Here is a 65502-nt window from a genome sequence, read left to right as displayed (position 1 = left end):
GATCTGCTTTTGTGAGTGGGATTCTGAAAGTAACTTTGCACTGTCAGAGATTCCTAATGTTGATTGAAACTCAGCCTTTCATCGTGTTGGTTTCCACGTGTGATTTTAGTCGGATCCTAAATCATAAGGATTTTGACTATCTTGATACTCTGCCCATCGAGATGAAGATTCGTGAATATTTTTTGATTTGGATCTAGTTGATTCTTCTTTGAGCTGGCTGGAAGCCTCATCAGATGAATCTGAATCATCAGATAATTGATCTACTTCTTCAATTAATTTTTGAATGTGTGCAAGCATGTCCTTTTTTGATTTGGTTGATTTTCCAAAAGTTTGACTGGAAGATGATTTGATAGTCCTAGGGGGAGAAATAGGGAATTCATCCATAACCATTTTATGAGTACGGGTTGAGTTCCATTTGTCCCACCATTTGATTGAATGTATGCGGTAAATAATAATTTTTTCTCTGTGGTACTGCCATTTGAAAATCCAAGAAACTTTGTATTTGGACATAAAAATAAGTTCTATAGGAAAGTCACTTTCTTGATAGGTGATCTTATAGTGTTTAGAAAAGTGGATGATTAAATGTTGGATTTGTGGTGGAAGATGTTCTTTGGCTGGGCCATGATCACACCACCAGTGAAAAAAACCAACTGGGGAAATTTCTTTGGAATTTGAAATCCCAGCTGATAAACCAAAAATGAGAAAATGATTCATTTTGATGCAAGAAGATGTAATCCCAAGTATCGATATAATCATAATAATTGTATAAATAAGGAATCATATCAACATCACCGGGTAAGTGATTTTTTTTTATTGATAGGAGGGTTGATTCCATTCTTCGAGATTAAGGATTTTGTGGATCTAAAATTTATGAGAAATAATTATTTGGTTATCATTTTTATCCAAGAGGGGGGGGGGGGGGGGGGAGGGTAATAGTAACTGATTGGATGTGCTGGAGAATGGAGGTATAATATTTTAGGTTTTTTATTGGGGAATTTTGGGATAAAATGGAAATTAAGAGGAAGGAATTGATTAATAATGTGGGGAATGGTTGGAAGCTTCCGAAAGGAAGGGTCAATATAGAATAAAAGATTTCAGGCAATATCAAAATAGGGAGATGATTTTGCTTGGATTTGATTAATTAGGGTGAAGGGTTGACTGGGAACCAAACTATATGGATTATAAGATTTGACAAGGGCAGTTTGGTAATTGACTTGACTAATTGGAATGTGTTGAGATAAATGGGTAGAGTCAGTGGGAATTAAGGTTTGATCTTGAGTTGATTGGGTTTGATTGGTTTTAGGAGGATTTGGATTTGGAAGAGGGGTAGATGACCCCTTTTTGCGAGGCATGATTAGGTCTCGGGTGAGAAACATTTCCCTGCAGAAATTCATGGGTTAGGAAATCAGGAATGCAATTTTGATTACCTTTGATGTATGCAATGTTAAAATCAAAAATACTTAATATAGCTTGCCATTAGGCAAAAATTTGTTTTGATGCAACGTTTTGAACATTTTTTCCTAAAACATATTTAGCGCTCTGGCAATCAATACGTACAAAAAAATTTTGACTGAGTAAATCATCTTAAAATTTAGATATACGTAGTACTAAAGATAAAATTTCTTTTTTAATAGTGCTATAATTGGTTTGAGAAGAAGTCCAGATTCCTGAATGAAAATGGACTATTTGTTTTGGGGAATCAGGTGTGATTTGTTGAAGTAGAAGTCTTCCAAAACCAATTTCAGAGGCATCGGTTTGAACAATTTTGAATGAATCAGGTGAAGGAATACCAAGACAAGGAAGAGTCCTAACATGTGTTTTGATTTCTTGGACAAGTTTGGTATGAACTGAAGACCAAGGAGGGGGTTCTGATTTTAATCTGTCAAACAAAGGTTTACATTTGATTCTTAAATTGCTATAGAATTTGGCAATGTAATTTAAAGAACCTAAAAATCTTTGTAATTGGTTTTTATCTAAAATTTCATCAGGAAATTTATCAGCAAATTCTATGGCTCTAATGATTGGAGTAATCTGGGATTGGTAAATATTAAAATCTAAAAATCTAATTTTTGTTTGAAATAATTTTAATTTGGAAGCAGAAACAACTAAACCATGTTTTTTAACAATATCTAAAAACATTTTTAAGTGCTTCCAATGTTGATCAATTGATTGGGAATAAACTAAGACATCATCTATATAAACAATGGTAAAATGGCTGTAATTATTAAATATGTCATTCTGAATTCTTTGAAATTCACTGGGAGCATTTTTTAATCCAAAAGGCATTACATTCCATTCATAATGATCAAATGGGGTTACAAATGCAGTTTTGTATCTATCTTCTTCATTAATTTCTATTTGCCAAAATCCTGACTTCATGTCAAATTTTGAGAAAATAGTGGCTTGATTAAGACGATTGATTAAATCCTTCTTATTTGGAATAGGGTATCTAATCCATTGGAGGCATTTATTTAAGGGTTTATTATTCCATTGTTTAAAGGTATTAAATCTTGGTTTTTGATTTTTAAGTTTATTAAGATGATTATCTAATGAAGATTGATTTGATTCTGTATCAGATGAATTTTGATTTTTAATAGTAGCAAGATTGGAAGAGAATGCTGCGTTTTTGGAAGTTGAAGCTTTTAATTGTAATTCTTTTAAAAGTTGACTGAGTTGATTTGTTTTTGTTGGAAGGGTTGGAATTTTTGTAATATTGGAAATTTTATGAGGGGTTGTGGTTTAATTTTTTCTTTAGAGGAATTATCAATTTTTGTTTCTATTTTATCTAGTTGTTTGCCTATTATAATAATACTTTGGTTTGTGTAATTATTTTGTTCAATAACTTTTTTTAATTTTATTATTTAAATCTTTACTTTCGCGTGTGAAAGTTTTAAAAGGTGAGGTTATGACTTGATTATTTAAGTGGGGAATGATTATTTTTTCAACTGGAGGATGACTAGACAGAATTGTTGATTGATCTGATTTAATCCATTTTTCTTTGGTTAAAGTTTTTAAATTTTTTAATTCATAGTAATATTTTTCAAGATAATCAAAAAATAGTATATCAAATTGGAGTTGTAACATTAATTGTTTCCAACTTTGCCAAATATGTTCTTTCTGTTCTCTAGTGTGTGATTGTCTATATTTTATTAATTTTTCATAATTTTTATCGGACATCATTTCTTGATTTAATTGTTTCCAATTAGGTTTGAATGGTGTAGATAATATGTCTAACTGGTGATCTATGAAATTTGAGACTGTGGGTGATTGTATTGATTGAATTTCTTCATCACTGTAACGAGGTTGACTAACCTGTCCAGTGTTGTGAATTGATTTTAATTTGAGGTTTTTAATTTCATTTTCTAATCTTAATTTGTGTAATTGTTGTTCTAATTCTTGGATTTTAATTCTTTGTAAGTCTTTTTCAATTTCTTGATTTCTTCTACATATATTATCAGAAGATATTGACTCTATGATTGGTTTATTAAAAGATCGCCTTGAGGATGTTTCTCCTAACTATTGATTAGATCTAGATTGTCTATCAAAGGTGATTCTAACTGACCCATCTTCAGACTGTGAGATGAATTTAGTGTTGGTTAAAATATTTTGAATAGGGGTTGAACTTCGGACATTTGTTAATACCTAATCAGAGGGTAAATTGACATCAGACCATTTGATCATTTTAGGAATTTTGATGTTTAAATCTTGGTAATTACTCTGGATTAACATGGTATGACCTTTAGCATTATGTTTTTTAGCTTTAAAGTTCATGTTAGTTCCTGAGACCTTACAATGGAATCTGTAAATTATGGCTAGGGGTTGGCGACCTTCGTCTAACCTATAACTTGAGGTTTTTATGTTTAAAGTTTATACCTTTAATATGCATGGATCTGTCAAACTGACTGGGAAATTTGGATAACAGTCAAAATGAACAGGACCATTACATAAACTGGTTTCTATGACTTCAAAGACACCTTCATTAAAGTTTTTAAAACTAGCGTCTCTAAGACATAGTAGTATAGATGAATTGGTTCCTAATTTTGTAAGAGGTTTGATTCCAATTTGAACTAATCCTATATGTAGGAAATGGTAACCATATTGTATATGTTTTTTAATGTTATCTTTATTGAGTAGTTGGCAGGTTTCGTGATCTTTGTTGATTGTGTAAACTTGTTCAACTGTTTTAAATGATGATAAAGACCAAGTTTTATGGTGATAGATTGCATTATGTGGTACTGGAGGAATAGTCCAGTCATGATTAAGGGTTTCATTAGAAGGAAAACTATAATGTTTTTCGTTGATTATGTTTGGTATTTGACTTCCATTTAGTGATGATCAAGAGCTAGTACTTAATCTAGAACTGGTAGAAGAATTAGATCTAAATAATCTATCCATTTTCAAAATTTAATTTCTAAAGCTTTAAACGCTTAAATTTACCTTTGCTAATATTTTTCCAACCTGTTCCTAAACCTCTCAGACCGACATCCTCTCATGCCTCTCCTAGGACTTATTGTTCAGACTCGGAACGATTACTGTTCAGCAAGGTTTAGAAAGGAGCAATATAACAAAAGTAAATTGAAGGGAATAAAGATAAAGAAAGTAAATAAGAAACTGAACTAATTAAGCAGATATAACACTCTACGAGTACTAAAGAAAAGTAGCAAGATATAGATCGCAACACTTATGGCTCTGATACCAATGGGGGACAAATAGGAAGAAGAATGTTTAATGAATAGAGTATAAAGAAGTAAATGTAGAGTGTATATGAGCGGAAGTAAATGAAAGTAAATAGAAAAGGCGGCAAAGCCAGCCAAAAACAATTAATTAAATTAAAGACAAATGGAATTATAATAATTTAAAATATAGAATATATTGAAGGCGGTAGAACTAGCCAAGCAATATAAAAGAAATTTGAAATAAATGATTAAAATAAATAATGGAAAATAATTGAATGCAAATGCTTACTTGATTATATTGGAGTACCATAAATTGGTATCTCAATTGATTACAAAACACTTAAAATCTAAGCACCCAAATATTTGATTACAAGTGATTATGAGAAGAAGAAGAGGAAATCTGCCAAGAAAACTCTCCAAAATCAACTCCTAAAAACTCCTCCCCTTAATGTGGTGGTGAGGCTCCTTTATATAGGCAAAGGAGGACTTGGTTGAATGAGTGTTATTGTTGTTGATCTCATGATTGTGTCGGTGAACAGTGATTGTGAATAGTATTTTGCTTTTCGATGCCTTTTACTGATTATGAATAGTAATGCTCGTGATCTGCTTTTATGAGTGGAATTCTGAAAGTAACTTTGCACTGTCAAAGATTTCTGATGTTGATTGTGACTCAGCCTTCCATCATGTTGGTGAGATTGAGTGCTTCTTCATTTCCAAACTGGTAGGCATCATCTTCATCTTGATCAAATTCTAAATCTTCTTATGATTCTTGATTGTCTTCATAACTAACAATCTTGTGTTTGGTGAGCATCCTTTGGTATGCATCTATAAGGGTTGGATATAATGTTTTATAGTGAAATGAGGTATAAATATTATTCCAGACTTGAGAGAAACTGTTGTGGATGTAAATCTTAGTATAATGATTTTCTTTAGCCAAGAAGTATTTTTTAGAAATTCCTTCAAGACCAAAGTTATCTACATGAATAGTTGATCTCCAATGTCGTAATTGTTTGGTGAAAGAGGCAGAACATTTGTGAACTTCGTCATCCATTCGGAGGTGATTGTTGGCATGTTTTGTTTTTTCAAAGGTAATGACATGTCTCGCTGGTTCCCAACCATGAATCCATTCAGGGGGAGTGGAGGTGATATGCACAGCACGGTCCTTTGCTTTAAAGGGCTATAATGATGTGGTATGAAAAGGCAGGTGACAACCATTTTTAATGTCTCGGGGCAAGCTTGGGCTTGCTCTATGTGGGTAAAAATGATGACACTGATTAGGCCCAAGTTAAATAGCTTTTCCCATGTGATTAGTTGATCTTGAAAGACAAAAGTTTGAAAAGACTCAGCACATAATCCAACTCTGTGGACTGCAAAGCCAATCTCATGAGGACATCCCATGTGATAAAGTGGAATTGTGGCAGGGTCACATTTGTCACATTTTGGGTGAGAAGGGAAGAGAGCGGCCTCAGCATGTACATACACGCCTCAAGGACAGGTGTCTGGTTTTTCTATAAAATAGATGAGCATTTTTTGGAAAAAATTGTACTCCTCATAGAATTGGATCTTTTTGATTTGACAAATTTTTGAAATTATTTCATTGGGTAAGCCAGCTTGATGTAACAATTGATTAGGATAGAAAAAGATACGGGCATGACACCAGGGTAAGGTGTATGATTTGATTTGGACTATTGGAGAACAAAGAGCACTACTGTTTTGGGAACTAGTAGATCCTTTGTTAGGGTTGGGCCTAGACATAGTGTGAGTTTTTGTTTGTTTTATGGCTAGACGAGTCCAATAATCTAATTCCTTTTGGAGGTGATTAGATTGGACACCTAAGACATCATTCCTATGCATTAGTATTTGGTCTTGGTGTTCTAGATATCGTTTTTCATGCTTAAGTTTATTGACTTGGGCTTCTAAGGAGGTGGTGTAAATATGGATTATAAAGAAGATCAAATGGGCTCTGTTGTGGGGCAACATGAGCATATTGATTATGTGGATCTACAAGGACAGTGATTGGAGGAATGTTGGATTGTTGCATTCTATGAGTTGATCTAGAAGTGGAAGGTTGATTAGGGCAATTTCTCTAGGCAAAACGAAGTGTTTTTGAGAAGTCTGGATCCATTAGTACCCAGGGGTGAATAAAAGCTTGTGTCCCTAATTCACGGAAGGTGACGTCTAAGGCTTCACTGAGACTGTAATAACCTCTATATTGGATATGGATTTGACCAGCAATTTCATGGGTCACTTGGGACCAAGTTTTATAAAGGTCCGGGTTTTAACCATTGAATATAACATAATGGGAAAAATACTTACTATCAGATTTTTGGCGAATTGATTATAAATAAAAACAAAGGTTATATAGGGCATTGATAAAATCAGACCTTTGATCTTCACTGTCGAAATGTGTGGCATTCCATACAGAGTTGACCAAAGCTCTTTGAGGAATATCTAATTCAAATTGTGTGGGAAAATTTCTTTCTACAACTTCGCCACTCTAAATTGGAATAGAACTGTTGTTGATTATTATGTAACCAAGTGGACGAGACATTCTATAATGAAAATGATTAGAGAAAACATATTTTGAAAACATTTGAAAACATACGTACAAATAAAATGTAAATTGGTAAAAAGAAAGAGATGAGAAATTGGGAAATAGGTTGGAATGGAAAGATTTGGAGAAAATTGGAAGTACAAAGGTAAATGAAAAGAAATAAGGAAGATGATTAGTTTGGATTTGATTAATTGTTTTTGAGATTGATTGGTCTTGTATGATGTGAATATTATTTGATTGTTGCAGGAATTCAAATTTAATCTTTTCACTTAAAGGGTGACTGATTATTCCATTATTTTTTGTGGTGAATGGGTATAATAAAGAAAGAAATGGAATTCCTAAGATGACTTGATCTCTCATGTTTCTAACAAGGACAAACGATGTTTTGAAACATATTTTATTATGACAAATATGTGCGTGATTAATTTTGTATTGTAAATCTATTTTCTTTCCATTAGCGGAGTTTAATCTTTCTTTAGTTTTTGTATAATATTTACTAGGTATGAGACCTTCTTGAACACAATTTAAATCTGCACCTGAATCTAAAAGTGCAATCGTTGTGAATTAAAAATCTTTAATAATTATTGTGATTTTAATGTGCCATTTTCTAAGCTTGATTTTTTGAATTGAAGCTAAACAATTTTCATGGAAAGGTCCTTCTTCCTGTTCGTCAATTTGATTATGAATAAGTTTTTGAGGTTGTTCTTGAATAAATTGTAATTGATGTTTAATTAAGTGGTTTTCTAATTTTAATTCCTTAATTTCGGACTTGATTGTTTTAATTTCTAATTGTAAATTTTGAACAGTTATCTGTTTATTTTTTGATTTATTAAATGTTTGTAAGGCTTCTGTCAAACAGATTTTTTGAGTACTTTTATTATGTTGATTTGTTTCTTTGTTATTATCAATAATGAACTTTTTGTATTTTTTCATGCATTCTATCCTTTCATCGGGATTTTCTAATTTGCTAAGTAATTCTAATATTATATCTTCATCTTCAATAGAATTAGTTAAGACATTAATTGATTTATTACAACAGGTATCTAAACATCCTAAAGTAATATTAGGATTATCTGTGTCACTAGTAGATTCAGAGTGAACACTTGATTCGTTAGAACTTGATTTAGTGTAAATATTATTATTACTATGTTCACTATTTGTATTGTGAATTCCTAATACATTGATTAAGTTTTGTTTTTGATCTTCTGGAATTTGTAATTGTTTGATTGTTTGCTTAACTTTATATTCGTTAGCAAAATGATCAAATTTATTACATTTAAAACATTTTATTTTTGTTTTATCTTTGGACTCTTTTTTATGTTTATTTGTTTTATAGAATTTGTCTGAATTTGGTTTATTGAAGTTATTGTGTTTGTAATAAGTTTTATGATTGGAATATTTATTGTTTCGAAAAGTTTTCCTATTTGATTTTTCTTTGATTTTATTTTTCCTAGAGGGTGCTATCGTAGATAGACCGTATTGTTGACAAAAGTTTCCTAATTCGTATTTAGTTTTTCTTTTATCATTATTTAATTGATTTGCTATTTTCATATCAGTACATATTTTTAATCATTCTTTTTTAATTATTGAAACTATGTTTCCATAGGTTAATGAATCGTAATCTATATGGCCACTATCATTATTTAATACATTTCTGATTTTTCTAGCAAATAATTAGGGTAAACCATTAATAAATTTTTCTTTCCAAAAGGGTTGATTACTGTCGTCTCTTATCATAATTCCGGCAGTAAATGTTTGCACATACCATTCAAAATCATTAAGAGTTGGACAATGTAAATTATTTAATTGCTGTGTATTCTTTCTGTGACAGCTGTAGGGGGTTCCTATAAAATGTCTGATTATTGTGGCTAACAAGGTATTGACACTATCTGGGACACCTTGATCAATTGATTCATTTAATACCTTGTGAATTACAGAATCCATTATAAAGTCTCAGGAGCTAACATGAACTTTAAAACTAAAAAACATAATGCTAAAGGTCATACCATGTTAATCCAGAGTAATTACCAAGATTTAAACATCAAAATTCCTAAAATGATCAAATGGTCTGATGTCAATTTACCCTCTGATTGGGTATTAACAAATGTCTGAAGTTCAACCCCTATTCAAAATATTTTAACCAACACTAAATTCATCTCACAGTCTGAAGATGGGTCAGTTAGAATCACCTTTGATAGACAATCTAGATCTAATCAATAGTTAGGAGAAACATCCTCAAGGTGATCTTTTAATAAACCAATCATAGAGTCAATATCTTCTGATAATATATGTAGAAGAAATCAAGAAATTGAAAAAGACTTACAAAGAATTAAAATCCAAGAATTAGAACAACAATTACACAAATTAAGATTAGAAAATGAAATTAAAAACCTCAAATTAAAATCAATTCACAACACTGGACAGGTTAGTCAACCTCGTTACAGTGATGAAGAAATTCAATCAATACAATCACCCACAGCCTCAAATTTCATAGATCACCAGTTAAACACATTATCTACACCATTCAAACTTAATTGGAAACAATTAAATCAAGAAATGATGTCTGATAAAAATCTTGAAAAATTAATAAAATATAGACAATCAGACACTAGAGAACAGGAAGAACATATTTGGCAAAGTTGGAAACAATTAATGTTACAACTCAAATTTGATATACTATTTTTCGATTATCTTGAAAAATATTACTATGAATTAAAAAATTTAAAAACTTTAACAAAAGAAAAATGGATTAAATCAGATAAATCAACAATTTTGTCTAGTCACCCTCCAGTTGAGAAAATAATCATTCCCCACTTAAATAATCAAGTCATAGCCTCACCTTTTAAAACTTTCACTCACGAAAGTAAAGATTTAAATAATGAAATGAGAAAAGTTATTGAACAAAATAATTACACAAATCAAATTATTATTACAATAGGCAAAGAACTATATAAATAGAAACAAAAATTGATAATTCCTCTAAAGAATAAATTAAACCACAACCCCTCATAAAATTTCCAGATATTACAAAAATTCCAACCCTTCCAACAAAAACAAATCAACTCAGTCAACTTTTAAAAGAATTACAATTAAAAGCTTCAACTTCCAAAAATGCAGCTTCCTCTTCCAATCTTGCTACTATTTAAAATCAAAATTCATCTGATACAGAATCAAATCAATCTTCATTATATAATCATCTTAATAGACTTAAAAATCAAAAACCAAGATTTAATACCTTTAAACAATGGAATAATAAACCCTTACCTCCAGAATTTCAAGAATCAAACCCTAAAAATCAATTCTCTGTCAGTTCTGATAAATTATATGAATGGAATATAGATGGATTAAAAGAACAAGAATATTAAACAAATTACTTTACATGTCCATGGTTACTAATAGTTATTTTACTAATCAAAATCTTCCCCAACTTGAAATTGTTAAATTATTAGTTACAGGTATTATCGGTACTTTACATTACTAGTGGGAAAAATATTTAACAGATCAATCTAACTCAGAAATCATTTACACTAATAAATTAGATGAAGAAGGATTTCTAATATTTAATAAATTAATTGGTCAAGGTGTCTCAGATGGTGTCAATACCTTATTAGCCACAATAATTAAATATTTTATAGGAACTTAAATTAATTTTTTAATTAATTTTGACTATACGATAATTTATCCAAATCCTAATATATTAAAAACGTACATATTTAAATTTTGTCCACAATAATAATAATAATAATAATAATAATAATAATAATAATAAACTAATGAAATTATAAGGTTATAAAAACAAATAAAGGAATAGCTTTTACTATAAAATAAAGCACATATACCAAGCACTTAAATAGCCAATCATATGAAATAGTTATTTTATTTTTTTCATTTGTTCCACATATAAAACATATCATAAGAAGGAAAATTGATTCCTCAAAATCCTAGTTAGTAACAAAACGTGCAGTATATATACAAATTTAAAAAAAAATAAAAAATACTCTCATTGCTATGATATGGTGACTCCTTTAACCTCTAACAAATGAAGAAAAAGTTAATAATTGCTTAAACCAAAATAAACAATAAAATTAACAAACAAAAAGTAGAAGAAATAGTAAATAAAAATAAGCATAAGCAATGACGAAGGAAATTATTGCAAAAACACCAGCAGAAAAACTCCCTTTTAAAGAATCACCAACAAAAATGTCTTGCATTCCTTATAAGGTAAATATTGCAATCAATCATATGCAATTTGAGTCAATTTTTCAGCAACATATTCCACCTTATAGTACACCAAAAAAAAAAAAAAAAAAAAAAACGAAAATCATTTTCCATTTTAAGGTGACAAGAAAAATAACAAAGAAAACATGTTTCATTTTAATGTCGAGGTTCTTGTGGGTCAGTTAAACAAAAACAATTGCTAATAAACTGATTCCAAATGGGCAGTTTTTATGCTTCAAGATTCACAGGAAGCTCTTCTTGAATGTTTTGTGCTAAATGCTATACAGAAAATTTTAATTAACTCATTTGACTAACATTATTTGTACCGTTAGTTAACTCATGGTACTATTTTGACCCTTATTTAATGAAACAACCATTTGAGTATAAATTTGTCAAAACTATTCATTAAATTGTCCAATTTATTCATAAAATATTTGTCAAAAATTTTATGTTATTATTATTATTATATTATTATTATTTTGCTTTTAAATTCTTTTTTTTTTGTTATTATTATTCTTTTTTTATTTTTTATTTTTTATTTTTTATTTTTTATTTTTTATTTTTTTTATAGTTAGATGTTATTATGTAGTTGTCCGGTTTGGTTCTTTAAATTGAAATGTAAGAGGAATAAAAATTTAATTTTCATAAACAAATAGACATATATGTAAAAGGTGTCAAATAAAGGGGCTTTTCCCTACTATAATTATAGAGCATGAATTTAGACACTAACCGATCCAAATTATATTTTGTTTTGGAATATATATATATATATATATACTCCGATTTTTTTTGGAAAAATACCAAGCCATATGTTGAACTTTCATAATACTGGTTCTAAATTCTAATTATATATCCAATGATGTAACATAAAATATATCTCATACATATATGCTTATACGTACTAAAGGCTGAAGAAGTAGAAGAAGTTAATTCTTGGGCTGAAACAGCAACAAAAGGACTAATCAAACAACTCCTTCCAACTGGATCTCTCAGCAATATCAGACTGCATTTGTGCTTGCAAACGCACTCTGCTTTAAAGGATCATGGAATCACCATTTCACCGTTCAATGACTAAGCTTAGAGCTTTCCACCTTCTCAACGGCCAAACCCTTCAATTTCCTTAAATGATCATTAAACTAGACACCCAGCATAGTTTTGAGTACTATGATAATTATAAATTGCTTAAAATTTTCCATGTATTTTTTCTTTCCAGATGAGAAACATGATCTCCCCAATCTAATCCAAGAGCTGAAATTCGATGGTTTCTTGAATAAAAAGTTTTGGCTAAATCCAGTGGAGCACGATGAGTTTTGAACTCCAAAATTTAAATTCTCATTTGAGTTTAAAGCTTTGGAAACCATAAAGGAAATGAGACTTAAGCTACCTTTCAAGCCTGGTGTGTAGGAATTAAAAGATTTTTAAAAATAAAATTAAAATTTTATAACTGAAATAAATTATTAAATTAATTGGGTAGTTTTGGTTTTGATTTTAAGGTATCCAATTAATTCTATTTGTATAAGTTACAAATTTGTGAGCCTGTATAAGGCCATGTAGTCTAGCATTTTATATATATATATATATATATATAAAATTCTAGCTTCACAAATAATTCTCTACTCTCAAAATTTAAGTTTTATTTTTCTGAGTCCTTGGACAAGATGGTATTGTGATTTGGTGTATTATCCAACTGTGTAATCGTGCTCATATAAGACTTTGGTTGCGAGCTCGCCATAATCTGTATGAGGAGAGGCTATAAAGGCTCAGACAGCGTCTTTGCACGTATTGTCTCCTATCCAGGCTTGTTTTCTACTTCTAATTATAATGTTATTTTCATTACTAATATATTATTTTCCAATTTTGTATTTGATTTATTTTCCAATTGCATTGTCCAAAAGTGTTTTAATCGAGAAAAAAAATTGTGAAATTTATATAACTATTCATTTTATCCAAAAGTGTTGTGAAGGGTTTTCATGGAATGGTATTTGATTTGTAAATGATTTGTTGGAAAAAAAAAAAAAAAGAAAAAAAAAAAAAAGCTTTTTTTTTTTTTGCTTATTTAAGATTATATGAATTGTGAGTATTTTAAGTATTAGAAATACTATATAAAATTATTTTATATTTTTTATATATTTAAATGGTAATGTGTAAAAAACCGATACTGTATAGAGTTTTTTTAAAATTATGAAAAGAACTTTTTATATTTAAATTTATATGACAATGCCACATCATGCTGCTATATTTTAAAATTTATTATTAAAATTTAAAAGATGTATTTAGTTTAGAATTTAATAAATTGTAAAAGAGTTCTATAGACTCTATACAAATTTTACAAGAATTAATAGTAAATCCAATGAAATTCATGGTTTTGAGGATGGATTTGAGAAATACTATTTTACACACATTTTTCCTTTTAAAATCCCATTACATCTATAAGTTTTTTGAAATTTTTAAAAAATCAATAATTTTTTGAATACTCCAAGATTTTTAATGAATTTTACAAAATTCTAGTCGAATATCCTATATTTTAATAAACTTTTAAAAAATCAACTGAAATCTGAATTAAACACTCTTAAATTTGTATGGATTCTATTAAAATTTTAATTAAATATTTTTAAATTTTTAAAAACTTTTAAAATCCATTAGATTCTGAATTAAATGCATCCACCTAAATGTGAAATATTTACAAACAAAGTTTCTTCAACATATAAATAATAAAGAAACTATTGACTTCTTTATTAGATCACTATCTTACTCACATTTTTTCTTTTAAAATCTCACTAAATCTATAAGTTTTTAAAATATTTTAAAAATCAATAATTTTTTTAAATATCTCTAGATTTTTATTAAATTTTATAAAATTCTAATCAAATAAATTTAAATTTTAATATATAAAATCTAAATTAAATACCTTTAATTTATATGGATTCTATTAAAATTTTAATTTAATGCCTTTAAATTTTTAAAAACTATTAAAATTCATTAGATTCTGAATTAAATATACTCATGTAAATTGAAATATTAGTAAATAAAGTTTCTTCCATATATAAATAATAGAGAAACCATTGGCTTCTTTGTCAGATCACTATCCCATAATTTTCAAAGATATTTGTCAGATCACTATCCATAATTTTCAAAGATGAATCCAGGAGCTCGCTTTTTCATTATCTTCCTGCTTGCTTATGGCCTCTTGTGCTCCGCTCGGCACACACCTTCAGGTTGTTGTTTTTTTTTTTTTTTTTTTTTGTTGGTAATTTCAGTTTGTTGTTGAAGGTTTTTTTTTAAATCATCAATTAATTTGATAATTTTCTTCTTGCACTGTCAAAAAATTATAAAAAGAAAAAATAAATAAAATCAATCTACTTTGAACAAGTTGATTTATTAAGAATAACAATATAAGGCGTATATATATATATATATATGAGGTTGTTTTATGTGCTATGATACTATTAAAAATTATTACGTATTTAAATTTTTTTTTGCGGTCCGTATATGGGTAATATATATGGTACAAATGTAAGAATAAATAATAATAAAAAATTTTCAAGTAAAATTAATAATTTAACATCCACCATTAATATGTTTCAGTGTTCAATGTATATATGGAACAAGCATGAATCAACTCTCCGTGTTTAATGTAATGTCTTGTTGAGAGTAAAAATAAAAATACGTTTGTTTCTCTATATTTATTTATTTATTTATTATTCATATTATTTTATGGCTTTATATGATAATACTGATTACAAAATTTTATTTTGTGTAATTATATAGAGTATCCCACAAACACTTGCATTTTTTTAATTATTTCTAAATCAATTTTTCTGTCTCTTATTTGTATTTTAAATCATTTTTCTTTCTTTTAGATAAATAATGTGATATATCCAATACTAGCCTTAGTCTTTCCTCCAATTAAAGATGAATATCTATTTTGTCCTCTATTGGCATTGTTGATATTCATTTCATGTATAACTGAAAGTAGATTTTTCCTCCCTTGTAGAAAGGGAAGGAGACGGCGGAAGGCTAATGTGTGGACTAAAAGTGTCCAAACTTTTAGTCCAAACTCAACATTGACTCTTCATTTTCTTTTAAGCAATAAAAATACAAATATTATAAAAGTAATTACAAATTTGTATTATTTTTTTCAGCCAAAAAAAAAAAATGTATTATAGTAAAAAGTACAAAAACATATGACTACACTATGTTATTCACCTTAGCCTTGTAGTGGTATGTTAAGTTATCTTTTATTTATATTAATTTTTTTTAAAGAAAAAAATTACCATTATACTAATAAGTATTTTGTTTCCTCTCCTTAATGGGGTATTTGGTAATAAAGAAAGTATTGAAGGAAACTGATTTTTGAGAATTAGTTTTTTGGGATTGAGTTTTCTGAAAATGTGTTTTTTTGAGATTCTTTTTATAGTATTTGGTTAATTATAAAGGAAAATAGGATTTACAAGTAATAAAATAAATTTATACGTTAAAATTAAAGGATAAAATTGTATTTAAAAAACTACCTAATATCAATTTTTCAGAGAATTTTAGAATGACACACTTTTAGTAGGATTCACTTTCCCTGTCAGTTTTCTACATTATGAGATTTATTTTTTACGGAGACCCACAAATTTCTTCTCTTAAAAATTATCGAAATAGAAAAAAATTTCACTTTTCTAGAAAATTTTAGATTCCTCCTAACTTTACCACTACCTAAACACCCCATAAAGGTCCGGTGAATCCTACACAAGAAAAAAAAAAAAAAAAATATATATATATATATATATATATTTTAGAAGCTTTTTTAAAAACATACATATGTATCTCAAAGTTTACACAAACTAATGGTATTAGATTTGTTACTAATGTTCAATCCATTGTTTCTATAGTTTTCATTTTAGTATTATCCAACACTGAAATTAGTCTAAATGTATATTTAAAAACAGATATATATATATATATATTAAAAAGAGATCTAAATGTTTATGGTGTATTGGTCATATAGAGTATTGTTTAAACAAATGTTAAGCAAGTCAAAAGAATCAAAAATTTAAACTTTGAAAATCGTAATTATGTACAATAGAATTACATTTTTTGTTCAGTCATAATTCGGAATGTAAATTTAGAATACATAAGAAATTTTTAAATGTTTAACTTCGTTTTAAAAATGTTTATATATATTTATATATATATATATATATGTTGTATTAACTACCAAACATAATTCTATGTTTTTTTACGGGAAAAATATGTACTTATCTAATTAACACATATTTTGCTTATTTATTTATTTATTTATTTATTTTTTATATTACAGAGAATGAAAACAAATTGGTGGTGGATAAGTATCCTCCTCCAAGTCCTAACCCAAGGGAACCACTACCATCATCATCCGAATTCGACAACGTAAACAAGTTCATGACAGATGACTATCCTCCCGCAGGTCCTAACCCAGGCCATGATCCTCGCCCTCCATCATCATCATTTTAAATTTCATTCGAGAAAATGGAATATATATATATATATATATATAATGTGGCTAGCGTATCAGATGCTCTCTCTCTTTCTCTGTTTCTTTCTTCTTCTTTTTTTCTTTCTTTTTTTTGGTTCGTTGCCAATGCTCATATAGATGAGTAAAATAATGTATCACAGCCACCTAATGAAATATTACATGTTTTCTTTTTCTTCTTCTTCTTTATATAACAATATCATTAATTTAAAAAACGTTTTAAGATCAAGTTGACCACGATTAACTTGATCTTAATCCAACAAATGATCCTCAATGTCCACCTGAACCATCTTTTTATTTTTTGAGTAAAGAGCACCTTATATTGGATGGAATATGTTAATTTACCTAAAATGAGCAATGATCTTATATAGGAGAATTTTCCTATCAGACTATTTTGATTGTTTTTCTATTAGGACCCTATGCCACTTCTTTGCTCTTAAATTAGTTTTTTCTAGGATTTTAATACAACACCTAACTCAATTAAATTATTAAGATATCCTTAAATTTTAACTTTTGATGAAGCAATTCAACAATTAATGATAAAAAGTTGAGATGATTTTTTCATCAAGACTTCCTAATGTGATACTAACTATATATATATATATATATAGCACAAATTTAGATACCAAGTTGTTTATGCTTATTCATTATTCATAATTTTTGTTTATATTAATTACCAACCAATAAGTCAATAGCACTTCACTTTATCAAAATAAGCTCTACTTTTTTAAAAAAGGGCAAAAAAAAAAAAAAAAAAAAAAAGCAGCGCGGCTACACTAATAACCAAATTATATGGGTAAAATTGGAATTTCACCACCTTTTGAAAAACTAATAATTTTGGCGAACTTTTTACTAAAGCTTTCAAGCATATCTTTGGCTATTTTTTTTTTTTTTTAATAAAAAAGGGACAGAAAATTTTTGCACCCTCCTAAACAAATTTTCAAGTTTACAATTTTATTTTTTAGAATGAGCATGAAATAAAAGGCCATCTGTTGGTAAATTTTCAAGTGATGCGGAAGCAAATCCAAGAGAACGTAAAGCCATTACACTTAAAAGTAGGAAGGAATATCAAGGACTTACATCTTCTAGTAGTGTTTTTCATGAGAAAGTGGTTGAAAGAGAGTCATCTAAGATTGAGGAAGCTAAGAATGATTAAACCAAGGAAATTGATGAGGAGTTCTTTTTCCATGGTGATTTGAAGAAAAAAGAATCTACAAAAGTATGTCTAGTTCCATAACTTTTTTGAGTAGCCCTCTTCTTTTGCTAACACCGTTGTCTTACTCTTAACATTTTCAAAAGAATAAACTAGACACCAAATTTGCCAAGTTCCTTGAAATTAAACAAATGCTCAATTCAAGAGATGAAAACCTACAAATAATAGCATGAGTTGTCAATTAATGCTGTCTGCCAACAGCAGATGCAGATGTTCTTCAATAAGATTAAATGAATTTAAGCAAATAATATAAAATGATATTATGTTCTATACCTGTCCCATCTGCCGTGATAACATAATGATATTGTTATTTTGGTACTTTTTTTTTTTGAAGAAATATATATTTTTAATAAAACATAAAAAGAAGTTAATGATTTGGAAAAATATTTAAATATATATATATAATCATTGTCGTAATTTTTTTAAAAAATATTTATTATTAACTATTTAAATTGTTTTAAAAGTTAAAATTTAAAAACATACTTATAGTTTATATAAGTCTAATGAAGTACAAAAATCTTAGAAGAGCAAAGCAGATTATATCAAAACTCATATATATTCTAAATGTATTTTTAAGTTTCTATTTTTAAAAAGATCTAACAGCTGATAAAGAATGTCGGAATGTAAAAATTTATATATATCTATATATATAACTAGGCTCCTATTACCATCAAAACTTTCTTTTTCAGTCTTTGTATCATTTTTAAGTGTCAAAATTTTAAATTTCATTTCTTATTGGCAAGTCTTCCTAGAAGATTTAATTTTTCTAAATATGTTTTTAATTTATCATTGAATTTGTATTAAATGATTTATTGATTTTTAAATCTCAAACAATAGATTATAATGGAAATCTAATGATAAAATCATCAAGCCCACCCCATATGAGTTTGACTTTATACATTATGTATTTATATTGCAATAACTTAATGTGACAAGACCCGCTTGGAACCCTCCTAGGATCTCCTCAGTGACCTGTTTAGTAAAGTTTTATTGGGCAAGCTTTAGAGAATATCTAATAGAATCTCACCTAAACCATGGATAAATAAACACATGCAATATCAAATAATATTTCAATATATACAAATGGAGTCATAACAATATGCAAATCCATAACTATGGTCCACATCTATAGTCCGTCACACTACAGAACATAATTAAACATTCAATAATAGGATCACTACTGTATCTAATATTTAGATTAGAGTATTTTAAGAGTATTTATAAAATTTAGAAATACAATTGATGCGAATAGGTATACAAAAGATAAATATAAACAGGGGAAGGTAAATATTGCGGTTGCTATGAGAAATATAAAACAATAGACGATGTGTGAGATAGGCTGTTAGCTAACTACCTGGATTTAGGAGAACAAATTTAAAAATAAATAAGATATGAGATAAAAATATCTTAGTAAGTAGCATAGTACAATAGAAAAATAATATTTTATTTTTATAAATTTTTATCTCAAGACATCTCATTATACTCTTTTAAAAGATTCTCTATTTAAAAATCATTTTACAAAATCCAAACTTGTAATCCAAATCAATATCATAAAATTGATACCCATATCGTACAAATTAATGTCTTAAGAATGTTATAAATTGAATCGATTATAATACAAATATTAAGTATAAAATAATATAAACATAACTGCACAAAATAATTATAAAAGTGCAGTAAAAACATAAATATAAGAAAATCAACAGTTTACTTAGAAATATAAATAATATACCATACGATATACGTAGCTTTATCAAGTGTACACAGCGTCCCAGAACACTACCGGACAGTACTTGTGGGATGAACCCACTTCACGACCTTTAGCGTCCAAAAGGTATCATAGCAATATAAACATTTGGGTTCGAAAGGTATCGTGGCAATAATGAATCTGTGAGATCAACTCAACCTCATAACTCTTAGCATACTACTAGCATCGTGGCAAACATGCACGCTATAATATAATACTCAACCGAAACACTAGTATTATATGGTATATTAAGTAAAAATAAACAGTACAGTATCCATAAAATAATTTTTGCAAGATCATATTTTTTCAGACAATGCTGTCTGTAAAAACATGATTTAATATACAAATCCAACCATTTATTTAAATATTTTCAAATTTTCAAATCACTATTTCATGTCAAAACACAAAATATCAAGGTAAACCATTTTAAAGCACTTAAAAATACAAAACACTTAAACATGCTTAGAAATATATAATTTCCAATCTGCTTTGTCAAAATCAAGTAATTTTCAAAATGATTAAAATCTCAATTCAAATACCAAAATATTTAAATACCATGATTAGCAAGTTTACTATGAATTCGTTAGAGTTTGAAACCATTTAAAATCTTATTAAAAGTCACATAAAATAGTAACACATATATATAAAAGCAAATATTTATATATATATATATATATATATAAAATAAACATTTAAATCAAACGATATGTAACACTCCGTCTCGAAGTACACCAAAAATTTCTCAAATTTGATCGAGGTTGATCGGGTTTGACCATTATTGACCGAGAAGAGATCAAATATGGACTTTTTGCTCCCGATGGAATTTCACGTTGACTAAAGTACTGCACTAAAGTACGCATTGTCACGAGTTCATAGACTAGTAACACGTCTGGTTTGGACATTTTGTTAAAAAGTTATGAACCTACCAAATTTTTCAAATACAATATTATTTTAATATTATTTTTAAAAATATGAATAATTGTGCCACATGTCAGGGATGCACCATGTGTAATATTTTAGAAGTGACACATGTCAGCAATAAGAAAATACTATATTATATTATTTTGTCTTTATTTTATATATTATTATTTTATTATTTTAATATTTATTTATTTATTCTTTTTCTTTTTGTCTTTTTCCTTCCGTTCCTTCCTTTTCCCCACGTGGGAAAAACACTTTTTTTTTTTTTTTTTTCCATTCTTTCCCTTGTCCTTCTTCTTCCCCGAGCCTGACAAACACCAGCAAAACACACACAGTGACTTCTCTCTTTCTCTCTCTCTTTTGACTCTCTCTCCCTCTCTCTTTGATCGGTCATTTTGGCCAAGTTTCAAGGGCTGGAAGACAACATCCGTCGGTGGGCTCGAGAGCCCAGGGTCAAGCGACGTCGGCTGCCAATTTTCAGGCCATTTGGCTGGCGGACGCACCGGGATCGGCCGTCCAAAACCAACGACCGGCAGTCTTCCAGTTGTTTTGGCGGTTTTCAACCATGAGACCGGTCCTTTCACCTACATTTCAACCCCCTGGTTCCGAAAATAACCTCCATTTGCCCAAATTCCGAGCCGTTTGTGGGATAGAAGAAGGGGAAATTCAACCGAAACCTTCTGTCCACTTTCCGGCCACCTCCGATCGAGTTGAGCCTAGTAGAGGTCGGTAATGTGATCCTCGTCCCCTTAGCTTTCCGTTGATACCTTATTTGTGAATTTTGGATACCATTTGTGTTAGCCCCCCAGTATTGGATATTATTTATCCGAATAAAATATTAATTTATTTGATCCTGTGTAATATTATTGTTCTAGGAGCATGTGTGAGCCGTAAAATTTATGTTATGGAGGATCTTGGTTGATTGCGTGCTCGAGGTGAGTGACCCACCTTCAAAATTAATTTCGGATGTTAAATTATATTTATTTTGTGATAATTAAATGTTTGGATTTAATATTTATGTGTTAAATATTTAGCAAAATTATATTTGAAATTTTGATGGCACAATTTGAATAAATTGAAATGTATATGTGCATTAAAGTATATTTTGATTTTGATAAATTATGGAAATTCATTTTATGAAAATTTGATATTTAAAGAACTTATGATTTTAACATTTTTGATTTATTGTTGAAATTATTGTGAGTTTATTTCAAGCAATAAAAATGCATTTATATGGATTTACGAATTTTGAAATTTTTATGTGATTTAATTATATTTTGAATTTTGAGAAATTGAAGGAATATTTATTTTAAATTGTTGTTAATTTCATTAATGGATTTGAAATTGATGGAATTTATGCGATGGATTTATGATGATGATTTATAAAGGAATTGTGGAAAATTTACGGGTTTAATTGGATGGAATAAACCTAGTAGTATTTATGAGATTTTGAGATTTGAAAATAAATATATTGATTTTATGATTTTGAGATGCACCATATACGTACTGGTGTTCTTTATACATGGATATGATTAGCATGCAGATGGATGTGGTAAGTACGCAGGTGGGTGTGAGTAGCGCACAGGTGATTATGGGGTTGTCCTGTGGTTGCCATCGGATGAGGGTAGGTCACCCCTCCATGGCCGGGACGCCTGTTTGCAGCGACGCGGTGGGACGCCACGCGATCGTATGCCGGTTTCTCTCTTTAACCTCCTGTTTGGCGATGCTTGGGACGCTGGGTACCATTGGTGCCACTGGTATATAGTAGGTGCATCAAATGGTTTTCACGACGTGATTTTAATCATACAATATTTTAGAATTTTATTTAAATTAAAATGTTTTTTAATAGTGTTTTATAAATTAAATTGTTTTGGCATTTTAAATTGAGTTCTATTATTAATGATTTGGTTTTATTTTATTTATTTAAATATTTCTTGGATTATTTTTGTTAATGTAAATTTTATTGTGTTTTCGTATTAATTGTTTACAATACTTTATTTCCAATTTAATATTTGTCATTAGGCTTTTTTTTTAATTATTTCTTACTAAAATTTTTGGATTATTAATTTATTGTCTTTTATTTGCAAATTATTAATTAAATATTTTCTAGATTTTTGGGGCATAAAATATTGGATTTTGCGAAAATGTTTTAAAAAGGAAACTTTTCCAACGGAGTGAATCGTGAGGGTTTTGAGAGAAAATATTATTTAATTGTGCACTGGTTTCCTATTAATTTTTGAAGTGCTAAAATTTGTGGTAATATTTTGTAGTAAAGTGGGAGGAATAAGGTGGTGCATATAGAAGTGTGTTTTCAGTGCAGGAAAATTGTGGTAAGTTCTACCCTTAGGGGAGATACTGTTCGATTTTCCATTAGGAGATTCGGTGGTGTTCCCTGGGATCAAGACTTGTTTAAGGTTTCAGTGAGAAATTTTGGATGGGTCGTGACACGATATATCATAAAATATCCAAATCATAAGTTTGTACTAGCATGCCCAAAACTATTTTAAAACATAACCACTCATAAATACCAATGCACTCACTCTTCTTCCTCTGCAGGGTTACCTCCAAACTCAATATCGGTGCAATATAATTAAATTTTTCTCAGGCGTCAACAACTTAACCAAATATATTGGTGTGTATCAAATGTCTTAAAATAATTTATATAACCATAAAATTATATAAATTGGATACCAAGTGGTCTGATTATACCCTTTAGAACTCTGTATCCAAAATTAAAAATTTTCATCCGAAGGTCAATTTTATAATATTGAATCTTCCAATGGATGCTATTAATATTTAATTACACCAATTGAACTTTAATTTTATTCAATTTGATCATTTTTATCCAAACATGGTCCAATTTTATTTGATATTTTACTAATTGACCCAAAAAATAGAAAAATTATTAAGCGATGTCCAAAATTTATAAACTATCAGTGGAAAAGTTGTAGAATGGTTAACAAGATTCTAAGCTCACCTTGATCCAAAAATATTTTTGGTGGCTGGAAGACTCGGCCAAATTTTCAATTGATATATCTTTCAAATCGTGAAAAATTTTGACAAATAGAACATGAGAATGGATTTAGAGGGTGCAAAAATAGAGAAGAAAAGTATATGGGTCAGCCTGAAATGGCTTGAAATCAGGCCAACCCACCGAAAAATGAATTGGCATCGTGGTTGACTTTGAATGGCCAATCATGGCACGTCTAGAGGTGAATTGTTGTGAAATCTTGCTGGCAATGTCATCTGGAGCACTAGCAGAAAAAATCTAAAACTGATTTGGACAATGATATAAAATTGATACTTAAAATTTTCTAGAACTATAACTTTTTATATGTAACTCAAAATTAATCATGCTGGCAATCTATGAACTCATATCGACAAGCTCTATAAAATAGCATATCAGTCAAACTAAAATCTTGACAATAAAAAGTCAAACTTGGGATCTACAATGGTCCAATTGGTCAAAGTGGGTTAAAGTTTCAAATTTTGGACATTTTTAGGAGTGAGAAGTTAATGATATTAGAAAAAAGAAGTAATATTTTCTTTAATAAAACATAAAAAGAAATTAAAGTTATTTAAGATTATTAGAATTTATGAGAATTGATTTTTTAAAAGATTATATTTTTTTGAATTTATTACCAAAAAGAAAAAGATTACATTTATTTATATTTTTATATATTTAAATTTTAACCCTTAATTAGATATATTTTGTGGGATGTATACATTATTTTTATACTTTTTATACCAATAAACTTGCTTAAATTTATATGGCAATGCCACATCACACTGCTTTATTTGTAAATTTATAATCAAAGGCTTACATATCAAATATTTGTAAACAAAATTTCTTCCCCATATAAATAATAGAGAAACTATTGGCTTCTTTGTGCCATTACTATCCCATAATTTTCAAAGATGAATGCAGGAGCTCACTTTTTCATCATCTTCCTGCTTGCTTCTGCCCTCTTGTGCTCCGCTGGGCAAACACCCTCAGGTTGTTGTTTTTGTTGTTATTATTATTTTTTTAATGATAAATTCTGGTTGTTGTTATTGCTGTTTTCTCTAATCATTAATTAATTTGATAATTTTATTCTAGCACTGTAAAAAATTATAAAAAAAGAAAAAAAATAAAAACAAATTTGGTAATCTACTTTGAACAAATTGATTTATTAAGAATAACAATATAAAATGTACATATATATTAGGTTGTTTTATGCGCTATGATACTATTAAAAATTATTACGTGTTTAAAGATTTTTTGTGGTCTTTATATGGGTGATATGGTACAAATATAAGAAAAAATGATAATAAAAAACTTTTCAAGCAAAATTAATAATTTAGTATCCACCATTAATATGTTTCAGTGTTTAATTATGGAACAAGCATGAATAAACTATAATAAAAATTTGTCGTTGTGAGTAAAAAGAAAACATGTTTATTTCTCTATATTTAGTTAGTTATTATTCATTTTATTTTATGGATATATTAATTAATAATATTGAATCTTATATACAATTAAAAAGTTTTAATGCTTTATATGATAATACCGATTACAAAATTTTATTTTGCGTATTATATAGAGTATGGCACAAATACTTGTATTTCGTAGTTATTTCTAAATTACTTTTTCTCTCTTATTTGTATTTGGTTTAAGGGAGAGCTCTAAAACATATATATATATATATTGTTTTAGATAAATATGTTAAACAAAAATTTGGGAAAAATAAAGAAAACAACTTTGAAATAAATTAGAAATCTATATGTGTGTAGTTGGTTAATCTATCCAAAACTTGTGTGATACTACAATATTCTTAAAATTATTTTTACCCCACAAGTACAAATGGTTTTATGACTTTCATATCCAGGATACAACGAATTTATCAGACCTTAGATATGATATCGTTAAAATCTTTTTCTAAGAATTTCCAATATCTTTACTTTACCATAATATGCAACCCAACATTTTTCTAACAATATTTCCTCTCTGATTCCAAAGAATACTCAAGAAGATTGTAACCCCGTTGTTTTTTCAAAATGCAATTTTGTCAAAACCTCATTTTACCTCAAAACCAAACGTTAGGAAAATAAAAGACCACCATTAAAACCTATTTAAGACAAATCATTCAATACACTTAATACAAAAACGTTACAAAATAATATGATATAACCGATACTAGCCTTCAGCCTCTCCTCCTATTAAAGATGAATCTCTATTTTGTCCCCGACTGGCATTATTGATATCCATTTCATGTATAAATTAATTAAATTGAATACCATAGTGATAGTCATATATTTTTGTACTTTTACTATAATACAAATTTGTGGTGACTTTTATAATATTTGTATATTTATTGTTTAAAAGAAAATGAAGAGCCAATGTTGAGTTTGGACACTTGTAGTCCCCGCATTAGCCTTCCGCCGTCTCCTTCCCTTTCTACAAGGGTGGATAAATCCACTTTGCCTTGTAGTGGTATGTTAAGTTATCCTTTATTTATATAATTTTTAAAAAAAGAAAAAAAAAATTATCATTATACTAATAAGTATTTTGTTTCCTCTCCTAAAAGGTACGTTGAATCCCCACCCAAGAAAAACTATTTTTCAGATGATTAAAATAGATTTTTTATTTTTTTATTTTATTTTTATAAAATATACAAATGTATCTCAAAGTTTACTTAAAATTATGGTATTAGATTTATTATTAATGTTCCATCCAATGTTTCTATAGTTTTTATTTAGTGTTAACCAACACTGTAATTAGTCAAAATATATATTAAATAAATATGTGCACTTATTTAATTAGTCATAATATATGCACTTATTTAAAATTAGACATTATAAATAGGAAAAATATATGCACTTATTTAGTTAACAGATATCTTATTTTATACATTGCAGAGTATGAAAACAAATTGGTGGTAGATAAGTATCCTCCTTCAGGTCCTAACCCACGGCAACCATCATCAGCAACCGAATTTAAGGAAAACAAGGTGGTGATTGTGATCGATAAGTATCCTCCTTCAGGTCCTAAACCACGGCAGCCACCATCAGCAACCGAATTCAAGGAAAACAAGGTGGTGACTGTGATCGATAAGTATCCGCCTTCAGGTCCAAACGCAGGGCAACCACCATCATTCTCCGAATTTAACGAAAACAAGATTGTGATAGTAGATAAGTACCGTCCTTCAGGTCCTAACCCAAGGCAACCACCATCGTCAATATCCGAATTCAACAACATCAACAAGATTATGACTGATGACTACCCTCCTGTAGGTCCTAACCCAGGCCATGATCCTCGCATTCCACCACCACCATTTTGATTTGAGAACTATCATCAGCATAACCAGAAGGCAAAAATGGAATTTATGAATGTGGTTAGCTAAAGTACCAGACCTGCCCTCTTTCTTTCTCCCCTGTCTCTCATTTTTTTTTTTTTTTTTTTTTTTTTTTTTTTTTTTTTTTTGGTTCCATTGCCTATGCTCATATAGATGAGTAAAATAATGTATCACACAGCCACCTAATATTTTATGAAAGACATATTTTCAGATTTACATTTTTTTTTTTTTTTTTGTTCTTCTTCTTCTTCTTCTTTGTATAATAATAGCATTATTTTCTAAAACAGCATTTCTTAAAAAGTGCTAGCTATTTATTTAAATGCATTCAAAGTTCATAATTTTATTTGTAAACTATTGGAAAGTTGATGCCCAGCCCAAACTATGGCTTACACTTTCTTCTGTCTCAAGACATGGATGTATTAAAATAGCCCAACATATAGGACCTAAAAAATAAATAAACAAATAATAAAAAACCTACGCCATATATCAACTTGGTCAACCAGTTTTCAGTATCTAAAAGACTGAAACACAGACTAATCGTCTGCTTAGATTTTTCACATTTATTTTTTTGAAAGGAAACAACAAAAAAAAGAAAAAAAAAAGAAAAAAGAAAAAAGAAAAAAGAAACAGACATAAATGTTTTTTGTGTATTGGTTAAACAGATATAAATTTTTTTTATTTATTTATTTTTTTTGTGTGCATTGGTTAACATTAAAATTGTGAGAGGACCTATTCAGAAGAATTGACGATCAAAATCCTTGGAACCCTTATTTATGTACAATAAATGTATTATATTTTTGGCTTTTACATTCAAAATTTTTAAATATATATTTTCTGTAACCAAACAAAGTTCTAATTTATATAGAGAATAAAAATCTAAAACTTCTTCAAAATTCAATTCATGTTATATATTACAGTGAAGGAAAACAAGTTGGTGACGTGGGAAGATATTCTGAAGTGCCAATCCAAGCAATATATTAAATAATTAAATAAATAAATGAATGAAAATAATTAAATGAAATGTATGAATGCTTACTTGATTACGAAGAACCAAAGTGTTACAAGCACTCAACACTCAAAATAAATAAATTGATTACACTTGGAGAAGAAGAGGAGAAGAAGAATAGAGGAGAAATCTGCCAGAAACTCTCTAAACTCTCTCTGACTCAAAACTTCGTTATTCCAAGCTTGATTACAAATGAAAATGAGGCTCCTTTTTATAGGCAAAGGAGGACTTGATTCTTGTTGATGAATAGTTGATTGAACAGTGATTGGACAGTACTCTGTCGGTGAATAGTTGATTGTACAGTGATCTGCTTTCAGCTCCTTTTACTGTTCATGAATAGTGATTGAACAGTAAAGTCTCGTGATCTGCTTTTGTGAGTGGAATTTTGAAAGTAACTTTGTACCATCAAAGATTCCTGATGTTGATTATGTTTTAGTCAGATCCTAAATCATATGGATCTTGACTTTCTTGGTAGTCGGCCCATCTTGTGCCAAAAGGTTCCTTTGATCTGGATGATTCTGCTATAGGTTGACTGGAGGCTTCATCAGATGTCGCTGAGTCATCTGATAGTTGATCAACTTCTTCAATTAATTTTTGGATATGGGAAAGCATTTCTTTCTTTGATCTGGTTGATTTACTGGAAGTTTGACTGGATGATGATTTGATTGGCTTGGGGGGAGAAATAGGAAATTCATCCATGACCATTTTATGGGTTCGGTCAGAATTCCATTTATCCCACCATTTAACTGAATGAACTCGGTGAATAGTATCCTGTTCTCGAGAATATTGCCATTTGAATATCCAAGAGACTTTATATTTAGACATAAAAATTAATTCAATGGGAAAGCCATTTTCTTTATAATTGATTTGATATTTTTTGGAAAAATGATTGATTAAGTTTTGAATTTGTGATGGGAGATGTTCCTTTGCAGGACCATGATCACACCACCATTGGAAAAACCAGCTAGGGAAATTTCTTTGAAATTTTGAATCCCAGCTGATAAACCAGGAATGGGAAAATGATTCGTTTTGATGATAAAATATATATTCCCAAGCATCAATATAATCATAGTAATTATATGTATAGGGAATCATGGGAACATCACGAGGATAAGTGATCTTTTTTGATTTGTAGGCTGGTTGATTCCATTCTTCAAGGGTGATTAATTTATGGATCCAGAATTTATTGGAAATAATGGTTTGATTATCATTTTTATCAAAGAGTGGGGTTATGGTTGCGGATTGGGTATGTTGGAGAATGGCAGTGTAGTATTTTAAAGTTATGCCAGGTGATTTTGGTATGAAATGGAAATTGGGTGGTAAGAATTGAGTAATGATTTGGGGAATGGTAGGTAATTTAGTAAGAGAAGGTTCGATGTAAAATAAAAGTTTTTTAGTAATTTCAAAGTAAGGAGTGGATTTGGTTTGTGATTGGGTAAGAGGGGTAAATGGTTGGCTAGATGTTAGACTGTATGGATTGTATGGTTTAGTCAAAGCGGTTTGGTAATTGATTTGACTGATTGGGATAGGAAGAGAGAGATGAGTTGATTCAATAGGGATTATGGATTGATTTTTGGGTATTTGAGCCTGATCCTTATCAGGGAGATTTTGATTTAGAGATGATTGGGTATGAGTTTGGGAAAGAGGGATAGATGATCCCTTCTGGGTGGATGACCCTTTTTTCTTAGGAGGCATGGTAATGATCCTGCACAGAGATTTCTTTTCCTGTAAAAATTCTCTGGTTAAAAAATCAGGTATGCAGTTTTGATTTCCTTTAATGTAGGCAATGTCAAAATCAAAAACACTTAAGATAGCTTGCCATCGGGCAAAAATCTGTTTGGATGCAAGATTTTGGACATCTTTTTCTAAGATATATTTTGCACTTTGGCAATCAATGCGAACTAAAAATTTTTGATTAAGTAAATCATTTTGAAATTTTGATATACATAATACTAATGATAAAATTTCTTTTTTGATAGTGCTATAATTGATTTGGGAGGACGTCCATGTTCCAGAATGAAACCGGACTATTTGTTCAGGTGATTCAGGAGTGATTTTTTGGAGGAGAATACCACCAAAACCAAGTTCGGAGGCATCAGTTTGAACAATTTTAAATGAGTTTGGAGAAGGAATTCCTAGACAAGGAAGGGTTTTAACATGATTTTTGATTTGTTTGACAAGGCTTGTATGTTGGGAAGACCAAGGAGGAGGATTTGATTTTAACCTATCAAACAAGGGTTTGCATTTGATTCTTAATTGGCTATAGAAATCTGCAATGTAATTTAAAGATCCTAAGAATCTTTGTAATTGATTTTTGTCTAATATTTCATCAGGGAAATGATTAGCAAATTCTAAGGCTCTAGTGATTGGGGTTATTTGTGATTGATATATGTTGAAACCTAAAAATCTGATTTTGGTTTGGAATAATTTGATCTTAGAAGCAGAAACAACTAAACCATGTTTTTTGATTATACTTAAGAATATTTTCAAGTGTTTCCAATGTTGATCTATTGATTGGGAGAATACTAAAACGTCATCTATATAGACAATGGTGAAATGACTATATTGATTAAATATGTCATTCATCATATGTTGAAATTCACTAGGTGCATTTTTCAAACCAAAAGGCATTACATTCCATTCGTAATGTCCGAATGGAGTGACAAAAGCAGTTTTATATCTATCTAATTCATTGATTTCTATCTGCCAAAATCCTGATTTCATATCAAATTTTGAGAAGATAGTGGCTTGATTAAGTCTTTTGATTAAGTCTTGTTTATTTGGAATAGGATACCTAATCCATTGAAGACATTTGTTTAATGTTTTATAATTGATTACTAATCTAGGGGATCCTCTTTCTAATTCAGCATTTTTCTGGACATAAAAAGCAGAACAAGACCAAGGGGATTCACTAGGACGAATTAATTTTTTATGTAAAAGATCATTGATTTCTAATTTGCAATATTCCATTAATTCTTGATTCATTTGAATAGCTCTGGCCCTAGTAGGGATATTCTTTTCATCAAAATCTTTTATATAAGGTAATGTAACAATATATTTAGCCCGATGCCAAAAGGCATTAGGGTTTTCTGCACAAATTTCATTAATTAAAGTTTGTTGGAATTCAACAACCTGATTTTGAAGATTAGAATGAGATAATTGATTTTCTATTTGTTTGTATTTGATTTCTTCTTGAAGGGAGTGTAAATGTTTGGTTTTTTGTTGAATTTGATTAGAAATTTGTGTTTTTTCTAGGATGTGATTAGAGGATATAAAATTAAATTTGATGGTTCCACCTAAGAGTTGACTAGATAAGCCATCATGGTGTATGGTGAATGGGTATAATCAAGAAAGGAAAGGAGTTCCTAATATAACAGGATCTATTAAATTTTTGATTAAAACAAAGGATGTTATAGAACAAATATTTTTGTGACAAATATGGGCTTGATTAATTTGGTATTTTAAATTCATTTTACTGCCATTGGCAGAATCTAATTTTTCTTTTGGTTTGGTGTAGTATATACTAGGTATAAGACCTTCTTGGACACAGTTTAAATCTGCACCGGAATCTAAGAGGGCATGTGTAGTTAATTGAAAATCTTGGATAATTATAGTGATTTGAATGTGCCATTTTCTAGGTGTAGGCTGTGGACATAATGGTTGATTAGGGTGAGTTTTTAATTCTTTTATTTCATGCTTAAGTGATTTGGATTCAGATTGCAAATCTTGGATGGTAATAGGAAGGTTGTTGATTTTATGGGATTTTGGGTGAGAACTAGTGACTATATCTAAAGGTTGATTATAAAAAGGAAGTTCAGCAAAATGTTTTAGATTTTGATTAAATAATTCATTTGGGCATTTATGGGCAATATGACCATGTTGTTTACATTTGAGACATTTGTTTTTTCTCATTTTTGATTCTCGAATGTCTACAGGGTTGGTACTAGAAGGTGATCCTAAATTATCCTGTGATGGTTTAGCTAAGGTATTGAGATTAGAGTGATTAAAGGGTGATTCTATAGGAGAAGATGTGATTGTTTTTGTATCTACAACTGTGGATTTAGTGGATTTGATCCGTTTTTCTTTGGGTAAATTGTTTAAAGGATAATAAAATTTTTCAAGAAAATCGAAGAAATTAATATCAAATTTAAGTTGTAGCATTGTTTGTTTCCATGTTTCCCAAATTTTCTCTTTTTGTTCTCTAGTGTGTGATTGTCTATATATAATTAATTTATCGTGATTTTTATTAGACATCATTTCTTGATTTAATTGTTTCCAGTGAGGTTTAAAAGGTGGATCTAAGGGATGTGGTTGGTAATTTAGGTTGATTTGTTGGCAGGTTTCATATGATTTATTGATTGGATGAAGCTGTGTGACAGTTTTATGGTGAATAATTTTATTAGAGGAAACTGGAGGAATATTCCAGTCTGGGTTGATTGATTTATTAGAGGTGAAACTAAAATGTTCTTCATTGATTATGTCTGGTATTTGATTTCCAGTAAGTGATGATCTAGAGCTAGTACTTAATCTAGAACTCGAAGAAGAATTAGACCTAAATAATCTATCCATATTAAAATTTTTAAATTTAAATCTTTATAAAATAAATCTATTCTTTATCTTAATCTAGTCTTTTAATTTACCCTCCTACACAACTATCTATTTTTCACTAACCTTTCACTTTACCCTTCCACCCTTCTTCCTAGACCTCTCATGCTGCTCCTCTCACGCCCTCACCTCGGGTCTTACTGTTCAGTCCCACGGTCTTATTGTTCAGCTTTCGGTTTCTGGGCAGCTGTTGGTAAAGCTAGAGGCTAACTACGAATAAACAGAGATAGGTATATGGCAAACTAAAAGATAGACAAGATGCAGAATAAATCTACGGTATAAAGGTTTAAGAATTAAAAATCAGAATATGAAACAATTATATAGATATAACACTCTACGGGTGCTAAAAGAAGAAACAAGCATATAGATCGGAACACTTATGGCTCTGATACCATAAGGGGGTTAGCACCAACAGATATGAAGAACAGGAATGGAAGAGACAGAGTATGAATATGGAAGCGGAAGGAGATGAAAATAAAATGAAAAGATAAATAGGCGGCAGAGCCAGCCAAGTATAATAAATGAAAATAAATAATTAAATGAAAATAAATAAATGATTTAATGAAAATAATATTGAAGGCGGTATAACCAGCCAAGCAATATATTAAATAATTAAATAAATAAATGAATGAAAATAATTAAATAAAATGTATGAATGCTTACTTGATTACGAAGAACCAAAGTGTTACAAGCACTCAACACTCAAAATAAATAAATTGATTACACTTGGAGAAGAAGAGGAGAAGAAGAATAGAGGAGAAATCTGCCAGAAACTCTCTAAACTCTCTCTGACTCAAAACTTCGTTATTCCAAGCTTGATTACAAATGCAAATGAGGCTCCTTTTTATAGGCAAATGAGGACTTGATTCCTGTTGATGAATAGTTGATTGAACAGTGATTGGACAGTACTCTGTCGGTGAATAGTTGATTGTACAGTGATCTGCTTTCAGCACCTTTTATTGTTCATGAATAGTGATTGAACAGTAAAGTCTCGCAATCTGCTTTTGTGAGTGGAATTTTGAAAGTAACTTTGTACTGTCAAAGATTCCTTTTGTTGATTAGGCTTCCAGCATGTTGTTGATGTTGTGATCTTCTTCGTCATCATACTGGTAGGTGTCATCTTCGTCTGGATCAATTTTTATATCTTCGTCTGATTCTTGATTGTTATTGATGATTCTTTCAACATCTATATTGATGATTTTTTGTTTTTGAAACATTTTATAGTAAATTGCAGCAAGATCTGGTACATTGTTTTATAATGGAAGGATGTAAATACATCATTCCATACATAGCGGAATCCTTGATGTAAATATAATTTTGTATATTGATTTTCTTTTGTTAAAAAATATTTTTGATTAATGTGTTGTAGATTGAAATTGTCTCCATACACAGCAGCTCTCCAGTGGTGTAATTGTTTTGTGATTGGACTGGAACATCTTCGTACCTGTTCATCTTGGCGGAAATGATTAGTAGCATATTTTGATTTTTCAAAAGTGATTAGATGGCGTGCAGGTTCCCATCCATGGATCCATTCGGGTGGAGTGGATGTGATGTGAGCAACAATATATCCTTGTTGTTTTAATGGGGCTGAATGGTGAGATAAAAAGAGACAGGTGATGGCCATTTTGATTAGTTCAGTACAGTTTTGGGCTTGATCTGTATGGGTGAATATAATGGTACCAACTAATCCCCAGTCAAAGAGGGTGGCCCAAGTGATTGTTTTATTTTGAAAAATGAAATTATGAAAAGTTGGGGCATATAGGCCAACACGGTAAATACAATAACTGATTTGGTGTGGACAGCCAACATGATTAAGGGGAATATTTTCAGGGTCACATGTGGTACATTTGATATTGGAAGGATGCAAAGCAGCTTCCGAATATACATACATACCACGGGGACAGGTATTGGGTGATTGGATAAATGAGCGTAACATTTTTTGAAGAAAATTGAATTCATCATAAAATTGTTTTCTTTTGATTTTCCAAATGCGGAAAATAATATCACTGGGTAAGCCAGCTTGATGTAACCATTGATTAGGATAGAAAAAGATTCTGACAGGGTTCCAAGGTAAGGTGGAATTTTTGATTAAAGGATAAGGATTGTCAATGAGCTGAAAAGGTGGATTGGAATGGCTGGTAGAGGCTTGGTTTTGATTAAAGGTTTGTTTTTTGGTCCAATAATCAAGATCTTTTTGGAGATGATTAATGTGAAGTTGGTGAATGGCATTGTTGTGGAGTAAGGTTTGAATTTGGTGTTCAAGGCATTGATTTTTGTGTTTGAGTTCATGAACTCGGAATTCTAAAGGATGTTCTATATTGAGGATATCGAGTGGATCTTGGATTTGAATAAGTTGATTATTTGGATGTTGTGGGTTGACAAAGCCAGTGATGGGGCGAGGATGATTATGTTGCATTTTCTGGGCTGATTGGGAACTAGAGGCTTGATTAGAGATGATTTTTTGAACAGATCGGAGAGTTTTGGAAAACTCTGGATCCATTCGGACCCAAGGGTGAATAAAGGCTTTTGGACCTATTTCTCTATGGGTGATTTCAAGGGCTTCATGGAGACTGTAATAGCCTCGGTATTGGTTATTGATTCAGCCAGCTATTTCATGGGCTATTTAGGACCAGGTTTTATAAAGGCCAGGGTTTGGGCCTGTGAATAGGATATAATGGGAATAGTATTTACTATCGGGCTTTTGTTTGATTGATTGGAGATAAAAACAAAGGGTATCAAGGGTTTGAATAAAATCTGTTTTTTCTTCGGGTGTTTCAAAATGGGTTTTATTTCAAATGGAATTGATTAAGGCTCTTTGGGGGGTATCTAGTTCAAATTGGGTTGGGAAATTCTTATCAGAATTTTCTCTACTCCAAATTGGAACAGATGTGCTGTTGATGATTATGTAGCCGCTGGGGCGAGACATGCTGTAATGAGAATGATTAGAAAAAAGATATTTTGAAATAATGCAAAGATTTGAAAAAGATGCAAAGATATATAAATAGATTTTGTAAAATATAATTTTAATGATTTGAGACGTATAGAAGCATGATTGATTGAAAAATGGAAGATAAAAAGGAGGATGATAGATTTGGATTCGATTAAGCTATTTTGAAATAGATTGATCTTGAAGGCTCTGGACATTATTTGATTGAAGCAAGAAATCAAATTTGATTTTTTCACCTAAAGGGTGACTAATGATTCCATCATTGTTTGTGATGAATGGGTATAAGAGAGAAAGGAAAGGGATGCCTAGGATAACTTGATCTGTCATATTTTTAATAAAGACAAAAGAGGTTGTATAACAGATTTGATTATGACAAATTTGAACTTGATTAATTTCATATTGTAAATCCATTTTACTACCATTGGCTGAATTTAATTTTTCTTTTGTTTTGGTATAATATTGATTAGGGATAAGATTTTCATGAATACAATTTAAATCTGCACCTGAGTCCAAAAGGGCAATTGTTGTTAGTTGAAAATCTTTAATTTTGATGGTGATTTTGATATGCCATTTTCTAAGTTTGATTTTTTGAATTGAAGCTATACAATTACCACGGGAAGATCCTTCTTCCTGTTCATCAGGTTGATTAGGACTAAGAGTATGGGGATTATCTTGAATGAATTGTAATCTATGTTTAATTAAATGATTTTCCATTTTTAATTCTTTAATTTCAGACTTAATTGATTTGATATCTAATTGTAAATCTTGGATGGTGATTTGTTTAGTTTTTGATTTGCTAAAGGTTTGTAAGGCTTCTGTCAAACCTATTTTTTGATTACTTTTATCTAAGGGAATGGTATCTTTATGTTTATCTGTTATGACTGTTTTATATTTTCTTATGTATTTGATTCATTCCTCGGGGTTTTCTAAATTATTGATTAATTCTAAGATGAGATCTTCATCATCTGTAGAAGAGGTTAGGACATTTAGTGATTGATTGCAACAAGTATCTAGACAACAAGCATCTAAACATCCTAAAGTGATCTTAGGGTTATCTGTGTCACTGGATGATTGAGGGTGAAAACTTGATTCGTCAGAACTTGATTCAGTGTAAATGTTGTTTTCACTATGTTCACTATCTGTATTGTGTAATCCTAACACATTGATTAAGTTTTGTTTTTGATTATCTGGTATTTCTAATTGATTAATTGTTTGTTTAACTTTGCATTCATTAGCAAAGTGACCAAATTTATTACACTTGTAACATTGTATTTTTGTTTTATCTGTTGATTCTTTTTTAAATTTATTTGATTTGTGGATTTTGTCAGGATTTGATTTAATCCTATTGGGCTTGTTATAATATTTATGATTAGAATATGTATTGTGTCTAGAAGGGTACCTATGTGATTTTTCAGTATTCTTTTGTGATTTTTCTTTTAATTTGTTTCTCCTAGAAGGTGCTAGGGTAGATATACCATACTGTTGGCAAAAGTTTCCTAATTCGTATTTAGTTTTTTGTTTGTCTTTATTAAATTGATTAGCTAATTTCATGTCAGTACACATTTTTAATCCTTCTTTTTTGATTATTGAGACTATGTCTCCATAAGTTAATGAATCGTAGTCTATGTGACCACTATCATTACTTAAAACATTTCTGATTTTTCTAGCAAATAATTGGGGTAAACCGTTAATAAATTTTTCTTTCCAAAAGGGTTGATTACTATCATCCCTCATCATGATTCCTGTGGTAAATGTTTGAACATACCATTCGAAATCACTAAGAGTTGGACAATGTAAATTGGTTAATTGATTATGTATTCTTTCTGTTACGGCTGTAGGAGTTCCTATGAAATGTCTAATTATTGTGGCTAATAAGGTATTGACTCCGTCAGGGACACCTTGTCCTATTGCTTCATCAAAGATGGGGAGTCCTTCCTCATCTTTTTTAACAGCATAAATGATTTCTGATTTAGATTGATCTGTTAAATGTTTTTCCCACCAATAGTGTAAAGTACCAGTAAATCCTGTTACTAGTAGTTCAACTATTTCGGATTGATTAATGTTTTGATTAGTGAAATAACTATTTGCAACCATAGACATGTGGTGCAATATGTTTAATATTTCTTGTTCTTTTAATCCATCTATATTCCATTCGTATAATTTATCAAAACTAACAGAGAATTGGTTTTTAGGGTTTGATTCTTGAAATTCAGGGGGTAAAGGTTTACTAAGAGTGGTGAATTTTGGTTTAGGTTTATTAGTTTGTAACCTAGTAAGTTGATTACCTAAAGTGGATTGATTGGATTCTGTATAAGATGAATGGTGATTTTTAATAGTAGCAAGATTGGAAGAAGATGCTTTAGTTTTGGAAATTTTTAATTGTAATTCTGTTAAGAGTTGACTTAGTTGATTAGTTTTATTGGGAAGGGTTGGAGCTTTTGTAATATCTGGAAATTTTATAAGAGGTTGAGGTTTAATTTCTTCTTTAGAAGAATTATCGATTTTGGTTTCTATTTTATCTAATTGTTTTCCTATAGTAATAAGACTTTGATTTGTATAATTATTTTGTTCAATGACTTTCCTAGTTTCATTAATTAAATCGTTATTTTCATTTGTGGAAGTTTTAAATGGTGAAGCTATAACTTGATTATTTAAATGGGGAATGATTATTTTTTCAACGGGAGGATGACTGGACAGGACTGTGGATTTATCTGATTTAATCCATTTTTCTTTTGTTAAAGTTTTTAAATTGTTTAAAGGATAATAAAATTTTTCAAGAAAATCGAAGAAATTAATATCAAATTTAAGTTGTAGCATTGTTTGTTTCCATGTTTCCCAAATTTTCTCTTTTTGTTCTCTAGTGTGTGATTGTCTATATTGAATTAATTTATCGTGATTTTTATTAGACATCATTTCTTGATTTAATTGTTTCCAGTGAAGTTTAAAAGGTGGATCTAAGGGATGTGGTTGGTAATTTAGGTTGATTTGTTGGCAGGTTTCATATGATTTATTGATTGGATGAAGCTGTGTGACAGTTTTATGGTGAATAATTTTATTAGAGGAAACTGGAGGAATATTCCAGTCTGGGTTGATTGATTTATTAGAGGTGAAACTAAAATGTTCTTCATTGATTATGTCTGGTATTTGATTTCCAGTAAGTGATGATCTAGAGCTAGTACTTAATCTAGAACTCGAAGAAGAATTAGACCTAAATAATCTATCCATATTAAAATTTTTAAATTTAAATCTTTATAAAATAAATCTATTCTTTATCTTAATCTAGTCTTTTAATTTACCCTCCTACACAACTATCTATTTTTCACTAACCTTTCACTTTACCCTTCCACCCTTCTTCCTAGACCTCTCATGCTGCTCCTCTCACGCCCTCACCTCGGGTCTTACTGTTCAGTCCCACGGTCTTATTGTTCAGCTTTCGGTTTCTGGGCAGCTGTTGGTAAAGCTAGAGGCTAACTACGAATAAACAGAGATAGGTATATGGCAAACTAAAAGATAGACAAGATGCAGAATAAATCTACGGTATAAAGGTTTAAGAATTAAAAATCAGAATATGAAACAATTATATAGATATAACACTCTACGGGTGCTAAAAGAAGAAACAAGCATATAGATCGGAACACTTATGGCTCTGATACCATAAGGGGGTTAGCACCAACAGATATGAAGAACAGGAATGGAAGAGACAGAGTATGAATATGGAAGCGGAAGGAGATGAAAATAAAATGAAAAGATAAATAGGCGGCAGAGCCAGCCAAGTATAATAAATGAAAATAAATAATTAAATAAAAATAAATAAATGATTTAATGAAAATAATATTGAAGGCGGTATAACCAGCCAAGCAATATATTAAATAATTAAATAAATAAATGAATGAAAATAATTAAATAAAATGTATGAATGCTTACTTGATTACGAAGAACCAAAGTGTTACAAGCACTCAACACTCAAAATAAATAAATTGATTACACTTGGAGAAGAAGAGGAGAAGAAGAATATATATATATATATATATATCTACATACAACATATATACCAAGTTGTTTACGGTTATTCATATATTCATATTTTTAGTTTACTAGGCATGATCAATGATCAACGTGGTTCACATATTCATCCAAAGTAATAATAAGATTAAAAATATATACTACTAATAAATTTATTCAATTATAAGATTAATATATTTTTTTCTTTTTTATTTTTCTATGAATATGCTAAATCCAAAACAAATTCACTTTATGCAACAGAAAAAAGAAAAAGAAAAAAAGAAAACCAATTACCAGAATGTTATATAAAACGATAAGTAAGCATCAACAACTCAAATTAAATTAGATAAATGTCACCGCCCTTAAATTATTATTGTTTTACATGATACTTGGCATTATTTAAATTAAACCTAGACTGAGTTGGGGTTTTATATACTCCTTAGGACATTTAATTAAGAAATATTAGATATTACATTTTAATTTTGACATTATGATATCTTAGCAGTGAAACTTATTTTCTCATTTCACTTCATCTTTAAGTTGTTCTAGATTAATGACAATGATTAATTTGTCAATATTGATTGTTCATTTAACTTATAATTTGTCTTGTTTTTCTTTTTCTTTTTTTCTCTTTTCAATAATTTGATCATCATTTTTGGAAATTACTAGGTCTGGCCACGTGCAATGCATGTGGTTTAATATAAAATTTGGATATCTAATAGTTTATATAAATTATTTCTAATTAAAATAATTTTATGATTGTTATGATACAATAATTTAAAAATCGTCTATTTACTAATTATTTTTTTAATTTTATATTAATAGAAAGGAGAAAATTTGTTTGAATAAAATAGAACATAAAGAGTGAAGAATGATTTATTTTTGTAGAAAATAGAACATTCTTTTACTAAGCAAAAAATTAAATGAACAGTAAAAACACAAAGTACTTGCATTATAAATGAGGATATTTTAGCACAATTAATACTTTTATAAGATAATTGTAAGATTTAATAGAAAAGTATGTAAAATCTAAACTATTTTCTATTACATCTTGCATTTTACAAAATATTAATGTTAGTGCTATTATTGTAGGATATTGAAAATAAAGTATTTTGTAATAGTATACAAAAAGTTACAATTGTCTATCATTTCAATATTGACGTAAAGAATATTTCATGATAGCCAATTAAGCATTCTTTGTTTGTCTTTATGCTGAGTAAACTTTTTCTCGCTACTCTCATTATACTGTAAGAGAGATGTTTGCATATATTATGGATTATGTTTTCATCATATAGTAAAAAAGATAAAAATATTAATATTTGTTTATTTCTATTAACTTAACTAAGCCATTGATTTCTATTCCTTTTATATTTTATTCGTTATATTATACTTTTTTTATTTTCAAGTAACTTACTAAATAAAAATTTTGATTTTTTTAATTTCTTATTGGAGTTGTGAATTTGATCTTGAAAAAACAATGTGTGAGGAGAGCTACTTGATTGTCCTCATAGACGGCATTGTTACACTTCAATACTCAAATATGATAAATATCAAATCCAAAATGTAGTCAAAACGTAATACTTCGGTGATATTTTCTAATTTGTATGGTTATAAGTGTTGTTTGAGGTAACACTTTACTGAATTAAGAATTAATGTTTAAAAAACAATAATTTTATTATTGATTTTTTTTAATAAAAATCCTTAAAATTTGTTTAGAATAAAATGATATATAATCATAAAATATGAAAATATAAATTTATGGCTTTATTATCCAACTCTTACTTACAGTACTTCCTTTGTTTTTACTTTTTTTATTTATTTCTATTTTTTTGCATTACTAATAACACTCCTATTATATATTATTCTCACCCAAACTATAAAATGGATATTTGAACCTGATTTTGTATTAATGTTGAAATAATGTCTAACTCTTATGTATGACTATTATCATATTATGTGTATATCCACTATATTTTATCACAACTATTTGCTTTTTATCATTTTAGCACTACTATTATATTAAAATAATGATTTAAACATCTTTTGATGAATTAGTGTTGAATTGAGTGAAATTCAAAAACTTGCTAAGTTATTAAGTTCAAATTCCTTTCCATATATCAAAAAGTGAAAATTACACATTTCCTTTTTATTTTGACAAAATTAGACAATACTATCATCTTACTTGTAATTATGTTTAATATTGTAAATAAAATAAATGACATAGACATTATTGACCTGAATTAAACAAATTTAATAGTAAGAGTAAACATTGAAATCAAGCTAAGGCCATACAAGTTATTCCCCACCCCCCCCCCCAAAAAAAAAAAAAAAACAGTTATCTAAAATAAATAACAATATGAGGAAAATATGTTAAGACTTAAAAAGTACATTTTTAATTTGCCTTAAATTACAATACATAATAACAATTATGGCTAATAAATACATATCAACCAATACATATCAACCAATTACCAGTGCTATGTTACTGTCTATTTTCCTGCAAAAATTAAAAGCCTTAAAAATAACATAATCCATAATATATGCAAAAAGACTTTGTAATTATTTGTTAAAAAAGATAAAGACTGTAATCAAGAAACGACGTTTCCTAGAACAAATTCTTTAATTATTTAATTAACCTACACAGGCAGTAGGAAGGAAGTAGATATTTTTTATATTTAGTTAATCTTTTTTTTTTTTGGGTTCTAATTAATTAAAATTCCTACCCTTTTTTTTTTTTATGGATGAAATATTAAGATGATAAGTTGAACCACGCGCTAGAAAATAAAAAACATGGAATTACCAAAGGAAAAGCTTCCCGTGGACGCCACGTGGCAGCTCACTTTGTCCGAAGAGCCCTTTTTCATAAACAGGTTTTGGTTTTTAGAGTCCGCCTTCAAAAAAATATAAATAAAAAAAACACAGAGAGAGAGAGAACAAAACAAACGTTTCAGGATTGACGAGAATAAAACAACGTAGTTATTTTTTCCCCTCTTGTGGGTACTGGAAAAACCAGTTGTTTAGATTATATAGATTATATGGTGGGTGTGCAATCTTCTCGTGACACATGGAAAACGGGTTGGCAAAACGCATGAAAGGAGTGCCGTTTTTGAACCAAAATAAACAGTAAAAAGGGACCAAAAACCATTCTCTTCTCCTTTATAGTATAGAATTATAGTATAGATTTTAGCTATATCAAGATTATCTAACCAGTTCAAGCATCTGGATATATTTCCGACTACATTTTATGTGAGTTTTCTAAAATATTTTTTTCTTTATCAAAGGTTTAATAGATTTCAACTAAACAATGTTTCAACTAAAAATATTTTACTATATCTGCAGCATGAAATAGTTCCATTAGCCTACTTTAAACTCATATTTCACTAAATTAGACCTCATTATGGATAGAGTCTCTGACAACTCTTAGCAAGCTTCTCAATTCCATATTCTGCAGTAGCATACTCTCCTTTTTAATAAAAGTTGAGACTAACACAGGTATATAAAAAGAAAAACGATTCCACTTTTAATGATTACTAATTTTAGCAGATAAGCAAGCATGAAACGAGACGGCATGGAGAAGGTGAAAGATAAACAAAACTTAAACTCAAAGAAAGCACAAGAAACCATTTTTCCAATAACATGGAAATAAAGCCCAAACAGCAGCTTTACCAGGAAGTGTACTATTATTTACTCTCTTCGATATCCAACCGCACAAAATTGCTGTACTGGCATTGTTCCATGATTTTAGACTACATTAATATTTGGTCCTGCTTTCCATATCTGAAGGGTCAGAGTTCTTCTGAATTAGAAGCGTATGAAAGTTGTTGACTTTCTCTGTCAATCCAACATCGGCAAATGCATTCAAAAGCCTCCTACAAGCAGAAACATCGAAAGCTGTAGTAGTTGATTGCTTCCATTGGTCAATAACCTCTCCTACTTCTTTCAAATGCCCAAGCATCAGATATGAAGAAAGAATGCAAATGTAGTTCCTACTCGTCATCTTTTGCTTCGTCATCCGCAAGGATTTCCATATTTGATCAATCCTATCTTTGTTTCCTAAACCAGCATGTAGAATTATGAGGAAGTCATATGTAATCCATTCTCTTTGTGTGAAAGTTTTTTCAACTTCAACAAGAGAATTTAACTCTGCTTTCACAAGATGACCTGCCGAAACATATATACTGCTGAGGTTTATATACCTCTCCCAATCTTCATCAGCACTAGGATCAGACTTCATTTCATTTAAAATCCGTCTAACTTCATTGATGTTCAGAGATGCAGCACATGAACTTATCCATAGATTGTAAGTAAAGATATCTGGGGCTACCTTCTTTCTTTTAAGTTCTTCCACAACAAAAGAGACCTTCTCCACTTGCCCAACCGAAAGATACATAGTCATCATCTCATTGTATGTAAGGGCACTGAAACCAAGGTTTGAATCCTTTATCCTCTCATAAAGTTTCTCAGCCTTGTCAGTCAATTTTGCTCCAGCATATGAGTGGAGGAGAGCAGTGTAGGTTTCAGTGGTTTTTGCAGTCAGAGGCAGACCTTCAAAATAGTGCTCAGCAGCATCAATTCCAAAAACTTTCGTCATCAAGTCAATGCGGATGGCATAGTCAGAATCTGACAGTTCTGAGTTATTATGGGCAACCATCCACTCTGATATCTGGAAATTTATAAGAAACACAAAACAGAATTCAATAATTTTGTGACACTGAATGTGGAACAGAGGAACAGCAACAATGTGCTGATCAAAGCTTTAATCTTGTGATACTGTATGTGGAACAGAAGAACAGCAACAATGTGCTAATCAAAGATCGCACATTCTCACACTAAAAATTACATCAGCTGTTCCATCCCAAGTCCATGTTCAAAACTAACTTGTTCTTTAGTGAAGACAAAAGTTCCTTTTTCACGGTTACAAGTGATCGATCCACATAAGAAATCTGTGTACTCACATGCGGAACCAATTAATACTGATGCAGTATTCTGTGAAGGCAAAACAAGCTAAACTTACTCTTAAGTGTCTTCAACTTGAGGGTTTCTCCAACAGATTAAGCTCCTACTAGATGACAATTATGTTCTCCAACTTCAGGTTTGTTGCAAAAGAAACCTGAACATGGTTGGATTCCCTCTTTCTCTCTCTCACAATTCACATACAGACACCTAGTTGCACGTAAAGAAAAACAAGCAGACAATGATACTTAACCTGTTTCTATAAAGAGTTTACATAGCATCTATGACTCGAGAAGTTCAGTTATTTTCAGGTAATGCAACCACTCTTCAAATGATCAATAAACAGGACATTTACAGACACAACTACTAGGGCACGCTTGTTCATGCAATACCCTGAACTATGAATTCATAAAGCCAATCATACCAATTGCCAAGATGGATAAAGCTTCTCCAAGGTACTAGCTCTCATCCTTATGATTGATAAATATCTGACCCCATTCTTCAACCATTCATTCTACCTCTCATTCCCCTTTCAATGGGTAATCTCCTCCAATTTGGACTTAGTAAAAAAGTTTAGATAACAAGAAAACAAAAAAAATAAAAAGTAAAACTTTTACATTGTTTTAGTACTCAGTGTTTATAAATGGAAGCTCAATGAAAACCAAGAGCATAGAAGCGTCCAAGGAGAAATTTTAGTGCTTAGCAGCTTCTTTGCTTTCGACTTCAAAATTTAAGTTCTTTCATTGTTTCGAATCAAGATCTTTAATTCTCCAATAGATAATAAAAAGATCATTATTCGTAAAGTTTTTCAAATAAAGTGATTAAAATTTTCCTAGCTTTGCTTTTTCTGCTACACTTAAATGATGTCCTAGCTTTTCTCTGCAACCAAGCAACCATGGAATAGAAAAAATTCAAACAATACTAGAAAAAAGAAATCGTACCTCGAGAGCGTGCTTGTAACGCTGAGACTTCCTGAGTTCCTTAGAAATCTGGCGAAGCTCCGAGATAGCAATTGAGTTGCCTTCGCCAATCCACTTCTGAAGAACATTGGTGGCGCTTCGCTTGGGCAGCCTAAGCCTGAAGATTCTACTTTTGAGGTCTTCATTTTCCCGGGAATCTTCGAGAAAATCACTGCTCAGTGCTCCCGAAGAAAAGAATCTGCTTATAGATGCCGACCGAGAATTGTTGCTGAGGAAGCTGCTTTCGCCGCATTTTCTAGGTTTCATAACAATCAATATGAGTTGAGCCGGATGAGATTCGAATTCATGCATTTATTTGCAAAAGAAAGCGCACAAAATTGAAAAAAAAAGATTAAAAACAAAAATTAAATCTGAATTTATGTCGTGGAATTATACCATAACTATATAACCAATTGTGTACGATAGAAGTTTTTAACGAAAGAATAACGAAGATTTTGAAATTCAAAGTGGTTGACTTTCTTCAGTTTCTGCATTTTCTCGGGAAAATAAATGAAAATGGGAAAATGGGAAGTTTGCATACCGTCTGAGAGAGAGGAAGACTGAGCGAGACGCCATTGATGTGGTTCCACTGTGTTTTCATGTGGCTTTTGGGTTCGGTCTTAATGAGATTAGTATCTGTTTACCAAGATTTTTTTTTTTTTTTTTTTTATCAAAATTCTATTCGAAGGTAAAAAATTGTATTGTTTTTTTGGTTGAGAAAGTAAAAAATTGTATTGTTAAAAAATAAAAATGTTGTATAAAAGTTAATATGTATTTATTCATCGAAATAATTCAATAAAAATAATATTTTAAATTTTTTTAAAAAAATTTAAATGTTATTTTTTTAATAAATTATCTAAATTATAAATTATTTAAATTTTTTGACATCTATAAAATTTGAATTTGTATTTTTATAAATACAGATACAAATAATATTTTAAATTTTATATTTTAAATTTTTTTTTTGTTTGTATGCCATTTAATATAATTGAATGAGTATTTAGTAAAAAATTATTTAAAAAAAAAAATATATGTTAAAATTTTATTTTTATTAATTATACTAAATGAATTCTAAAAACATAACAAACTATTTTAAAAACATGACATATCTATAATGGGATATATCCAAACATAAGTCTAATATAATAATAACTACATATATTACAATAATGTATATTATATTGTAACATTTGAACAAAATCAAAGCTACAGGCAAGAATAAATAAATTAAACAAAGCTTTATAATTTTTTTCAAAAAATGACGTGGTATATATTGATGGGTATGGAACAGGGTCGGGACACCACAATCGGATCGGAATCCGATGGTTCGCATATAAGCGTGATTGAAACCCCTGGACCCGGAGGGCCTCGACGACATATCTTCTGCGGAATCCCTATCACCACCGACGGCGACATCGACATCGACGGCGACGATCTCATATCTCGCCGTCCGGTAAGCCTCTCTCTCTCCGGCGTCTGGTTTACTGGATCATAGTTTGAATCGATTGTAATCAGTAAAGTAGTAATATTATCTGTTCTGACCCAATAATATGGAGTTTGCTGGTTCTAGTTTGAATTCATTGTAACTTTACAATTTGCTGTTACTATGCTTTTTCTTTCAGTACACATTTTAGTGGGTTTAGTTAATATGGTTTTGATTGTAACCAGTAAAGCAGTTACATTTTCTGTTTTTACCTATTTTATGGAGTTTGCTGGTTCTAGTTTGAATTGATTGTAAATTTATGATTTGCGCAGTTTACTAGTTGAATTCTTAATGTGGATTTAGTATACGGCCTTTGAGCATCTTTCTATTCATTTTGTTAAAGAGCAAAAGAAAGATGGGTGGGAATCCTTTGGCTCAGGTCTCAACATGCCCAACAGTGTTGTTTTCATCCTTCACTACCCTCCCATCTAGTTCCTTAAAATGTTTTCCCCATCATCTTCAATCTCAATCACGAGGAAAATTCACTCGAATAAGTTGTATGTCCGCTGATACTGAACACAACAAACCACCCTCTTTAGAGAAGAAGAAGAATCCACTTGCAGTTGTTATGGATGTTCCTCGGACTCTTTGGAGGAGAACATTACGGCCGTTGAATGATTTTGGTTTTGGTCATAGGAGCATTTGGGAAGGAGGAGTAGGGTTATTTCTAGTTTCAGGTGCAGTTATTCTTGCTCTCAGTTTGGCTTGGTTGAGGGGTTTTCAACTGCGGTCTAAATTCAGGAAGTACTTGGCTGTGTTTGAGTTTGCTCAAGCTTGTGGTATTTCCACTGGAACACCAGTGAGGATTAGAGGTGTGACGGTTGGCAATGTTATCCGTGTAAATCCTTCCTTAAAAAATATTGAAGCAGTTGTTGAGGTGTGTTATATGGCTTATTGGATTTATTTCCAACTTGAAATGTAAATATTACAGTTTGTTTCACCATTTCATTTGTTCTTGGTTTTGTTTTATGCATAACCTTGTTTTTGTAGGTTGAAGACGAGAAGACAGTTATACCTCAAAATTCTCTTATCGAGGTAAACCAGTCTGGTCTTCTCATGGAAACAATAATTGACATTACGCCTCGAGATCCAATACCAAATGTTTCAGTTGGTCCTCTTGACCCAGAGTGTGTCAAAGAAGGTCTAATTGTTTGCGATAGGCAAAAGCTGAAAGGATACCAAGGGGTAAGTTTGGATGCATTAGTTGGGATATTTACCCGTCTTGGACGTGAAGTGGAGGAAATTGGTGTTGCCAACACTTATTCACTGGCTGAGCGAGTTGCCTCTGTAATTGAAGAGGCAAAGCCACTGCTTGGAAAGGTGTGATGTGCCCTTCTGCTCTTATCACGTTTTTTGTTCTTTTGCTTGACTAGTCTTATGAAAATAATGTTTTAACCTTCCAAAATGTCAAAAGTTTGATTACTGTGATGCCATAGGAAACGAGTGCTTGTTACATTTGATGGAGTTGTGATTGAAAAATAAAAATATGCTATATTTATCCACTTTGACTGTGGTCAACGTTATAATATTACTAAAAGTGAAGTTTAAAAAGTTAATTTTAAACCTGTTGATAATATTGGATAAGTTTATGTTAAATAAAAATTGTTTATAGAGGGAGGGGGCTTTTAAGCAAAGTGGTCCATCACCTTACTAAATATTATTTTTTAAACAAACATCTTTAACTATTATGAGGTTTGGCAAAAATATCTACTATTTGTGACAAAATTGAGATTGATGCTTCTTAGTAAAATATGACACCTCCTCTTGGGATTTCTCCTTTATACATAGATATGTACATGCATCGAGATTCATAATGTTCTCATGTGTATATATTGGCTTTGATGTAGTGATGTCTCAGATCAAAGCCATGGCTGAAGATGTTCAACCTCTGCTTGCTGAGGTTCATGATAGTGGGTTGCTAAAGGAAGTTGAAAATTTAACCAGAAGCCTTACCCAAGCCTCTGAGGATTTAAGGTGAACTATCCTGATCTGCTACATGCAGCCTTGATTGTTAGCAATTATCTTCGAATATTTTTAACTTTACCTCTTAGGGTATACTAACTGATGTGGTGTAGTTTTGTTTTAATTTCCTTTGTATTTATGCCAACACTGATGTTAATTTCAATTTATTCGCTTAATTGGCCGAATATTTTCAAATTGTTTGGAGTTTTATTGCCAAACAATTCAAGGATGTTCGGCCATAGACTACCGAACATGTCAATTTTATCACCTCTGAAATCTTCACATTATGCTTTCTTATATTACTATTATTTTTGCTAAGTTACTATCTATCTCAAGAAGCTTTAACTATATATATCAAGCTAACAAGTCTTCATGGATAGCCAAGTTCTGAAACCATTTATCACATATCAATAATTTCCAGCTCTATCCACTGTTGGAACTGCATTAATGTCACCACCACTTACCTACTTGTTCATAGACATGTTTCCATCCTGCCAAAATAAATTGTGCCTTTGAGCTGTTATCCATATTCTCATTTTTTTATTTTTTATTTTTTATTTTTTGGGCTGCTGATGCAACCTTGATACTAACTAAAGATATCCAGCAATTTAATCAAGTTTACAAAATTATTTTTCTTTCCCAATAATATGAACAATGTATCATTAACAAACTCTAAATGAGGCACCTGTACTACATCTTTTCCTACGGTAAAAACCACATTTAAATCTTGATCGATTGTCCCTTTTATTATTCTACTTAATTCTTTTCTACGTATTAGAAAGACAAGGATAAGTTGGTTCTCCTTGCTTAAACATCTCCTTGCCCTGCCTAGTTCTTCATTCAAGAAATCAAAAATGCTGGCAGAGATTTCAGACACGTACAGCCCTCAATCAACATTCTCTATCTTTCATCAAAACTATTTTCCCATAACAAAATCCAAAAGATCCCTTAATGCAGTTATATGTGATAGGACATTAGTTTATTTTAGAATTCAGTTGGTTTTTTTGGAAGTCACTGTAGTTGTATTGGCAAACTTACGATGTAACAAAACGAAAGTATAATTTTTTTTGTTCAGTTACCATATCTGGAAAATTGCAGGATTTTGTAACTCCTTTATGTGGTGCCCTTAGTTTGTTTTCACTTGACCTTCTTCAGTTTTTAAGAATAAGCAAGACTCAATAGTTCAGGTAAGAATCATATAAAACTCAAATGCAACCTGATTATATGAGCCATTCTTGGACAACCACTTACACCTCTAATGGATTAGATTTGGCATGGTGTCCTACTCCAATTAGTAATGAACCAAATCAGCTACTATTAGGATTTTACTAAAATCCAATTATATTAGAAACACATAGCACAGTCCCTGCTTTTTGTATTTGACTTAGTGTTTCTATTTATGATCTTATTTTGTTGAAGTTGATGTCAAGAAGATTATTATTCATCCTGATAATCCACAACATTATTGTTTCCCATAGATTACCATGCTTAATCTGGTTACCTAGCTAAATCATCAAAGATATTCTTATTTAAATTTAACTTCTGTCCAACTTGAAACATTGACATGCCTAGCAATTTCTCCATGTGAAAGACTTTTATTGAAGAATACTGAATGGTTTAAAATGTCAAAACCGTTTACAATGATAAAAGACCTTTTTTGCAGCTCATAACAGTTTAAAATTTCATGCAGGAGAGTGCATTCATCTGTTATGACCCCTGAGAATACTGAATTGATTCAAAAATCCATATACACACTGATTTTCACCTTGAAGAATATTGAGGTGAGATCTGATTAGAAAAATACCTATATTATTTTGCGGGTTACATAATTTGTGATCTTTCTTATCTTAAAGGACTCTTTTTTTCTTTTTTTCTTTTTTTTTTAATAATAAATTCTCATAATCCACTGCTGCAGAATATAAGCTCTGATATTCTGGGGTTCACTGGTGATGAGACTACAAGAAGAAATCTGAAATTGCTTATTAAATCCCTCAGCAGGCTATTGTAAGTTGATTGAAGGTCACCATTCGGGTTCACAACGGCTGCATAGATGGTAAAAAGAACAATATTGGTTTAGAGCATTGATAATCAATAGTAAAGTGAGAAGCTAAAGGGTGGCTAATTCCAGTTATTCCCCTTTTTCTTTTTTTGGTTATTTTTTTACTGTTGCACTTGCATAGAACTAGAGCTGTATGTTACATAATGTTTGTTCACTTCATCTGGACGATGTTTTCCCTACCCAATTAGGCACATGGTTGCTTATGCTTTTTGCCATAGGGCCTGTTTCTATAAAAAGTTTCATACCAAGCTGAAAATATGAATTCTGAGTGGTAGACTTGGAAATTTATTTGTTGTTATGGCCCTCAGTTTCCTGTTAAAATGTCTTCTAGGGGTATTCTACAAATACCGTAGATGTCAGTTGGTAAGCTATGTTATTCCCAGAAGAGTTAAGATATGCCTTTGAATGCCGCAGTTGGTAAGCAATGCTATTCCCAGAAGAGTTAAGATATGCCTTGGAATGCCGTTGAAAGGTGGTTGCCGATTATTGTTTTGGTTCTTGAGACTAATTTGGGGTTTACAGTCTTGTGCTGAGCAAATTTCTTTTTGTTTGAATGGACTTACATGTTTATATTGTCAATTTATTTGTCCAACGTTTGCTCTTGCCCTTCCATTCATGGGACAGAAACTAATTCATGCTTGATTTGTAGCTTGTACTTTCATATGTATCTCTTCCACATTGATAGTATGATTTTGGGATTTGTATAAGTAGATTTTAGTAAGGGTCTTGTTGGTTCGTGATAAATGTAATAGGAATATTATATATATATGTGTGTGTGTGTTTTTTGGTGAAAATGCATTTTCTAGGTGTATGTATGGGTGGACTTTGGTCGGAGGAAAATGTGGGTCTAGAGAAATTTGATTATTTATTTATTTATTTATTATTATTACTGTTATTATTATTATTATTATTATTTTGTGGTAGATGGAGAAATTTGATTCTCATTCTTGAAGAAGTGGAAAGTGGTTCCTTAAAATAGTTTTTAGTTAAATATAAAACGGTGGCATTATTACTGTCCAAAGTGATATTAACGAAAGGGGGAACACACACACACACACAAAAGCAGCTTGAGAATCCTCATCCCAAAATTACGCCCCTACAAACCTACCAAGCTGGCAAAATGGGGTCGTGCTTCTTTATATACAAGCATTCTTATATCGACAATGGGGACAAGGCTCATAGAGTAATATTTGTCTAGTATTGAAAATAAATAAAAAAGCAACTATAATAAAAAGAAATTTATTAAGATAAAACTCGATTTTGACAATAATATTGTTAAGCCATTTGGGTCCAAACAGAAATCCTTATTAAAACAGAATAGGCAGGAAACATATACTGATGAGAAATGATAGCTTCAGCAACTTGAATTGATACCAAATTAAAAGCTGCACATTCAACTTTGTTCCGCGTTACAACATCTAAACACAACATACAAGCGTCTCAAGGTTGAAGTCACCTGAAACGACCTTCCCTGCCACAAAAACAAAAGCCCCATGAACAAGCTTCCCCACAGCTGCTCCTCTAACAAAAGCTGATAACTTTTCTCCAACATGATGGGAGGCAATATTACCATGAGGTGCCGGTACCGGTGGTGGTAGCAGGAACCCGTAACTCACTGCCGGTGGAGGCATATATGCATAAGCCATCGATGATGTGGGATAATGCAAACCTTGTGGACTTGGATACGGGTATTGCACCGAAAATGGTGGAGGTGGAGGAAATGTAGGAGCTAAATATGTGTAAGACGCATTTGGATGATGTTCCATGACTTGTAGTGCATATGAATTTTGTGGGTGCATAGCCATACAAGAACCTGTACGTGTATGTAAGAAAACTAAACAAGGCCTTCTCAACTATATATGATTGTTCTAAAGCTAAAAGAAAACTAAAAAAACTAAAAAATAATAATAATAATAATAAACAAAGAAAAAGAAAAGAGTAGTCCAAATCTACTTCTCAATCATTCTCATTGATGATCATCAGCAGCAAGAATAACGATTTGCATGCATGCCTGTTTCAGTATTATTGTTTTGGAATTAGAATAAATTGGAAAAAAAGAAAAAGTATCAAACTATTCATCGTTATGGCCAAGTACTTGTGTACTTTTGGGCACCGTCAATTGCAATATTAATATAAATGAGGAAGGTTCTTGCTTTGTTCAGTCAGTTTCAGGCATGCTTTTGGTTTAATTACTTTTTGTTTATAATATTCAATATAAAATATAATATAATATATATTAAATCATATTATATATAATGTAGTCAAATCATTTTTGTCTTTTATCCACTATCACGCTTACGTTGCTCGTTATAACATAAGTCGTAAAATACGTGGTTTTCACTTTGCTTAAAACTAAAAGCATGCTTTTAATGCTATTACGGGCAGCATAAAAATGAATAAATAAATAAAATTGTGCAATTGTGGGCCAAGTAAATGGAAAGATAATGTGCTTGAATTGTAGGGTTGGATGTGGATTTCTGATCTGGATATGGACCTATTGGGCTTAGATGAGTGGGTTAAATGAGGTTCGGCTCAGTCCAACACAATTTTAAGCCCATTAAAATTTGCCATCCTATTTTAAATATTTTTTTCCATTCCTTTTCTCACATTCGGCCGTCTTTTTGCAAGCTATCGCTCTTGAAAATCGTTAAAAGTTCTAAATGTTTTTTTTCCATTTTATCTTTCAATTTACGATCCCATATGTAATATAGACGTTGGCTACCAATTATCACGTGTAAACTGTTGTTTTCCCCACACGCTTGAATATCCCTTCTATTTTAGCAAACATGTATTTATTCTGGCAATAATTGCTATAAAAATAACAAATTGTTTAGTAAATGGTATAAAAAATGATGTAACAATATATTAATGACTTTTCTACTTCCAAATTCTTATTATTTTCTTCCCCACCTTCCATCCACTTTCTTTTATTGTTTTTTAAAGCAGAGATAAAAATTCTCCTTTGATTGGCTATAGTGGACGTATGGAAGAACTTGGAATTGTGATTCCCATGTGAATCAATAGCTCATAGGATTTCTATTTCTAAAGAATTTCCGATTTTTCCATCCGTTCATTAAGCTTAAGGAAGATCCTTTCACGATTAATAGAAACATTTGTAGGAGGATTGGCTTTGCACATCTCTAATAAGATCCTCCAATTTTGTAATTCTTCTTTACTAGAAATTAAAAAGCTCCCTATTCCATCTTTTCAACACTTTAGCTGTACAAGAAATCTTCCTAGACATCGAAACATTTCTTCTATCCCCATCTTCTAACCTCCATGCTTCTATAACATCTTCACAAATAGGATTTCTTGACCAAATTTTCCAAAAACTGAAATGGCTTAGGGGAGCTCAAATGGTCTAGCAAAAGATTCAATTGGTTGGGAATATGATCAGAGCTTGCTGACGACCAATGAACCTCTCTCACTTGATTAAAGTTGATTCTGCAACTGGGGCTGGCTAGGACACAATCAATATTCTCTCCCTAATATTCACACTCCCACTTCTCTTGTTACACCATGTAAAAGAATTTCCTGTAAAACCAAAATCCACCGCTCCAATATTCCTCAGGTAGTTTCTTATTATCCAAGTCCTTCCACCACATTTCTCATCCTGATCCACCATATCATTCAAGTCCCCTATTAGCACCCAAGAGCTATTTCCTTCTCTCACTAACATCGTGACCTGATCCTAAAAGTTTCGCCGAAGGACTCTCTCTGCTAGGTAGTAACAGAACCAACACATCCAGCAAGCCCATTTTGGGGTTGCATCGACACCCCTAATGATCCATTGAGAGCTAAAAATCACTTTTGAATCTATATCCTCCATCCAAAGCAAAACTAACCCACCTTTACTATTAACAGAGTCCACCACCCGACAGTTATCAAAATTTAGTCTCCTTATAATCCTTATAGAAGACTCGCTATTGGCTTTTGTTTCAAAAAGAAAAAGATCATGTGAGGAGTGTTTTAGAACCAGGCCACAAAGGCCTCAAACTATCGAGGGAACCCAACTCCATAGCCATAACATGAGGTCCTTCGCCCACTTCCTCACCACTTCCCTTCTCATTCAAGATCACCGAGTTGATTGGATGATTTCCTCCGATGCTTGCTAATTGGAGTATTAAACGATCAGCTTTTCAATCGCAGAATAGTTTCAAACGAAAACAAAGAAGAGAAGACTGAATAACAAAGGGAAGAAACTTTCAGTCTCTCTCACATGAAGGAATAAGAAAATTGAAGGAAGAAGAATTCCCTCCCGTCCTAATGCAATTAAACACGCATGTAATTATTTTCTTTAAATACTAATTAAATATCTCAATTACTCTTTGACTGTCAAATGTAACAGCAGAAAATTGATGGAAGGGGTATATGGGTATGAATGTATTTATGTCAAGCCACATGAGTTACTTTTAATATTAACCCCTTTATCCTTTGTCTATACTGTAAACGCGAAGAGAAGCGGTTTTTGGTAATTTTCTCCTATTCATTTTGGTTAAAAAATGGCACTCCTTCATGCGTTTTGCCGATCTTTTTTCCATGTGTCAGGAGAATATTGCACACACTCCCATAATCTAAACAATTGGTTTTCCTGCAACTTGACAGCCTTTCTTGTACTTACAATTAATGCACAAATGTGTTCCCATAATTGTTGACTTTATTTTCTATAGAAAATTAATGGAGCCTTATGTATCTCATTTAGAAGATTGTTACTTCCTTCATCACCATGATCTACTACAGGTACATTTTCTTAAAGCACTAACTTGATCCTTTTCTACATCATTCCCATAAAAACTACTTCGATAAACCTGATCTGCATTAATTTGCCAACCGTATTACTTATATTACTTACCACATCAATATAAACAGAATGTAGCAATAGGTATCTCATTTTCACTGGCCATCCATGTTAGGACCGGTCTAGAATTCCTCCCCGGAACCCTAGACAAGCCCTGATCCCAGGGAAATACCACCGAACCTTCCAACGGAAAATCCGGCAGCACCTCCCCTAAGGGTAGGACTAACCAAAAACTACCTGCACTGAAAACACACTTCTAAAAACATCCCCTTATTCCTCCCACAATACTACAAATTGATTCCACAAATTTACAGCACTTCAGAGAAATAACAGCAACTCAGTGCATAAATAATAATTACACGTCCAATACAGTATACAGAGCATTATACAATAAATGTGGAATTATACAATGACATATAAGAAGTAATACAGGATGGAGAGGAAAAAGGGAAGAAATACTTCTTGGACTTTCGGCAACGAACTGAGACGTTGGGCTCGCCCCGGACAATCAACGTCTCTAACCTGGACCTAGGGGAACGGAATTTAAAAACGTGAGATGCTAATCATCTTAGTGAGTGACCCTATCTACTGAACACCTTTAATATTAATAATATAACCAATAAAGGGATTTAATTAATACCAGCAATTAAATAGATAAATAAATAATAAACAATTGAAGTAATATTTTCTCTCAAAACCCTCACTATTCACTCCGTTGGAAATGTTCCCCTTTTAAAACATTTTCACAAAACCCGATATTCATACTTCCCGAAAACCAAATGATCAAACCATTTGATAAACAATAAATAAATAAATAAATACCCCAATATATAATTAAAATGTAATAAATCATAATAAATAATTTTTGAACACTTTTGGGGTTTGAAACTTTATCTGAAAATTTCACTTGACGCACCACACCATATACCAGTGATGCCCTCCGATATCCAGCGTCATGAGCACCGACTGGCAGGGAGATTAAAGAGAGAAAGTTGCAAACGGCACTTCGGCGTCTCGACAGTACCGCTGCTGAAATCGTCATCCCGGCCAAGGGAGGGGTGGCTGTGGCCAATATCAACCTTGCCTGTCCACGGTCCAATGGCAACCACGGGAGACATAATACTTGCGCACTAAACCACATAATACTTGCGCGCTAAACTACGTATACATACACCAGAACACCAATACTGTATGAGTGCGTCTAAAATAATTTATTAAACCAACCGTACCGTTTTCCAAAATTTACCGTGGGAAATATATTAAATTTTCACACTTACCATCCCACATATTTTTATTTAACAAACCGGTACGAAAACATCGATAACAAATAAACCATAATTTTTCTCGTAATACGATGTTCAACAAATAAAATACCGTGGGCATAATTATAAAATTAAACCACCAATTTAACAAATATTTTCATAAAATATTTAAACCAATTATGCCCAAAATAATACTTAAAACCACGTACGACTATTACTAAATTAAATCACAATAAAACCATAACTAAATTGTACCACATGAGCATAATTTAAATACCAATTAAACATAATTAATTGCCCAAAATATTTTTTGAAGGTGGGTCACTCACCTGGAGCACGCAATCAAACCATGATCCACCATGGGATCAATTCCACGACTCACCCGTGCTCCTAGAACACAGTTCACACACAGTCAAATAAATTAATATTTTATTCGGATAAATAATACCAGGTACCCGGGGGGTTAAACACAAACGTTAACCAAAATAGTCGAATAGTATACCGAATCGAAGCTCATGGAACGAGGATCACGGATTCGGTTTTAGTTTCCGGTGATCGGACCCGAGGCGGCTGGAATCTCGCCGGAAAGCTTTCGGAACTCGACTCCTCAATTCTCCCAAACCGTCGCAAATTGGCAGAAAAAGATGCCAGATTTGGATTCAGGAGGTCGGACACAGTGTACAAGGACCGGCGGTGCGACTGGGTACTCGTCAAAACAGTAACTTCCGGCGAGCCGCCGCGGTCATCGGCAACCGTCGCCGTCGGCGGCGCGTGTGGTGGCCGTTGGCTGAGATTTTTGGCAGTTTTGTAGATCGAGGGGAGAGAATTCCAACGGGACCGGCGGTGAGGCAAACGAAGGCCGGATGGCGGAGAAATCGGGGTTTGAAGATTTTCGGCCCCTCGCCGGAAAACCCTCCAATCCCGACGCATCGGAGGTCCGGTCGCCGTGAAATTTGGTAGGCTGGCCGGAAATGAGGAGGTGGTGAGGGGTGGCTGGCGCGTGTGGCCGGAAAACGGCCGGAAAGGGGTCAAACGGTAGTGGAGGGAAAAATCACCACCGAGCTTCGGTGCCTCGATTCGGGCGCGTCCGGCGGCCGGCGGTCGTGAGATTTTGGGGTTTGGCCGGAAATGAGGAGAGGCTTCCGTCTGGCCAGTGCGTGTAACAAGAATCAGCTGGAAAATTGGTCGGAATCCGGCGGCCGGTCGGTTTCTCTCTCTTCCCCGAGATTTTTGTCAAATAAAAGCCACAGTGGTGACACTGTTCATCCACGTGGACCAATCAGGTGACGACACGTGGTATTTCACTGTTCATCGACTCAAAAATATTAAAATATTACGGTATCCGGCAAACTTCATGCGTCCATAACTTTGTAACTGGATGTCTGTTTTAAGCGTGCCGCTAGTCTGTGAACTCGTATCGATGAGCACTTCACAACCATGCATGAGTCAAAGCTTTTTTCCCCATAAATAAAAAGTCAACTTGGGCACCCCTTAGACTGTTTGCACCTCGACTTATTTTGCTCATAACTTTCAAACCGTAGCTCTGTTTTCAACGTGCTACTAGTTTACGAACTCGTGCCAGCGTGTACTTCGTAACGGTACCTCAGTCAACCTAGAATTCCAACCAGAACAAAAAGTCAACATTTGACCTCTTTCGATCAACGGTCAAAATCAAAGTCAACGGTCAACGGTCAACCTCCGTCAACGTGCAAAAATTCCGACATGGTTCGGGATGGGGTGTCACAACCTTCCCCCCGTACAAAAATTTCATCCTCGAAATTTCTTACATCGCTGAAACGCATAAGAATATTGATTGCGGATTTGTGCCTCGAGCTTCCACGCCGCTTTCTCGACTAGATTAATTCACCATGAGACTTTTGATCTGAGAAAATAGTCTTATCTACCCATACGCATTCCTCAAGACTTAAAATCTGCACTGGTCTCAACATAACTTTCAAGTGTGAATTCTGCACTGTGCTTGTCCAATGACCTGTGGTGAAAGGCGATGCAGTTGTTAAGTCTCGCTCCAAGTGTATCTGTATACACACAACTGTATAGCTCTTCTCCCAAACCTGAGCAGCTTAACTTAGCAAGTATAATAGAGACCTCATCCACTATCACTACACTACCATCACGCCTAATAATGACTTTAACTTTCCTCTTGTGCAACTTCCCTCCTCATGCCCCCTAACTAAGGATATTCAAACTAGTCCACGAAAACATGATCTACAAGTCTTGGTCATAGTCGAACGCTAACCATAAAGTGCTTCTGAAGCATGCATCCTTAAATCAACAACCAACTCTCGTAACTCGATCAGCAATTCAAAAGGTAAGATTAGAACTTAAGTCTAATTTCCTCAAATACTGGTATCACCAAGTTAAGGTTGAGATTAATTCACTTGTCTTCGATTACCCTCCTAGTACTTACAATTATAAAACCCTTGCTCTGCATTGATTAACCAATAGTCTTAACCTCGACAAACATCAATATTTCTTTTAACTAAATTCATCAAGGTCATGAATAAAATTTCTCAACATCCAAATACCATTCTTGAAAACCCTAAGTTTCCTCAATTTCAAATAAATTCCATGAATCCACACCTCAAGCAATAAGGAATTTAAATCTTAATTCTAGCATCACCACCAATACTATGAACAAATCACTAGATCCTTAACCCATAAAAGTATTCCACACTTCTTAAATTTTAACTACGTCCCAAAAATCATACTCCTTATCATTGTAAATTATCACCAACAATATCAACCACCTTGAATCGATAAAGCACCACCAATACGAACCTTAAATCTCCAAGGAAATAAGATATGAAGATCTTAGCTTCTAGAATGAAAATAACCATGCTTAAACATTTAACCATGCCTAAGGAATCATCTTCATCTCATTAACCTCATCAACAACCAAGTAGAACTTTAATCGCTATTCGGATCTTGTTTGATTCTCTAAACGTTGTCGTACCTTCTCTTTGTGAATGATAATTTAAGCATGAAATCCATGTTTACATCTCCCCACCCGACACTTAAATGGGCAAGGATTAAAACTACATCAACGTTTCTACTCCCCACTTTTACTTGTTGGCGACTTAAGTACCTTTATTCGAATCTTGCAACTTCCTTTATCGTGCCAAACCATAATATCATTTAGTGAGCATTCCGTACATCTTTGTACCCTTGGGGTGTATCGCCTACATTGAATCACGTGCTTCCTTTTTTGAACTCAACGATATCCTACTTTGGATTCTCAATCGGCGATACTTAAACCTTAAGTCGCTTTTGGAAAAAAATATAACATAAAACAAATAATAATAAAAAAATATATTTTTCAAATATACTTAACTTGCATAGGCAATTGTTAAAACTCCACATTGGAACAATAATAAAAACATGAATAAATGCATAAAATCATATCTTAAAATCCATAGCATAAAATAAAATATGTTAGCTCGTAATGGAGGTACATACGATACCTTCAACATACTACGTAATCCATGATTCCAATTGTCGCCAACACTCTGCTACCAATACAAACCAGGGTGGTTGCCTATATTGGCCGTCCGATCCCCTGGACTAGTAGGCAACATGATTATGGGGCTAGCTCTACATGGACCACATTGGTTCGCCGCCTCCGTATGGTGCAGTATAATATCAAACAATATAACATACAAATACATGCATGAACATAAGCGAAAAATACTTGAATAAAACACCCTTAAATTTCAAATATCACTTTGAAAAGTATTTAATTTTTGATAATCGATCGGGAAAAAAAAATATCGATTATGGGTGGTGACCTTGCTAAATCGTTGATAGCCGATACACACCCTTAGGCAATCATCCTTCTTCTCCATGAACGAAACGGATATCATTCACGATGATAAGCTTGACCTAGTGAAACCTTTATTCACCAAATCTTATGGTTAATCCTTTAAGTCCTTTAACTTTACTGGCGTCGCACGGCATGGTGGTACTGAAATAGATCGACGTTCAAAGCCAAATCAATAATGATTCGATATCCTTTTTATGGTCGTAATCCAGATAACTTGCTGGGAAAATACTTTCAAATTGCTTCCCACTATTAGCGGTTCCAACGCTCACCATCTTCTTTGGCATCAACCACCTGGGCCATAGACCTTTGACAACCATTCTCCGATAGCTCCTTACAATGACGGCAGAAATTAACCTCTGTAAAGGTTTCCTAACTCCTCCACGAAGCACCACTTCAGGTAAGCTGAAACACTTTAACTTTACTCCCTTATGCTAGCGGTCCGTAAACTTAAGAACCACTCACTCCATATCTAGGACCACTTCAGATCCCAAAAGATTCACAGAATTGGATCTGCCCCCATTACTTGACCTTCGATAAAGAAAGGCAATCCTCGACCATCAACTAGGCCATAGGAATTCCCCGTTAGGATAGGTGATCCTAATTGACACCCTCGAAGATTGGAGTTATTCAAACTCAGGCAACGAATTTACTTCGAGATAAAGGGAAAGAACGCTTTAAGATGGGTAAAACGAGAGAATAGACGCGGATGGGACACACAACATTGCACAGTCCCTTAGGAATACTAGAACCTAGAGCTCTGATACCAACTGTCAGGACCCGCACAGAATTCCTCCCTCGAACCCTAGACAAGCCCTGATCCCAGGGAAATACCACCGAACCTTCCAACGGAAAATCCAGCAGCACCTCCCCTAAGGGTAGGACTAACCAAAAGCTACCTGCACTGAAAACACACTTCTAAAAAATCCCCTTATTACTCCCACAATACTACAAATTGATTCCACAAATTTACAGCACTTCAGAGAAATAACAGCAACTCAGTGCATAAATAATAACTACACGTCCAATACAGTATACAGAGCATTATACAATAAATGTGGAATTATACAATGACATATAAAAAGTAATACAGGATGGAGAGGAAAAAGGGAAGAAATACTTCTTCGACTTTCAGCAACGAACTGAGACGTTGGGCTAGCCCCGGACAATCAACGTCTCCAACCTGGACCTAGGGGAACGGAATTTAAAAACGTGAGATGCTAATCATCTCAGTGAGTGACCCTATCTACTGAACACCTTTAATATTAATAATATAACCAATAAAGAGATTTAATTAATACCAGCAATTAAATAGATAAATAAATAATAAACAATTGAAGTGATTTTTTCTCTCAAAACCCTCACTATTCACTCCGTTGGAACTGTTCCCCTTTTAAAACATTTTCACAAAACCCGATATTCGTACTTCCCGAAAACCAAAGGATCAAACCATTTGATAAACAATAAATAAATAAATAAATACCCCAATATATAATTAAAATGTAATAAATCATAATAAATAATTTTTGAACACTTTTGGGGTTTGAAACTTTATCTGAAAATTTCATTTGACGCACCACACCATATACCAGTGATGCCCTCCGATACCCAGAGTCCCAAGCACCGACTGGCGGGGAGATTAAAAAGAGAAAGTTGCAAACGGCACTTCGGCGTCCCGACAGTACCGCTGCTGAAACCGTCATCCCGGCCAAGGAAGGGGCGGCTGTGGCCAATATCAAACTTGCCTGCCCACGGTCCAATAGCAACCACGGGAGACATAATACTTGCGCACGAAACCACATAATACTTGCGCGCTAAACGACGTGTACATAAACCAGAACACCAATACTGTATGAGTGCGTCTAAAATAATTTATTAAACCAACCGTACCATTTTCCAAAATTTACCGTGGGAAATATATTAAATTTTCACACTTACCATCCCACATATTTTTATTTAACAAACCGGTACGAAAACATCGATAACAAATAAACCATAATTTTTCTCGTAATACGATGTTCAACAAATAAAATACCGTGGGCATAATTATAAAATTAAACCACCAATTTAACAAATATTTTCATAAAATATTTAAACCAATTATGCCCAAAATAATACTTAAAACCACGTACGACTATTACTAAATTAAATCACAATAAAACCATAACTAAATTGTACCACATGAGCATAATTTAAATACCAATTAAACATAATTAATTGCCCAAAATATTTTTTGAAGGTGGGTCACTCACCTGGAGCACGCAATTAAACCATGATCCACCATGGGATCAATTCCACGACTCACCCGTGCTCCTAGAACACAGTTCACACACAGTCAAATAAATTAATATTTTATTCGGATAAATAATACCCGGTACCCGGGGGGTTAAACACAAACGTTAACCAAAATGGTCGAATAGTATACCGAATCGAAGCTCATGGAACGAGGATCACGGATTCGGTTTTAGTTTCCGGTGATTGGACCCGAGGCGGCTAGAATCTTGCCAGAAAGCTTTCGGAACTCGACTCCTTAATTCTCCCAAACCGTCGCAAATTGGCGGAAAAAGATGCCGGATTTGGATTCAGGAGGTCGGACACAGTGGACAAGGACCGGCGGTGCGACTGGGTACTCGCCAGAACAGTAACTTCCGGCGAGCCGCCGCGGTCACCAGCAACCGTCGCTGATGGCGGCGCGTGTGGTGGCCGTTGGCTGAGATTTTTGGCAGTTTTGTAGATCGAGGGGAGAGGATTCCAATAGGACCTGCGGTGAGGCAAACGAAGGCCGGATGGCGGAGAAATCGGGGTTTGAAGATTTTCGGCCCCTCGCCGGAAAACGCTCCGATCCTGACGCGTAGGAGGTTCGATCGCCGTGAAATTTGGTGGGCTGGCCGAAAATGAGGAGGTGGTGAGGGGTGGCTGGCGCGTGTGGCCGGAAAATGGCCGGAAAGGGGTCAAACGGCGGTGGAGGGAAAAATCACTGCCGAGCTTCGGTGCCTCGATCCGAGCGCGTCCGACGGCCGGCGGTGGTGAGATTTTGGGGTTTGGCCGGAAATGAGGAGAGGCTTCCGTCTGGCCAGCACGTGTAAAGAGAATCGGCCGAAAAATTGGTCGGAATCCGACGGCTGGTCGGTTTCTCTCTCTTTCTCTCTCTCCTCTCTCTCTCTTTCTCTCTCTTCCCCGAGATTTTTGTCAAATAAAAGCCACAGTGGTGACACTGTGCATCCACGTGGACCAATCAGGTGAAGACATGTGGCATTTCACTGTTCATCAACTCAAAAACATTAAAATATTACTGTATCTGGCAAACTTCACGCGTCCATAACTTTTTAACTGGATGTCCGTTTTAAGCGTGCCGCTGGTCTGTGAACTCGTATCGACGAGCACTTCACAACCATGCATGAGTCAAAGCTCGTTTCCCCATAAATAAAAAGTCAACTCGGGCACCCCTTGGACTGTTTGCACCTCGACTTGTTTTGCTCATAACTTTCAAACCGTAGCTCCGTTTTCAACGTGCTACTAGTCTACGAACTCGTGCCAACGTGTACTTCGTAATGATACCTCAATCAACCTAGAATTCCAACCGGAACAAAAAGTCAACATTTGACCCCTTTCGCTCAACGGTCAAAGTCAAAGTCAACGGTCAACGTTCAACCTCCGTCTACGTGCAAAAATTCCGACATGGTTCGGGACGGGGTGTCACAATCCACCCTCTAATTAACACATAAAAATACATTTACTAAAATAAGCTTTGCAGAGATAATTGAATAAGATTTACACTTCGTTATGATATTCACATAACCAGGACATTTTTCACTTTTCCCAAGGCTCAACCATGAATTTAAGCCATTACTGTAGGGGCTTGGACGGAAACTACTGTAATCAGGCCGAAAAAATCAACGAAGTGAATACCCATTCGGGTATTCATAAACTAAGAAGCTCCACAGAAAATAAAATATATATATATATATATAAAAGGGTATTTAAAGCGAAAGAGAATGAAGAAATGGGTAATTTTTACCGCTGATTTGCATTTGTTGAGAGAACTTGTTAGGACCCATCTAAAATTCCTAACTAGAACCCTAGACAAGCTCTGATCCCAGGGAAATCCTACCGGACCTTCCAATGGAAAATCCAGCAGAACCTCCCCTAAGGGTTGGACTTACCACAAATTTCTTGCATTGAAAACACACTTCTATATACACCACCTTATTCCTCCTACATTACTACAATTTAATTCCACAAATTTGCAGCACTCCAAATGAATAACAGGAAATCAGTGCAGAATTAATAAATAAATGTCCAAGACAGTATAAAGAGTTTCATAGAGTATAATTAAGTATGGAAGTTATACAACAAGGATGAAAGAAATATTACAATAGAAATAAATGAAAATAAAGAGAACTCCTTGAAATACGACAGCAATGAAGATTAAGCCCGCTCCGGACAAACGTCTATCAATCCTTGTAC

At 32.1% G+C, this 65502-nt stretch overlaps 3 protein-coding genes and 1 long non-coding RNA gene across 4 annotated transcripts; 2 read left to right on the top strand and 2 right to left on the bottom strand.

Annotated features, from left to right (window-relative positions):
- Positions 1–24724: 24724 nt before the first annotated feature.
- LOC112492754 (uncharacterized) lies at positions 24725–27232 on the top strand. Its single transcript, XM_025076959.3, has 2 exons — positions 24725–24823; positions 26725–27232. The coding sequence occupies exons 1-2, from the start codon at positions 24745–24747 to the stop codon at positions 27144–27146; spliced, it is 501 nt and encodes a 166-aa protein (XP_024932727.3). The 5' UTR covers positions 24725–24744; the 3' UTR covers positions 27147–27232.
- A 15898-nt stretch (positions 27233–43130) lies between these two features.
- LOC107427613 (pentatricopeptide repeat-containing protein At5g09450, mitochondrial) lies at positions 43131–46281 on the bottom strand. The gene is made up of 3 exons (XM_016037995.4): positions 46175–46281; positions 45616–45889; positions 43131–44384 (listed from the first exon to the last, which is right to left on the bottom strand). Exons 1-3 carry the CDS (start codon positions 46207–46209, stop codon positions 43473–43475), a joined length of 1221 nt encoding a protein of 406 aa, XP_015893481.3. The 5' UTR covers positions 46210–46281; the 3' UTR covers positions 43131–43472.
- Positions 46282–46920: 639 nt separating this feature from the next.
- On the top strand, positions 46921–52032 carry LOC107427605 (protein TRIGALACTOSYLDIACYLGLYCEROL 2, chloroplastic). The gene is made up of 6 exons (XM_016037988.4): positions 46921–47086; positions 47389–47993; positions 48107–48436; positions 48975–49090; positions 50769–50859; positions 50994–52032. Exons 2-6 carry the CDS (start codon positions 47472–47474, stop codon positions 51084–51086), a joined length of 1152 nt encoding a protein of 383 aa, XP_015893474.3. The 5' UTR covers positions 46921–47086; positions 47389–47471; the 3' UTR covers positions 51087–52032.
- Positions 52033–52360: 328 nt separating this feature from the next.
- On the bottom strand, positions 52361–53103 carry LOC132799526 (uncharacterized). Its single transcript, XR_009634245.1, has 2 exons — positions 52708–53103; positions 52361–52608 (listed from the first exon to the last, which is right to left on the bottom strand). It is a non-coding gene; the product is annotated as an uncharacterized LOC132799526 (long non-coding RNA).
- Between the last annotated feature and the right edge of the window lie 12399 nt (positions 53104–65502).

Source organism: Ziziphus jujuba, chromosome 9, assembly GCF_031755915.1.
Source record: "Ziziphus jujuba cultivar Dongzao chromosome 9, ASM3175591v1".
In the NCBI taxonomy this organism is placed as follows: Eukaryota; Viridiplantae; Streptophyta; class Magnoliopsida; order Rosales; family Rhamnaceae; genus Ziziphus; species Ziziphus jujuba.
The sequence above is the reverse complement of the archived record's forward strand: the minus strand, read 5'-3'. Positions and strand labels throughout refer to the sequence as shown.

Bases quoted from the DNA above. Each gene is read 5' to 3' on its own strand.
- LOC107427605 (XM_016037988.4), top strand. From the start codon at position 47,472: ATGGGTGGGAATCCTTTGGCTCAGGTCTCAACATGCCCAACAGTGTTG. The intron at 48,437-48,974 runs GTGTGATGTGCC...GTGATGTCTCAG, and splicing joins CAAAGCCACTGCTTGGAAAG to ATCAAAGCCATGGCTGAAGA. The intron at 50,860-50,993 runs GTGAGATCTGAT...CCACTGCTGCAG, and splicing joins TCACCTTGAAGAATATTGAG to AATATAAGCTCTGATATTCT.
- LOC107427613 (XM_016037995.4), bottom strand. From the start codon at position 46,209: ATGGCGTCTCGCTCAGTCTTCCTCTCTCTCAGACG. The intron at 45,890-46,174 runs GTATGCAAACTT...TATGAAACCTAG, and splicing joins GTCTTCCTCTCTCTCAGACG to AAAATGCGGCGAAAGCAGCT. The intron at 44,385-45,615 runs GTACGATTTCTT...ATAAATTTCCAG, and splicing joins GTTACAAGCACGCTCTCGAG to ATATCAGAGTGGATGGTTGC.
- LOC112492754 (XM_025076959.3), top strand. From the start codon at position 24,745: ATGAATGCAGGAGCTCACTTTTTCATCATCTTCCTGCTTGCTTCTGCC. The intron at 24,824-26,724 runs GTTGTTGTTTTT...TATACATTGCAG, and splicing joins CGCTGGGCAAACACCCTCAG to AGTATGAAAACAAATTGGTG.